This window comes from Apodemus sylvaticus, chromosome 17, assembly GCF_947179515.1.
Source record: "Apodemus sylvaticus chromosome 17, mApoSyl1.1, whole genome shotgun sequence".
In the NCBI taxonomy this organism is placed as follows: domain Eukaryota; kingdom Metazoa; phylum Chordata; class Mammalia; order Rodentia; family Muridae; genus Apodemus; species Apodemus sylvaticus.
Window position 1 is genome coordinate 78622429 of NC_067488.1, and position 72089 is coordinate 78694517.

Below are 72089 nucleotides of genomic sequence, written 5' to 3' on the forward strand. Positions count from 1 at the left end.
CACTTATAGCCGTCCTATTAATAATCTTTATAATCTGAGAAGCCTTTGCCTCAAAACGAGAAGTATTAACAGTCACATATTCTTCTACAAATCTAGAATGACTTCACGGATGTCCACCACCCTACCACACATTTGTGGAACCCTCCTTCGTAAAAGTAAAATAAGAAAGGAAGGAATCGAACCCCCTAAAATTGGTTTCAAGCCAACTCCATAACCTCTATGTCTTTCTCAATGAGATATTAGTAAAATTATTACATAACTTTGTCAAGGTTAAATTATAGGCTTAAATCTATATATCTTATATGGCTTATCCTTTTCAATTAGGCTTACAAGACGCTACATCCCCTATTATAGAGGAACTAATAAACTTTCATGACCACACATTAATAATTGTTTTTCTTATCAGCTCATTAGTACTTTACATCATCTCACTTATATTAACCACAAAACTAACGCATACAAGCACAATGGACGCTCAAGAAGTAGAAACTATTTGAACAATTCTACCAGCTGTTATTCTTATCTTAATTGCACTTCCATCCCTACGAATTCTATATATAATAGATGAAATCAATAACCCAGTCCTTACAGTAAAAACTATAGGTCACCAATGATATTGAAGCTATGAGTATACCGACTATGAAGACCTGTGCTTTGACTCCTACATAATCCCGACAAACGACCTTAAACCAGGCGAATTGCGACTATTAGAAGTTGATAACCGAGTGGTCTTACCAATAGAACTTCCAATTCGCATACTTATCTCATCTGAAGATGTACTTCACTCATGAGCCGTACCATCACTAGGATTAAAAACCGATGCAATCCCAGGACGCCTAAACCAAGCTAGAGCCACATCAAATCGTCCAGGTTTATTCTACGGACAGTGCTCTGAAATCTGTGGATCCAATCACAGCTTTATACCTATTGTCCTTGAAATAGTACCACTAAAACACTTCGAAAACTGATCAGCCTCGATAATTTAATTTCACTATGAAGCTTAGAGCGTTAACCTTTTAAGTTAAAGTTAGAGACCTAAAATCTCCATAGTGACATGCCACAGCTAGATACATCCACATGATTTATCACTATTATTTCCTCTATTATCACTCTATTTATCATTTTCCAACTAAAAATTTCCCTTCAATCATTCCCTCACCCCCCATCTCCAAAAACATTCAAAACACAAAAAACAAAAAACCCTTGAGAACTAAAATGAACGAAAATCTATTCTCCTCTTTTATTACCCCCTCAGTAATAGGACTACCAATCGTAGTTACCATCATCATATTTCCATCAATCCTATTCCCATCATCAGAACGACTAATTAGTAATCGCCTCCATTCATTTCAACATTGACTAATTAAACTGATTATTAAACAAATAATACTAATTCATACCCCAAAAGGACGAACTTGATCTCTAATAATTGTATCTTTAATTATATTTATTGGATCAACAAATCTTCTAGGTCTGCTCCCACATACATTCACCCCTACTACACAACTATCTATAAATCTGAGTATAGCAATTCCACTATGAGCAGGAGCTGTTCTCCTAGGATTTCGTCACAAACTAAAAAGCTCATTATCCCACTTCCTACCTCAAGGAACCCCAATCCCACTTATCCCTATATTAATTATCATCGAAACAATTAGCCTTTTTATTCAACCCATAGCTCTAGCAGTCCGACTAACAGCTAACATTACCGCAGGACATCTACTAATACATCTAATTGGAGGAGCTACAATAGTGCTCATAAATATCAGCCCACCAACAGCTACTATTGCATTCATCATTCTTCTTCTTCTCACAATCCTAGAATTTGCTGTAGCCCTCATCCAAGCATATGTATTTACACTTCTAGTTAGCCTATATTTACATGATAACACATAATGACACACCAAACACACGCTTATCACATAGTTAACCCTAGCCCATGACCATTAACAGGAGCTTTCTCAGCCCTTTTACTGACATCAGGCCTAGTAATATGATTTCATTACAACTCAGTTATTCTCTTATCACTAGGCCTTTTAGCCAATACTCTCACAATATACCAATGATGACGAGATATTATCCGTGAAGGAACATATCAAGGACATCATACCCCTATCGTTCAAAAAGGCCTACGATACGGAATAATCCTATTTATTGTATCTGAAGTATTTTTCTTTGCCGGTTTCTTCTGAGCATTTTATCACTCAAGCTTAGTACCTACACATGACCTTGGAGGATGCTGACCACCAACAGGAATCACTCCACTTAACCCACTAGAAGTGCCACTACTAAATACATCAGTTCTTCTAGCATCAGGAGTTTCAATTACATGAGCCCATCACAGCCTAATAGAAGGGAAACGAAATCACATAAATCAAGCCCTTCTAATTACTATTATATTAGGACTTTACTTCACTATTCTTCAAGCTTCAGAATATTTTGAAACTCCATTCTCCATCTCAGATGGTATTTACGGATCTACATTCTTCATAGCAACAGGATTCCATGGACTCCACGTAATTATTGGATCTACATTCCTTATTGTCTGCCTTCTTCGACAACTAAAATTTCACTTTACATCTAAACACCATTTCGGATTTGAAGCAGCAGCATGATACTGACACTTCGTAGACGTAGTATGATTATTCCTTTACGTATCTATTTATTGATGAGGATCCTACTCTTTTAGTATAAATAATACAACTGACTTCCAATTAGTAAATTCTGAAAAATCCTCAGAAAAGAGTAATCAATTTATTAATTACTATCTCTATTAACTCTATCTTATCTTTTATTCTTATTATAATTGCATTCTGACTTCCTCAAATAAACATATACAGAAAAAGCAAACCCATACGAATGTGGATTTGATCCTACTAGCTCTGCTCGACTTCCATTCTCAATAAAATTTTTCCTTGTAGCTATTACATTCCTACTTTTCGACCTTGAAATTGCCTTACTTCTCCCTCTCCCATGAGCAATTCAAACAACAAAAACATCAACAATAATAATTTCAGCTATAATTTTACTTACAATTTTATCACTAGCATTAGCTTATGAATGAACTCAAAAAGGATTAGAATGAACTGAATAATTGGTAATTAGTTTAAATAAAATTAATGATTTCGACTCATTAGATTATGAAATATATTCATAATTACCAAAATGACATCTGTCTTCCTTAACCTCACATTAGCCTTTACTTTATCACTATTAGGCACCCTTACATTTCGCTCTCATCTTATATCCACACTTCTATGCTTAGAAGGCATAATACTATCCCTATTTATTATAACCTCTATGGCTACCTTAAATTCTAACTCAATAGTATCCATGCCAATCCCAATTACAATTCTAGTATTTGCTGCATGTGAAGCAGCAGTATTATTGGCTCTTCTAGTAAAAGTATCAAACACATACGGAACCGACTATGTACAAAACCTAAACTTACTACAATGCTAAAAATTATTATCCCATCATTAATAATTCTTCCATTAACTTGATTATCCCACCCCAAAAAAGTATGAACATATACAACCTCCTACAGTTTTTTAATTAGTCTAGTCAGCCTATCAATTTTATGACAAACGGACGAAAACTACCTAAATTTCTCACCTATATTTTCCTCTGACCCTCTATCTACCCCATTAATCATCTTAACAACCTGATTACTTCCACTGATACTTATAGCTAGCCAAAATCACCTAAAAAAAGAAAAAATAGTATACCAAAAACTATACATCTCTTTACTTTCTAGCCTTCAAATCCTATTAGTAATAACTTTTTCAGCAACCGAACTAATTATATTTTATATTTTATTTGAAGCCACCCTCATCCCTACACTAATCATTATTACACGATGAGGAAACCAAACAGAACGCTTAAATGCAGGACTTTACTTCTTATTTTATACATTAATTGGCTCAATTCCCCTTCTAATTGCTTTAATCCATATTCAAAATTTTACAGGCACTCTCAACTTTACACTTTTATCATTAACTGCCAACTCCCTCAACCCCTCATGATCAAATAATATTATATGACTAGCATGCATAATAGCATTCCTAATTAAAATACCATTATATGGGGTTCACCTATGACTCCCAAAGGCCCATGTTGAAGCTCCAATTGCAGGGTCTATAATCCTAGCAGCTGTTCTACTAAAATTAGGAAGCTACGGAATAATACGTGTCTCTATTATCCTTGATCCTCTGACCAAATATATAGCCTATCCTTTTATTCTCCTATCTTTATGAGGTATAATCATAACAAGTTCAATCTGCCTACGTCAAAGAGACCTAAAATCACTAATTGCATATTCTTCAGTCAGCCATATAGCCCTAGTTATCGCATCTATTATAATCCAAACCCCATGAAGCTTTATAGGAGCCACTATGCTAATAATCACACACGGATTAACTTCATCATTACTATTCTGTCTAGCTAACTCAAACTACGAACGTATCCATAGCCGAACCATAATCATAGCCCGAGGTCTACAAATAATCTTTCCACTTATAGCAACCTCATGACTAATTGCAAGTTTAGCTAACCTTGTTCTCCCCCCATCAATCAACCTAATTGGAGAATTATTTATCACAATATCACTTTTCTCCTGATCTAACTTCTCTATTATCCTCATAGGAATTAATATCATTATTACAGGCATATACTCAATATATATAATCATTACTACCCAACGAGGAAAACTAACTAACCATATAAATAACCTTCAACCATCTCACACACGAGAACTTGCACTTATAAGTCTTCACATTATTCCCCTAGTCCTTCTAACCATCAATCCAAAACTTATTACAGGGCTGACAATATGTAAATATAGTTTAACAAAACATTAGACTGTGAATCTAAAAAGAAGAACTTACCCTCTTTATTTACCAAGAAAGTATGCAAGAACTGCTAATTCATGTCCCCATGACTAAACCCATGGCTTTCTTACTTTCATAGGACAAAAGTAATCCATTGGTCTTAGGAACCAAAAATCTTGGTGCAAATCCAAATGAAAGTAATAAACATCATTACATCTTCTATCTTATCTATTTTCATTACAACATACGTGCCTTTAATCCCAGCATTTAGGAGTAGAGCCATGCAGATCTCTGAGTTCAAGGTCTACAGAGCATGTTCCAGGAGAGCCAAATTTAGGCAGTGAAGGGGTTGGAAAGTGTAAAGCTGGTGATAATTAAAGAGAACAAGGGGCCCATGTTCCAGAAGCAGCAAGCAGCAGAATTCCGGCAGTTTTGGCCACTTGTCTCTGGCTTTAGAGTCAAGAATAGAAGGGACTACTGGGACAATTGATGCTGGTTAGCTGGAGCTACCATATTATCAAGGATTAAGAAGAAGCCAGATCAATCCCCGGTATTCATGATGGCTCACAATGGTCTGTAACACTAATTCTAGAGAATCTGATGCTGTCTTCTGGTTTTCACGGGCATCCGGCATGTACATGGTGCATAGACGTACATGCAAGCAAAACACTCTTATTCAAAATAAGAAAAAAGAAAGAGTCTCCCAGTCATCTCCATCTCTGGTCTGGCTTTCCCTGCGCCCAGACTCCTAGAACTCACTGTCTTCTGGGTTTTATTTCTTTCTCTTTCTGCCAGAATCCACCCTGGTTTGGTCACCATGACAATAGGTGAAATACAATCTCCATTGCTCATGGCCTCTTGTCACGGAGCCCAGCACGTGCATTGCTGAGTCTTGTTTTTGTATTAGTTTAATGTTCCTGAGTCTGAAGTCAGCCACATCTGGACAAGGAACACACAGTCTGGTTGGGAACATTCCCTGTCAAAGCTCTCGGGTGTGTCTTCCCTGTGTATCTATGTACGTTTGCACACACATTTTTCCTTGTCTGCTTTGGAACACTGTGCAAACAAACTCTGCTTGTGTCACAGAAACCAAGGAGAAAAGAAGAAAGCCAAGCAGATCAGCTTATAGGCAAATTCTGCTTCGCAGAGATAGAGTTCAGTTTCTTGTCTCAGAGTAGGTATAATTTACACTTTCCAAAAGTTTGGCCAGCACAGCTAATAACAAAAGTTTGCTTTGTACTTTAGGATTATTTTTTTATTTTTATTTTTTTATTTTTTTATTTTTTTTAGCATGTTTAAGACAGAAGAGTTGTGTGAGAAAACTCAGACTTAGGAGTGAGCAGAGCTACAGTGTTGATTTTAAGCAAGGTTTTCTTAATGAAGCAAAAGGGATTTAATCATCATGTCTAAAGTAGAGGAGTACATTTTCCTCCACTGGGATCCTTTTAAAATTCTCTTTGTATCCCATTCATTTGGAAAGCTAGCTCAAAGTACGGTGTGACATTCATCTTAACATGAACTCAAAGTATCACAAGGTTCTTAACATTGAGTCCCACCAACACAGGCATATGTCAACTGAGTTCGTTTCCAAATTCTCTATGTAGTCACTAGAATGGAGGCTGTGTTTAAATGATTGCACAACTGTGACTTGCATCCTCTGAAGGAGCAGCTAGTGCTCTTAACCACTGAACCATCATCTCTCCAGGCCTGAGAATTTTTTTTCTAGAGGCAGGACCTCACTCCATAGTCTGGTCTGGCCTCAAACTTGTGGGGAGACTCCTGCCTTGGTCTCCTTAGTGCTGGAACAGTAAGTGTGTGCTACCACCCCCAGTTGAGCTTCTTTCTTTTTCAACGTCCCTGCATGCTTTAGCAGCCTCAGTCCTTAGCCAACATGGTTCAGAACTTCAAAGAGCCAAGCCAGATCCACAGGAGCCCCACGAAGAAGGTGATGATACAGGGGAACATAGGTTATCACAGGCAAAGATCTAGACAATTTTTACTAGATGTCAAGAGATAAAACTCTGGTATGGATTCCTAGGCTGGCTTGTAAACTGGGATAATGTGATAATCCCAGGTCTTCACAACAACGTCTCAGCGGCCAGAATATGAGGCTCACACCTTTGGGCCACAAGATGCTTTATTTTATTTCCTAGTGACATGAAAGGGAAACACAGTCTCTCCTTTCTCCATGTGCTTTACAGCATTGCTGTCCACAGTAAGAACTCCAAGAGCGGGACATCTTGGAAAGCACCCTACCTCCAGCCAGAAACTAGCTTGCTCTAACAGCTTCAGACTAGCACACAGAGAGGGAGCTTCATTCAACTTGGAAATCAGGAATCCTGGCCAAGTCTTTCTCCTGTGACAAGTTATTGACTTGAACCTCAGATCATTGTTTATTAAATTTCCCTAAAATATTTTTTTAAAAAAGAAGAAGCCAGATCATTGGGGTAAAATCTTCTGGAAAGTGCTTTCTGGGAGCATAAAGAAGCTGTGTTCTGTATATTGGCAAGGATGTACCTTATGATGCGGTGGACTTAGCGATATATAAGAATCACCCAGATGGTACTAGTTTTGAAGGTATAAAGGGGGTCATGGAGAGCAGCTGATGATTGATATCATGAGAGGCCAGGGAAGCATGTAGGTGAAGGTGCAGCCTCATTTGAATTTGATGGCCCAGGACTCAAGGAGTTGTGCAAAGAAGTTAAGGCTTGGCACCATGAAGGGAGCCTATAAGAGGCTACTGGTAAAGCATAGTTGCAGCAGAAGACTCCAGTGAATTGGAGATGCCAGTACCGTGGGATGACCACCAAGAACAGCAGCAGTGGAGTAGATTCAATCAGAGCCTAGAGTAGTGCTAAAAAAGAGACTTGAGCCCTGTGGAGGAGCCCAGAGATCACGTATAGATCCCAGACACTGTAACAAGAAGTTGAAGTTGCCTTGGATACCCCAAGATAGTAGTGATGTCTGAGAAGTGGGATACCTGCTGAGGAAATCTGCTAACAGAGTGGAACCAGCCAAAGAGAAATAATTGTGTTGCAATCTACAAAGCAAAAAAGAGTTGGACATCAGACATGGAGATGTAGAATTTTGGAGTTTGCCCACTGGCTTTTGGTCTTGCTTTTTTCCAGGATTTCCTTACAATGTCATTTTGGTATGGCAATATATGCCCTGTGATGTTGGTACTATGCTATCTGCTTTTTGATTTTATAGGGGATTACAGCTAAGAGATTGCATGAATCTCAGAAGAGACTTTGAACTTTGGACTTGTAACATTATTGAAACTGTTACAGAGTATGGGACTTTGGAATTTGGACTAATTGTTTTTTTTTTAAATTATCCTATAGGTAGGTATGCCCCCCATAGACTCATGTGTTTGAACAAGCCTATAGTGACCAGAATGCAGAATGTGGTGGTTTGAATATGCTTGTCCCAGGGAGTAGCACTATTAGGAAGTCTGCCTTGTTGGAGGATGTGTGTCACTGTTGGGGGACTTTGACACCTGTCTCCTAGCTGCCTGAAGACTGTCTTCTCCTGTCGGCCTTCAGATCAAGACGTAAAACTGCTCCTCCAGGGCCCTGCCTGCCTGGATACTGCCCTGCTTCCTGCCATGATGATTATGGACTGAACCTTAGAACCTGTAAGCCATCTCCAATTAAATGTTATCCTTTATAAAATTTTTTTTAAAAATGCAGTACTAAAGGTAAAATATATAATATTTATAGTTTATCAAGGATTTTTTAAATAAATGTTTAGTTGGATTTCACATACACATATAATTCAAGCAATAGAATATAAACTGAGAGAAAGCATCTACAAATTGAAAATAATTTTTGAAATTAGACCATTTTAATGAACTAGTAATCATGTAAAATCATCATAAAAAGAAATCCTATGATATGTAAAAAGGAAATATACACCATAAAGTAATGTTTATTCAGCAAAGCAAGAGGAGCCTTAACACTTATGTAATATGGTCCAATCCATCAAATAAATAAACAATTCTATGAGCTCTGTACAGAGGGATAGGAATCATTTGATTAAACTCAGGAATTTATAAAAAGTAATACTGAACATATAAAAGGCTGTTTTTGTTTTTTATTGATTTTGTTTGTTTGTTCGTTTGTTTTTACAAATTTTCAACAAATAATCAAACTCAAAGGAAAATATTGGATGTTTCCCTTCTGAGTGCGTGGAAAAAATGGATAACTACTTTCACCATTTTCTAGTTTTTCTCAAAAGAACATGGTCAATGATGTGAGAAAAGAGAATGTAACTAAGATGAAAAGATTTTGAAAAAAAATAAACACTATGTGCAAACAAATTTGAAAAAGAATCTGTAGATAAATCAGCAGAATTAATGAACTTATTTAGCAAGGTCATTTATATCAAAGCAATATTCCAAAATACTTGACATATTAGTAAAAACTAATTTAAAAAGAAAAAATTAAGATAAGCAATGTAATTTAGAATAGTGCTGGAAGCACTATTTTATTTTAAATATTTATTTTAAACTGTAAATATGAGAAGTTTTTTTTAGAAAGGTCAAACATTATGAAAATGCAAACATATAAAAATGAAGGGACAGGATACCCTCATGACTCAGAAAACTGAATGTTGAAGTGGTAGCTTTGGCAGTCTTAAATTCTTTTAGATTGTAGAGAATGAAATTCACTAAATATATAAACTCAAATAACCTATATTCCAAAATCCAAAAAAGATATTGTAGGAATGACAAATTATAGTTAATATTATTAATGAGTTTAGGTGAAAATATAGACAAATCAAGAAATGCATAAATAAAATGAACTAATTCAGAATCAAGTCAACCTATGAAATGGAGGCATAGTTTCTATAATCTTAATGATAAATTACAACATAAGAAAGCAAAATGTGAGTGGCCCCTGGCTCTGGAAAGACTCAGTGCAGCAGTATAGGGGAATACCAGAACAGGGAAGTGGGAAGGGGTGGATGGGGGAATAGCGGGAGGGAAGAAGGCTTATGGGACTTTTGGGGAGTGGGGAGCCAGAAAAGGGGAAATCATTTGAAATGTAAATAAGAAATATTTCGAAAGCAAAATGTAAAAGATTTATGTGGTCTTCTCAGTAGTTAAATATATTTGGGACAAGTTAAACTTTTGATGAAAACTAATAATTTCAAGGAGTAGTATTGAAAGTGCAGTGGAAACTTCCAGAACTCTTGAGGTTGACCCTAGCAAGGACTTCTAGGAAAGGACACTATGGTGCCTAAACCAGCCATATCTGTAACCAGGCTAGACTCCCAGTGGTAAGACTTGGACACCAACCCAGCCACAAAAATCTGTGACCTACAATTTCTCCCGCCTGCAAGATGAGCTGGGAAAATGGTGGCTCAAAGTTTGTGGAAATATCTCACCAATGACTGGTCTAACCTGAGCTCTATGCCATGAGAGGAAGCCTATTAGAAGATCCTGCTATTTAAATGTCATAGTCTACCCTGTCTGGACAGCTCCCCTGAGCTTGGTATAAAATGGAGGATTCCTTTCCCACCAGGACTTTCTCTTCTCTATCATATCTGGTGAGCCCAAACCTGACATACTCCCTGAGGAATGTCAAGTAATTCTTGGTACATTACAGGTTCAACTTCCAGGAATGCCTCTGTATCTAAATGAGGTATCCCCAGAACCTTAAGACTCAGCCAATTAAACTTTCCCACTCTCTATGGTTTATATAAGCATTGTTAACCCTGAGTAAAGAGAACAGGCATTTCACTGAATATCATCTAAGAAGTATGTATCACTGGATATATTTAAGAGAGCTGTGCCATTGAATATTATCTAAAAGAGCTATAATACTAATATTTTCAGAGAAGACCTTCTTCCTTTGGTATTCACTGCTGGACTAGGATCCTGCTGACACACCCGTTATGGATTCGGACTCATTCTTTCCCTACCTGTGTACAGTGATGCCTAAACACCCCAAGGGAGAACACAGAAAACTGAACCCAGCTCCACTGCTCCATACTTCTGTGTATGGCATAGAGCAATGCCTAGACAACCTCCCCCCCACACCCCCTTAGGAAAGAAATTGAAAACAGAACCACAAGCTCATTCTAGACACTACCTAGATCACCAGTATCCAGAAGCTGAATGGCTCAGACACCTATGGTACAACCAAACATATTGGGAAAAAAGATAGTTAATGAAATGATTTCTAATGATACTTTTCTATACTTATAGAATCGGTGCATAGCCCATTCATAAACCTCTTTGCTTATGATCCATCCCACAGACGAACATTAGGCAGAGCTCTGGAAACTCTGAAGAAAAGAGCTTGGAGAAAGATTGTAGGAGTCACAGGGGTTGCAAACACCAGGAGAACATGGACCATAGAATTAACTAATTGGGGCTCCTAGGTACTCACAGAGACTAAAGCTGCAACCACAGAGTTTGAACCAGACTCTTTTCATACAAGATGTGCTTCTTTAGCTTGGGATTTTTTGTTGGATTCCTAACAATGGGAGTGAGTGTATCTCTGACTTTTACCTACTCTCAGGACCCTTTGGCTCCTTCTGGGTTCCTGGACCAACTCTGATACAAAGCTTTGGGTCTAGTCTTATTACATATGCTTATGCTGAGTTTAGATTATATTGCTGGGAGGCCTGTACTTTTTAAAAGGGAAACAGATTAACAGTGGATCTGTAGGAAAGAGGAGGTGATAGGGTTGGGATAAGGGGTGGCTAGGATATATGAGGAGCAGCAGTCTCAATTAACCTGGACCTCCAAGATCTCTCAAACACTAGACCACCAAACAGGCAGTATACACCAGCTAATATGAGGCCGCCAACACATATACAGCAGAGGGCTTCTGGGTCTGGGCTCAATCAGAGATAATGCACCTAACCCTCAAGAGACTGGAGGCCCCAGGGAGTTTAGAGGTCAGGTGGGGTGGAGGTTGGGAGGTGGGGACATCCTCATGGAGACAGGGTATGGGGAGGAGGTATGGGATATGAAACAGTTGGAGGGTGGACGAAAGGGGGTGGAATAAAATCTGGAGTATATAAATAAAAATTATGTGGTAAAATTTTTCATGCTAAAAACTACAAATATATTTAGAAGGAATGTGCAACATAGTAAAGGCTATATGACATGAAGAAGTATCACCATAACAAAGAAAGACATTTTCAGATATTTTGGTTTAATATATGGACAAACAAAAAGATGTTCCCTTTCACCATACATATTCAATATAAAACTACATGTTTTATCCAGTACAATTAAGTAAGAGGAAGAAATACATTTTCTGAGTTGGAAAGAAAACTAATAAATTTTTCCTGGTTGCAAATGATCTAATTGAAAAACCTGCAAATACCATGAAAATTATTATTAAATCTAATCATTTGATACAGTTGAATTACAGACTACAAAATAAATATAAAAAGTTTATTTTATATACATTAATAACAAAATACTTAAAAATAAAATTAGGAAAATAATCCATAATAATGTTTAAAGCAATTTGGTTTTTAGAACAAATTTAACTAAAATTATAAAATATCTTCACACTGAAAAATTGTAAGATATAATCGATCAATGAAGTCACCAGTAAATGTAAAGATAGCCTATTGTCACAAACTATCAATACTCAATATTATTGAAATATACAATCTATCCAAAGCATAGATTAAATGTAATTTTTACAGAAATTTCCATGATATTGTTCACAAAAATATAAAAATATCCCCAAATTCACATTTAGGCACAAAATTCTGGAATGATCATAGAAAAAACTTGAGCAAGGAAAAGACAAACAAAAACAAAACAATACAAAACAAAAACCATACTACCTGACTTCAAAATACATTGCACAACTTTAGCTATTGAAACAACATGGTATCAACATGAAAATAGGCACTTAGAATAATACAAAAATAAGTCCTTGTAGATTTTTTTAAATTATTAGATTGATCTTAAAAGCTTATGTAAATACAAAGAACCAAAAGTATTCCAGACAAACTTTGAATGAAATTGTGGTTGAAGAACTACTAATATGTCTCTGAGGCAGAGCTAATTGAGATAATATTGTATTGAGTTGTGTTTATGCCTGGATAGGAAAAAATGCAAAGCAAAACCAAATAAGACCTTCTGATGCTGGATAATAATTAAACAATTATATTCATGTTACTTATCACAAGGAGTCACAGCATTAAAATAGGGCAGGGATGATATTTTGATGTTGTAATCGCTAAATAGAATATGCACTTAGAAAAAAGCAGGGGTGGGAGATAACCCTGCCACACAGGCATAAAAGTCAAATTGCCAACAAATTTTATTTACAGGTAAGTGAAACATAGAGGAAAAGGCTTTAGTAGCCTTAAGATGATAAAATTGTGCATAAATGACACAAAGATATCATTCAAAAACAAATATTTTAATAAATTAGGCACTGTATTAAGAACTTTTCATAAGAATAAAATACACAGTTCTGGGCCAACATGACCACAGGTCACATTTCCTGTGTGGGAAGTTTACACGTGTTCCAGGCCAGGAATCTGGCAGGGGGCAGGGAGCCGGGAGCCACTTACCATCTCAACTGAAGAGTGCATGGTTACTTCAGCAGAGCACCATTCTGAAACATTGGAAGAATTGGTTCGACCTGTGGTCAGATGGTCACCTGATCTACTATGCTGACCAGACTCGGTAGATCATCGAGGGTAAGGTCCACATGCCTGTGGACTGCATCAGTATCCGCACCGGGCATGAGTGTGGGGACATCCACCCACCAGATGGGAAGCCCAGAGACTGTCTGCTGCAGATCGTCTGCCGAGATGGGAAGACTATCAGTCTCTGTACAGAGAGCACAGACGATTACCTGGCATGGAAGTTTACACTGCAGGATTCCAGAACGAACGCAGCTTACGTTGGCTCAGCAATCCTATCTAAAGAGGCTGCAGTGGCCTAGTTGCTGCCTCCCTACACCACCTATGCTACACCAACCCCTGAGGTCTAAGGCTAAGGTCCTTACTACAGTGGCGCATACCCCGCAGGAACTCAAGTTGTTTATGCCGCCAATGGGCAAGCGTACACGGTGCTTACCAAAACCCGTATGCAGTAGTTTATGGACAACATCCTGCCAATCAATACATCATCTGTGAATGGGACCGAGACAATGACAGTGACCTGGCTCTGGGCATGCTTGGGGGCTGGGGAGGGGGGCAGCCACAGGCATGGCCCTGGGCTCTCTTGTTCTGGGTCTTCTAGCGCCTTCAACATTTTCTGTGCATCGCTTCTGTTAGACCTGTGTGCGATAATTTGATTTGCAGGGCATTTCTGTTTGTGACAAGTGTCTCTAATAATAATTTAAGTAGTTCTTTTGAAGGTGGTAATCTAATAATTGTGACTGACCTGCATGGTACCACAAAGAAAGCCCACGGTATGCTGTGAGCGAGAGTGTGAGTCCTTGCGGGTACCAGCTTGCACCAAGTCTTTTGTAGGGACTCTTGGATGGCTTTAGGTAAACACACCCAAATAAACGGGCATTTTCCATTCAGTTAGGTGCAATATTGAATTGAGGGACGGCTTTCTTTGCTATGCCAATAATAACATTGCTGATGTGGGATGTGTGTAAGTGCGGTGAGAAAAGTCGCAGCTTCTTTAACTGTGGATTCTCAATCTAGACCTCGGCTACATGTTACCCTAGGAGTTGGTAACCCTTGTGACTCTTGCAGGGCTATGGTGTGAGGACCCCATAACCTACCCCTCGAAGCTCCTAGGTACCAGCAGGATTGGCTGCGCGGGATGAAGAGGGCCACCCCCAACCCCTTTAAAATATGCTACGGGAATCTGCCCAGTTTTATTTTCTTGTTATTCTTCTGTAAAGAAAGTATATGGTGAGGGGAATTGGGGAGAGCCTTATTTAGAATGTTTCTGTCTCAGGCCTTCTGGGGCCCAAGCTGCAACTCCTGGAGAGGCTCTTCTTCAACAGTGGTAACCCTGTCTACAGACTCTCAGGTTCTGAGTGAGAAATGGGATTGGGTAGAGCATTTCAGGGATTTGTTCTATTCCCTCATATTAGTGGGGGGTCCAGCCTTGTTCTCAGTCCTGATCCGCTCACGACAGAAGAGCTTAAAACATTTCTAGTCCCCAGACGTGTGACACTGGAAAGCTCACAGTCTGGCTTTCTGACAAAAATTTGTATTTACAATATTAGAGAATACATGTTCCACATTTTAAAAACTCTGTTCTTAAATGTTTTAAAGTTTCCAATTCCAGCTTTGTGACTGGCATGTTTTAGTTTCAAACAGTACCCCCTTTTCCCCCTTCACAAAGATGGGATGGCACAGTGAAGGCCCCGCCCTCTACTTTGCATAATCCTGTTTCTCCAGAGTGCTCCCAGGAAGCATGCATTCTGTCTGTGCCCAGCCCAGCGCATGCATGCTGCTTTGCCACCCTGCTGGGCAGCTCTCTCTTGGTCAGTTCAAGTCGTCAACAGATCTCCACGCGAGACAGTTTCCAAGTAGCAGAAGTGGCACCTACAATGCTTCCTTGCTACTCCTTGGGGACATGTTAGCACAGCCCATTTCCAGCTAATGTATGCTTGCCTTAGTCAGGGTTTCTATTCCTGCACAAACATCATGACCAAGAAGCAAGTTGGGGAGGAAATGGTTTATTCAGCTTACTCTTCTGCATTGCTGTTCATCACAAAAGGAAGTCAGGACTGGGACTCAAGCAGGTTAGGAAGCAGGAGCTGATGCAGAGGCCATGGATAGATGTTCCTTACTGGCTTGCTCAGCCTGCTCTCTTATAGAACCCAGGAATACAAGCCCAGGGTTGGTACCACCCACAAGAGGCCCTCCCCCTTGATCACTAATTGAGAAAATGCCTCACAGTTGGATCTCATGGAGGCACCTCCCCAACTGAAATTCCTTTCTCTGTGATAACTCCAGCCTGTGTCAAGTTGACACACAAAACCAGTCACTACAATGCTTGTTTGCCATTTCTGATGGATGGAATATGTGACAACATGGTGTGGATGCTGCATGGTGTCACTTTAATAAGCGTGACTCTGATTTTACATCCTGTGCTGTAATGCCATTTGCTCATAATGTCACCATTCATAAAGCTCTGTGCTTTACTCACAAAACACTAAAACTAGTGTTTAGTGTTATACAGGATTTTAATTCTGAAGTTAGTTACTGGCATTCCTAAAACCATTGAGTACTGAGTCATGTCCCTGAAGTACTTTTGAAACAGAATTATCTCCGACTGTCCCATGGGTGTGCCCTACCTAGCCCCTGCCCCCAGTGGGGTCATAGTTGAGTCCTATCATTTCCTATCACCAATTACTTGGTTACATACCCAGAATGGAATACATTCTCTGGCACCTTATTTCCTCACCCTTTTGGTGGCTTTTGCTGCATCGTTTTGTACCTCAGTCAGTTGTGAGATTCATGAGTTGGAGGGAACTACTTATCCAGCATTGAGGCACATGCCTCCTCCATGAAGACTTTTAAATAATGATGAAGAGCTGGAAGAAGCTGGCTGCTGACAGTGTGTGGCTGATGTTGTTGCCTTTAGTTCTTTGAGTTAAAAACTTTTCATCTGGAAGAGGAAAGCCTGAGGCTTCCTCAGATCACCCTTGCCAAGAAGGCTCAGCTTAGGTCGTTAGTGCCTGCGGTAGCCTTCTGGAGTGTAGCAAGTTCTTGTGTTTGAGACAGAATGGTTCAGATTTATTTTCTACATCTGTTGTTGATCCCGTGTAACCTCTCATTTTGCCTTCTAGTCTATGCAGATGAAAGGCAGAGGATGTAGGCAGTCTTCTTTGTGATTATTTCTGTTATTCTGTTGTGTCTACCAAGCCTGTTTTCTCCCCATATGTGCATATGGTATGTTTATAAGTGAACTTGTTGAAATAGTAAATGACCATTAAGTACAAAAAAATAATAAAATAAACATGAATACTTGAGTTGCTTAACATTAAAAGGTATTGCTTTTTTGCATCAAAAATGTTAGTTTTAAAATAGTTTATTTTTAGATATATGTGTGTGTTAATCTTATGTGCACCATGTTTAAGTAGTGCCAGAAGAGAGTGAAGCACTCTTAGAACATCCCAGGCAGATGTAAGCCACCTGACATGCATGTTGGAAAGCAAACCCAGGTTCTCTATAAGAGTACCAAATGCTCTTAAGTACATTTTAAAAACTTGGCTTTTCTTTATTAATGATGAAATATATACATATGAAGTAAATGATCTTGAGACTTTAAAATAATTATTATGGGTATTGTGGGGAAAATATATTAGGCAACCTGGGCTATGTATTAATTGTTGCTGGACATGGTATGGAGAGACATCATGGTCATTATAGGACACTCTATTGACTTGTATATTTTTTAATTATATTAATATTTATAGGGCATTATTTAAAAAGCAAAAAAAGAGTACTTTAGTGGAATGTTATATTAGTGTATAATATTTCAAAAGTATATTTATATCAACAACATGTAAACAACTCTTAGAAGTCAATAAAGGACAAAAAAATCAGAGAGAAAAATGAATGGATAAAACATAAAAAGGATAACATAAATGTCAAATTTGTAAAAATTCACACTCACAGTATAATGCAAATTAAAATGGTGATTTTTCTTATACACAAAACAAAATAGATAAATAAATAATTTTAAAAAACATGACATTACAAAACAAGGAAGCTTTTGAGGAAATGAAGATTGATGATGATTGGATCATAAATTACTTTAACGTTTTGTAACCTGGCTAACAATCTTTATTAAAGCTAGATATGCTTTAACATTTACATAAGAAATTTCATTCCTGGATTTAACACAAAAATAAAAATTGTGCATTCATTCAGTTCTTTTAACATCATGTAACCAGAAGTAACATTTGCACATCTTCTGTTCATATGTGGAGAGAATAAATTATACATGCAAATGTATAAGCAAGTCACAAATTATATGAATTACGTGCTGCTGATACCCAAATTTCAAAAGCTGTATGCTGTAGTGCACAGTTTCAATAGTGTTTGAGGGCATTGTGGCTGGAAAGTGTTTCAGGGTGTACTGAGAAGGTCAGACACAGTTGTTGGGAAGCATCTTTGGATTTGAAATTGTCCTTGAATCTGGAATTGGCTTCAGTGCATACTATGCAAATAGATTAGGGACATAAAAATAAGTTAGATAATAAGATTTACTACATAGGGATGAAAGCCCAGTGGAAGTAACATGTAGAATTTAAGCTTTGTAAATAATTCATGCTGCTATTTTTCATATTTTCCCCTAAATTCTTATTTCCATGAACTGTGCTTAATTGCAACAGAGGGACTGTCTCCCTGAGGTCAAAATTCTAGCACCCTTTGCCCTGATGTCACTAATCTACAAGGGCTAAAAAGCAAATTATAAGCAAAGCTGACTTATGAGAAGAGCCAAATTTGTAGTGAGGGTTAGACACCACTAAGGTTTAGAGCTGCAAAGAACAACAGAAAAGATCTTTCAGTGCTTAAATGTAAAGACAAAAAAGGTATTTTATAAAAGAATGAAAGTATGAGAAAAAACTTTTTAAAATTGTTGATGTCAATAATTTGTTTAAGGTCATGTAAATATATTATTTTCTAAGTAAACCTTCATATGTGCTTAGTGGTAGTCTGCCTTAAAAGCTGCTTCTGAATAGTAAAAGCCAGTTGGGAAAATTTCTCAGAAAACACTATTAAACTTAGCCTACATTTTTACTTGTTCTGACTGTGTTTTCCTTAAAATTAGTAATGAATTACCTCTTTAAAGAGGTAGACGTTACATTTTGCCCTAAGTGAAATCTGGTTTTATGGTTTGCTCCACTTCCCAGAGCTATTTCCAGATTTGCTGCATTGTACAAAGACTATGAATGAAGACAAATGAGTCTTACACCTCCCTTTTCATGAAATATTAGATCTCATATTGATCTCAGCCAAATCAAACAGGAATGTTAATTAGTATTTTCAAGAGAAAGATCTATTTTATCAGTATAATCTGCTAATTAAAATGATACTTAGATTGTCCATCTACTCAATTTGTCAAGTAGTTCTTCTTGCATCTACTATGAAAGTGTTGAGCCACAAGGAAGCTAGTGACTAAAACATTCTTTGCCATTAGGGATATTGATTGATTTGAAATTTTCATATTGATAATTTTGTTTTGTTCTATTTCTATTCTCTTACAATATGTCATTGAATTTCTACAATATCCTTCCTAGTCAGTTATTCAGTTGTAAGGGATATAAAGTTGCTAAGATGCAATGCATTGGTGTTTTCTCTAGTCCAAGAAACAGCCCCTGTTGACTTCATCATAGATCCTAACAGGAAAAATTAAATCCACAATATCAAGTATGACAAACATCAGTAATAAGGACTACAATGTTCCTTGGAGGTAACTATGTATTGAGGTTTGATCCCTTGAATTAAGGTCGATGATTTTGGTCATTTTGTAAATTACAAATATGTTCTCATTTTAAGAAATAATTTAAAGATAATTATAATTTTAGACAGAGAGAGACTAAATAAAGAAATTTATGTCTTTCCTTTCCTATTCGCTAGCATTCTTTCTTTCTTGGATAAAGGGATGTGGGTTAGAAAGAAAAAGGGGGAATATAGTAATTACTTTAGAAATTAGACAAATAGTGATATATTATTAAATGTGCTCCTAAAGAAAGGCATTTTATAGCTGCAATTTTACATTGGTAGATATCTTTTTTGGGGGGGGGCGGTTAGAGACAAGGCTTCTCTGTGTAGCTCTGGCTGTCCTGGAACTCACTCTGTAGACCATGCAGTCATCTGTCTCTGCTAGTTTTTTAACTTTTGGAAGTTATGTTTTTGCATACTCAAATATCTTCTTAAATCTCTGATAGTGTTGAAGATTTGTTATAGTCTCACAATTAAACTTAAATTATTTAGCATTTAAAAAGATATCCTAGATCTAAAAAGTGGCTTTAGGATGGTATACAAGTTAAAATCAAAGATAACTGAGATACAAAACTGTAAACTCATTAAGGTATGATAGGTGATAAAATAGTTTATCTAAATAAATATAATTTGCCAAATATAATAGACTAGATATTTAAAATATGTATTATACCTTATAATTTTCATAGTTGCTGTCTATTGTAATACTAATTACAGTCCACCACCACCTAGAGTCTACATGTTGATCTGTGACTCTGCCCTCAAGTTATGTCTAACTGGCACTTAAAGATACCAACGATCGTGTGAGCCATAAAATGTGGCCCTGAGTACTGGGAAATAAAGTTAAGAGTGGCCCAGATAAAATATAGTTCAGAGTTATTGAAAGGAATGTAAATTCTAATAACATAAGAGAGTAGATAGTTGGCAAGATCTTGTGCTAAAGGCTTATTACAAATGTAAAATTTATAGGTGTCTTTTTTCACATTTAATTTTTTTTTGCTTATTCACTTTACATCCTATTAACTGATCTCTTCCTGTTCACCCCCTTCCACGATGCTTCCCTCCCTCCCCTTCTCCTCTAAGTGGGTATCCCCCCTCCATATACTCTCACCCTAGCATTTCAAGTCTCTGTGAGGCTAAGTGCTTCCTTTCCCTACTGAGGACAGACAAGACAGTCCAGCTAGAACATATCCCACATATAGGCAACAGCTTTTGGGATAGTCCCCATTCCAGTTTTTGGGGATCCACATGAAGTTCAAGATGTTCATCTGCTCCATGTGTGCAGGGAGGTCTAGGGCTAGCCCATGAATGTTCTTTGGTTGGTGGTTCAGCCCAAAGGGTCCATACTTGACTCTGTTGGTCTTCCTGTGGAGTTCCTATTCCCTCTGGTTCAGCAATCCTTTCTCCTCTTCTTCCATAAGCGTTCCCAAAAATCAATCCACTGTTTGGCTGTGGATGTCTGTATCTACCTGAGTAAGCTGCTGAGTGGAGCCTCTCAGAGGACAACTTTCCTTTGTCTACAAGCCTACCAGAATATCATTAATAGTGTAAAGGATTAGTAGTTGCCCATATGGGTCTCAAGTTGGGCTGGTTATTGACTGGCCATTCGCTGCTCCATCCCCTGTGTCTTCAGATAATTTTCGGGTTCAAAAGGTTTGTGTATGGACTGGTGTTTCTACTGCTCCACTGGGTTTCCTGCCTGACTACAGGAGGTGGCCTCTGCAGGTTCCATACCCCCAATGCTGTGAGTCACAGCTAAGGTCACATGTGTCTTATCTTTTATCCAGGAGCTAAATGGTCTAAGGCAGGATAGAAACCCCTCAATAGAATTAAATATTTCTATAGCAACTGTTTAACCACAATTATTTTAATTGATTAGATGAAGAAAATGCATAATCACTAAGTGAAATGTGGAGAAGAACCCAATTTTAAAATAAAATTGCAAATAATATGAAAGGCAAAGAAAATATCAATATTTTTTATCTTTGTGTTTTTTTCATGAATGTATCTCAAAAATGTGAGAAACATTTCATATTTTATATTGTGTCTGTGTCATGTACTAAGATATTGTGAATAAATTACTGTTGCTTTCTGTACAATAACAATATGTAAGACATGAGAGAACTGGAGCACAGCACAGGTTATTGGAGTGCTGAAGAGGTGGAAAAGGAATTGAGGAGATGATGAACAAAGGGTGAGAAATTTCAGTGAAACAAGACATGTACATGGGGTGACTAGAGATGGTAAAATACTTTATATTATTGCAATCCCATAGGAAGAACAATAGTGTCAACCAACAAGACGCCCCAGAGCTTCCAGGGACTAAACCACCAAGCAAAGAATACACATGGAGGGACCCATGGCCCCAGCTGCATATGTAGCAGAGGATGGCCTTGTTGGACATCAGAGAGGAAAGGAGAGGCCCACGGTCATGTGAAGGTTTGATGTCCTGGCACAGGGGAATGCTAGGGAGGTGAGGAAGGAGTGGGGGAAGAGCACCCTCATAGAAGCAGGGGAGAAAGTGAGGGGGTTTATGGGGGTGAGGGAATGGGGAGGGGGATAACATTTGAAAAAAAATAAGCAATGAAAAATTTTAAAAAGGAAAAATGCTAACAGATGTAAAGTGTTTTCAACAAAAATTATAAGGATTTAATGTTATAAGAAAGTTTAGTCCCTGTATTTAGTCATGGACAACATACTTTTTAGTCATCTTATAGACAATATGTAGAACTTCATCTGTAAAAATAGATAAAATAATAAGATAAAAATCCACTTAAAACTGTCCAAAATTCTACAGTAACTGAAGGAATAGAATTATATATATATTTTATTTTACTATAAAAATTATTCCTAAACTGCATTAAATATTATCTGTAAAGTGTTACACATTTTTTTGCCAAGAGTCACTTTATGTATAATGATTGATAAATTAACAGTAATATTTATTTAAATATATATTTAAATATATAATATTTAAGTAATATTTATATATATATAATCTTGCATTTCAACTGTGTATTACAGTGAAATTTTCTCATATGAATCATATGTTTATTTTACACAAAGAAGAATGAACTGCACAATGTACACATACATGCAATCAATTGCATATGTGCACCTAGTCTCATGTTTGATGATTTTTTACAATACAAACACGAGAATTTTAAAAAAATATCTTCAAAGCCATTTTCTCTTTGTTGCATAAAGGTCAATATAAAATACATTCTGCCATTGGTAAAATTACATGAAGGTAAAGCATAATTGTAAGAAAGCTTGTGAGATTTTCCTTATGTAGAAGTATAATGAGATCGGAAACAGTGAGTTTTTCTCTGGAAACCATTATTTTTATAGTTGTGTTATCTGACTATATATATATATATATTTGTTTTATATATACTTGAATATGTATTTTATATATCTATGAATATATATAGCATATATATGTGTTTGTATATATGTATATATGTATATATATATATACACTTTTTGACATAAACAAAATAAAAAACATTTTATACCAGCAGTCTTAGTCATGTTAACTCCTAATTAGCCTGTGGCAAAACATCACTGTGGATTAATTCCACAAATATATTGTCCTGAGTCCTGGAAATTTTTTCACATTGACTTAATTATAATGAGCAGAAAGGAGGTCCTACAATAAAAAGACAGATGATGGTATCACCACCAACTGATACTGCCTTTCACAGGTAGTAATTTCTATATTTTACTATGCAAAATTATTAAGAACCTGCAGGAAAATAAAATCAATTACAAACTTAATGAAGGTTCAGTGAGGTTTCCATATTCTTTTGTCTTAGCAAATACAACATATGATAACAGTATCTTATAATATACATTTTTACTATATTTACATTTTTATTTGTTTATTTTTGTTTTGCTTTGGGGGATTGAGAAAGCAATTGGGAGAGACACAGCCTCACTCTGCAGCCTGTTCTGGCATTTTTCTCACAGGAATGTTTATATGTGTGAGTCACCATGCGTATGCTATTTTGACTTTTTAAAACTCTTCACTTGTGAAAGTTGTGAATAAAAGAATAGCTGACAGACTATACAAACACAGCTGTGTTTTCTTTTAATTACTGAGGAAATCAAATGAAATATATTCATGATTTTGTTTCAGTACCCCCTATCCAGGTTCTTTATTTCATGAGGTATTAAGTTGCAAAAACATGATGACCAGAACCTCAAAATTCTAGTATTGACATTTCCAGCAAGTGGAATTTCAACAATGAGAAGCCTCAATATCACTGCCCGTCACGCCAATGGCTTTATTCTGGTAGGCTTCTCTGAATGGCCATGTCTGGAAATGGCTCTTCTTGTGGTCATCTCCATCTTCTATATAGTGACTCTCTTCGGGAATTCAGCTATTATCATTTTATCTCTCCTTGATCCTAAACTCCACACCCCTATGTATTTCTTCCTGGCCAAACTTTCCTTTTTAGATCTCTGCTATACCACTTCTACTGTCCCCCAGATGCTGAAAAATATTCAGAGCCATGAGAGAAGCATCAGCTATGTGGGCTGCATAGCACAACTGTTCATTTTCCTTAGCCTAGGATCTACAGAATGTGTGCTTCTCTCCATCATGGCCTTTGATCGCTATGTGGCCATCTGCCATCCTCTGTGTTACATAGTTATCATGCACTCTCAGCTGTGCCAGCAGCTGGCAGCAGTAGCCTGGATAACTGGTTTCAGTAACTCCTTGGTGCAAACAGTGTTGACATCTTTGTTACCTCGTTGTGGCCAATACCAGGTAGAGAATTTCTTCTGTGAGGTGCCTGCCATGCTTCAGTTATCATGTGTTGACACCTGGGTTAATGAAGTAGAGATGTATGCTGCTGTGGTTGTCATAAAAGTTATCCCTCTTGGGTTAATTCTTTTCTCTTACATCAACATTGTCAGAACAGTCATAAATATACAATCTTCTGAAGGTCGAAAGAAGGCTTTTAACACATGTGGGTCTCATCTTCTGGTGGTCATCATGTTCTATGGCTCTGACATCAGTGGGTATGCATGCATGGCACCCAAGAGCAGCACAGCCAAACTGAAGGGCAAGCTTTTGGCACTGTTCTACGGACTTATAACGCCAATGCTGAACCCTCTTATCTATACCTTGAGGAACAAGGATGTCAAGGAAGCAATGAAGAAGGTACTTGGAAGAGAACAAGAGCAAGGGTGGAACTTGGATTAGACAAAAGCAGATCCTATAGCAATCCAGTTCTTGGTTCCACAGCAGGATTACCCACATCCCTTGTTCCTTTAGCCAGAAAAATAGAGCCTGATTGTGACCACTTGTTATTAACTATATATAATCAAGGTTATAGTTAATGGTCATTGGAATGGTCTGATAATTCAACAAGTACAAAAAATAATAATAATATAGATTTGAGTAAATGCTAAGTTTGGTTAACTATCTTGGCTAATGGTTTTTTTTTTAAATATTCTTTCTTATTCCCTAATACATTAAAAGTAACGGAAGGGGTATTTTAGGAACGTAATTACAAAGCATAAAGAAATCTGCTTGAAATTTAGTCATTTTGAGCCATAAGCAACCAAGATAAAAATGTCATTTCCTCCTTTCAAATATTTTGCATATTATAAAGATACATTTTTACATTTAGTTGTATTGTTGATAAATGAGTGATTGTGGTAATGATCTGCATTGCTGTGGACAACAGTAATGCAAAGAGAGCCCCATAAAATGCTTCTGACGGTTTATGTTACTTGCAGTCTCCTTTAGAATATATTTTTAATTTTAGATTGCAATGTTTATTAGATTTGCCTCCATTGTGACTTTTTGCATGTAAAGAATACAAAGTAATATACTGAATAACATAACTGGGTATATATTAAAATTATTTTTGTCCTATTTCTTGATAATTATTATTGGAATTATCACTCTAGGAAATAACCATTACAATATTTGTTATTCAATAACATCATGGTTATTATTAAGCTTAAGTGATTATCCTGTTTCCAATTTCTTTGAGGGAATAGTCATTTATTTTATTTACAGGGAACTTTTTAAAATTTGTTATTAATTTTTCTCATATAATATATTTTGTTCATATTCTTTGCCCTGCTCCAAATTCTTCTATATCTTCTCTACTTTTCTACCCACCTAACTTCAGGATCTTCCTTTCTGTAAAATAAAAAGCAAAGCAAAGCAAAGCAACACCTCCCACCCAGAAAAATGAAAACAGATAAGCTAAAAGAGAAAATTCAGTAAAAACTAAAGCAAAATGACAAGTGTGCACACACGCGCACACACGCACACAGACACACACACACACACACACACACACACACACACACACACATATACACACACACATAGGAGGCTGTTTTGTGTTAGGTTTTTCCTGGAGCATAGTGGAGTAGTAGCTTCATGAGGGAAATCTAACTTCCCTTTCCAAGCAAGTATCAATTGCAAACAGCTTATTGATAAGGGGTGGGACTTTGTGTCTACCTCTCATTCTCACTGCTAGGATTTTGTCTAGTTTAAATCTGTCCAGGTCTTCTGCATGCTATCAGTCTTTTTGTGTATCAGCCCTTCCTATTTATAGCTACTTGATCTGCTTCAGCTGTCTAATTTCCCTAGCTAAGACTTCAAGCACTATACTGAATAGGTATGGAGGTAGTGGACATTTTCTTAATCCTTGTTTTAGTGGAAATGTTTTGAGCTTCTCTCCATTTAAATTGGTGTTAGCTATGGACTTGGGCATATTGCCTTTATTATGTTAAAGTTGTTCAGCTTCCATGAGTGTGTATACTTTCTGTCATTTCTATTGTTTTGATATCCAGCTTTAATCCACTGTGGCCAGATAGGATGCAGGGTATTATTTCATTTGTTCTTCTATCTCCTAAGAATTGCTTTGTGTACTAATATGTAAAATTTGGAGAAAATTCCATGGGCTTCTGAGGAGAAAAGATATCTAGAGTCTGAATGGAAAGATCTGTAGATATCTGGTGAACTGATTTGATTTAGGACCTTATTAATTTCAGTATTTCTGTCTTTCATTTGTGTCTCAATGACCTGTTTACTGGTGAGAGTGGGGCAGCAAAATCATAAAATACCAATGTGCGAGGATCAATATGAGGTTTTAGCTGTAGTGTTCTTTTTATGGGCTTGGACACCATTGTGTTTGGTGCATAGATATTAAGAAATGAAGTATCCAATCTGGATTTTCATTTGCTATGTATGTAGTATCCTTTCTTTCTTTTTTTGTTTTTGTTTTTGTGTTTTGTTTTTGTTTTTCAATGCAGGGTTTCTCTGTATAGCCCTGGCTGTCCTGAAACCCACTCTGTAGACCAGGCTGGCCTCAAACTCAGAAATCTGCCTGCCTCTGCCTCCCAAGTCCTGGGATTAAAGGCATGAGCCACCACTGCCCGCTGTAGTGTTCTTTCTTATATCTTCTAATTCATTTTGATTACAAGTCTATCTTGTCAGATATTAAAATGGCTATGCCTGCTTGTTTCTTGGGCCCATTTTCTTAGGATATACTTTTACTTTATTTTACCATGAGATAATACCTATTATTTATGGTAATTTTGGTTTCTGGATGCAGAAGAAGGATAGATCCTGTTTTCTAATCCAATCTGTTAGTCTGTGTCTTCTTTTAAGACAATGTTGAGAGTTACTGATTTATTGATTCTTGTTATTTTGTTGTTATGATGCTATTTTTTGCCCTCTTTTAATTTGTGCTCTAGGAATATGTATTGCTTGTATTTTCTTGGGTGTGGTTAACCTCTTCAGATTGGCGTTTTCCTTCTAAAACCGTCTGCATAGATAGACTTGTAGATAGATATTGCTTTGATTTTATCTTATTATGGATTGTTTTTCTTTATCTACTATAATTGATAGTTTTTTTCTGGACATAGTAGTCTGAGCTAGCATCTGTTATGCCCTCAAGTTTATAGAACATCTGTTCAGACCCTTCTGACTTTTAGAGCCTCCATTGAAAAGTTAGGTGTTATTAAAATAGGTATGCCTTTATGTTACTTAGTCTTCTTCCCTTGAACAGTTTGTGTCTTCCTTAATCCTTCTTGAGTCTTGGGAACTACCTGGACAGGTCCTTCTTTAGGACCCTCCTTCTCTTGTTCACATCATCCTTACCTTCTGCCTCCCCCACTTTGGATACCTTTTAGAAAGCCTCCATCTTCTTCACCTGGCACCCTTCCTGGAGGGTCCCAAATTTATTTGCTTTGTGATCAAAACTGGCCTCAATATCATTTAGATAATCAATCCAAAATGTGGCTGACTGCCAGGAGCCATTCTCACAGAGATCTCAAAAACCCCCTCCACTCAGCCATTTCCAGCTGGCTTTCTCTAGGCTGCTTTTAGAAGGAAATGTACTAGTTTAAAGATTAGCCAAGTAAGCTAGATGGTCAGTACATACAGAGCACACCCGAGTGGGCTCGAACAAACGAAGTTCCCCTGTGGTTAAGTTACCACAGCAACTCCTTTCCACTTCACCTCCCCATGATCGAAATATGATGCCAAGTTTCTACTGCACCTGCCAAATCTTAGCTAAGACCCCGAGAGACAATTCTGAGAAACTGTTCCTAAAGAATGATGCTAGCCTCCTGAGATTGTTCCCTGAATACAATGACTTTCCCCCTTCACCCCTCCCCATACCTGCTTGCTTGCCTTTATAACACCTTGTGTGAAATTAAAGTTTGACAGCTTGATCGGAATTTCGTCTTGTTGTTCAGTTTTTTCCGTGTCTGTCTTGTCTCTCATCTTTCCCTAGGTGGTTCCAGGACCCTGCTGACTGTCCTGCAGGTCGGAACACTCTGGCGCCCAGTAGTGAGGCACTGTGGAGCTGTCTAACAGGAAGGAAGCTGTGGAAAAAGGAGGACGGGCCCTTCGAGTGCAGCTCCAGGAGCTGATTAGGTCAAGGCCCAGGGCTTGACCAGGGAAAAATTGCCACAGCAACAATGTCTCCGAAGGTGAGACCCCATGGGGCAAGAATTTATTCAGCCTGTTTTAAGGCTCGAGACACAAGGGGCTGGGTTAAGAAAAGGAGATCTTAGGTACTTCTTTGAGAAGTACTTGGGGTTGTAAGTATTATGTCGGACAATTTTGTCCCCGGTTCCCAGAGGAAGGAACCATAGATAAGAAAGCATGGGCTAAAGGGCGGCGGCGGCGGCGGCGCCAGCGGCGGCAGCAGTGCAGCAGTAGCTGGTCCAGCTGAAGGGCCATCAGCAGTGGAGCCAGGGCGACACAGGGACCAGATAGGCCCTGCGCCCACGACCACTGACCTTCGCTGACCAGCCGGGCGGCCAGCAGCTGCAGTTGTGCTGCACCTTTCCTGCATGGAGGCCACTTCAGAACTCGGCCTCCCACCAGTCAGGAGAGGTGCATCCATCTTGGTTCCGGTCTCCGGGGATCGGACAGACTGAGGTACACAAACATAATCCGAGGCCAACACTGCGGTGGTCTGAGCCCAACGGGCGTTGGCCTGCACCCAGGCCCTGGGCTTGTCGGGGGGGGGGGCATCGGGGTGCCAACCCAGCCAGGGTTTTTTTTTTTTTTTTTGCCCAGGCCTGCGCGCGCGCCACCGCCATTTTGCCTGCAGGACAACAGAGAGCTCTGGCAGGCAGACCTGTAACAGGCATAGCCTGAGGCTAACAAAGCGAGGGTCTAGGCCCCAAAAGGCACAGGACTGACCCCAAGGACTGGGTGGCTTGGTGGGCCATCTGTGAGTCAGCCCGCCCAGGGGATGGTTAGCACAGCAGACTCTCCCGGCGCTTTCAGGGAGTGCTGGCGCACACGCCCTCCATCCTAGTCACCTGGCAGACCCAATTAACAGTCATAGCCCTAGGGGAACTTTGCTCGGACCTTGGCCTCCCAGGCTTTTGCCTGGACTCAGGGACTGGGCGGCCAGGCTAACCTTGTGTGCAACAACCCGGTTGGCGGATCGGCTGCCCAGCGGAGTGAGCGGAACACAGGGGAGATCACAGCAGCATACATCATCTGCACTCCCTGGGGGTGCACACAGGCTCCATCTGGTCCACAGACACAATCTGGGGCAAGGCCTCAGGCTGAAGCCCTCAGCTCTACTCCCTCCGCTTCTGGATCCAGATCAGCCTGGGTGGCAGCACCACATCTCCAAGTCCTGCAAGTGGCTAGCTGGGCTTCCGGGAGGCCAGCTGGAGAAGTCAGTGTGCTCCAGTGAATCCAGCGGGCCCCAGCGGGAGCCTTCGGGTGCCTGCTTTGGGATCTGAACAGCCTGGGCAGCAGCACCCTGTATACAAGCAGTGCAGGAGGTAAGCTGTGCACCAGAGGCCAACTGGGAAGGGGCAGCTTACACTGGTGAGTCCAGCACTGACAAGACAAACTAACATCAGTGAGAACTAGATGGCAAAAGGCAAACGCAGGAACGTCACTAACAGAAATCAAGGCAATATGGCAACATCTGAACCCAATTCTCCTCTACCAACATGTCCTGGATACCCCATCACACCAGTAAAACAAGATTTGGATTTAAAATCACTGGTCATGATGCTGGTACAGGAACACATGAAGGACATACTTAAAGAAATTCAGGAGAAAATGGATCAAAAGTTAGAAGCCCTTGCAAGGGAAACACAAAAATCGTTGAAAGAAATCCAGGAGAATACAAAAGCCAACAAGGAGGAAATGCAAAATACACTTAAAGAAATAAAGGAGAACTTTGGTCAACAGGCTGAGGTCATGAAAAACGAAACACAAAAATCTCTTAAAGAAATACAGGAGAACTTTGGTCAACAGGCTGAGGTCATGAAAAAGGAAACACAAAAATCTCTTAAAGAATTCCAGGAAAACACAAACATGCAAGTGAAGGAGCTAAGCAAAACCATCCAGGATCTAAAATCAGAAGTAGAAACAACTAAGAAAACTCAAAGGGAGACAACTTTGGAGATAGAAAGCCTTGGGAAGAAATCGGGGGACAGAGATGCAAATTTCAACAACAGAATACAAGAGATAGAAGAAAGAATCTCAGATGCTGAAGATTCCATAGAAACCATGGACTCAACAGTTAAAGAAAATGCAAAATGCAAAAAGCTTGTAACCCAAAATATCCAGGAAATCCAGGACACAATGAGAAGACCAAACCTAAGGATTATAGGCATAGATGAGAGTAAAGATTTACAACTTAAAGGGCCAGCAAATATCTTCAATAAAATTATGGAAGAAAACTTCCCTAACCTAAAGAGAGAGATGCCCATGAATATACAAGAAGCCTACAGAACTCCAAACAGACTGGACCAGAACAGAAATACTTCCCGTCACATAATAATCAAAACACCAAATGTTCTAAACAAAGAAAGAATACTAAAGGCAGTAAGAGAAAAAGGCCAAGTAACATATAAAGGAAGACCTATCAGAATCACAGCAGACTTTTCACCTGAGACTATGAAGGCTAGAAGGTCCTGAGCAGATCTCATGCAGACTCTAAGAGAACACAAATGCCAACCAAAACTACTATATCCAGCAAAACTCTCAATCACCATAGATGGAGAAACTAAGATATTTCACGACAAAACCAAGTTTACCCAATATCTATCCACAAACCCGGCCCTAAAAAGGATAATAGGAGGACAACACCAATACAAGGAGGGAAACTTCACCCTGGAAAAAGCAAGATAGTAACCTTTCATCAAACCCAAAAGAAGATAAGCATTCAAATTTAAAAAATAACGGCAAAAATGATAGGAAGTAACAATCACTATTCCTTAATATCTCTTAACATCAATGGACTTAATGCCCCAATAAAAAGACACAGACTAACTGACTGGATACGTAAACAGGACCCTACATTTTGCTGCTTACAGGAAACACACCTCAGGGTCAAAGACAAACACTACCTTAGAGTAAAAGGCTGGAAGACAATTTTACAAGCAAATGGTCTCAGGAAACAAGCTGGAGTAGCCATTTTAATATCAGATAAAATTGACTTTCAACCCAAAGTCATCAAAAGGGACCCTGAGGGACACTTCTTGCTGGTCAAAGGAAAAATACAAAAAGAAGAACTGTCAATCCTGAACATCTATGCCCCAAATGCAAGGGCACCCTCTTTCGTAAAAGAAACTTTATTAAAACTAAAAGCATACATTGCACCTAACACAGTAATTGTGGGTGACTTCAACACTGCACTTTCCTCAATGGACCGATCAGGAAAACAGAAACTAAACAGGGACACAATGAAACTAATTGAAGCTTTGGACCAATTAGATTTAACAGATATATATAGAACACTCTATCCTAAAACAAAAGAATATACCTTTTTCTCAGCACCTCATGGTACCTTCTCCAAAATTGACCATATAATTGGTCACAAGACAGACTTCAACAAATATAAGAAGATCGAACTAATCCCATGCCCCCTATCTGATCACTATGGAGTAAAAGTGGTCTTCAATAGCAACAGAAACAACAGATAACCCACATACACGTGGAAACTGAACAATACTCTACTCAATGATACCTTGGTCAAGGAAGAAATAAAGAAAGAAATTAAAGACTTTTTAGAACATAATGAAAATGAAAACACAATATACCCAAATCTATGGGACACAATGAAAGCAGTGCTAAGAGGAAAACTCATAGCCCGGAGTGCCTCCAAAAAGAAAATGGAGAGAGCATACATTACCAGCTTAATGACACACCTGAAAGCCCTAGAACAAAAAGAAGCTATTTCGCCCAGGAGGAGTAGAAGGCAGGAAATCATCAAACTCAGGGCCGAAATCAATCAAGTAGAAACAAAGAGAACCATACAAAAAATCAACAAAACCAGGAGCTGGTTCTTTGAGAAAATCAACAAGATAGATAAACCCTTAGCCAGACTGGCCAAAGGACACAGAGAAAGTATCCAAATTAACAAACTTAGAAATGAAAAGGGAGATATAACAACGGAAACTGAGGAAATCCAAAAAATCATCAGATCCTGCTACAAGAGCCTGTACTCAACACAACGGGAAAATCTGGAGGAAATGGACAATTTCCTTGATAGATACCAAATACCAAAATTAAATCAGGACCAACTAGACCATCTAAACAGTCCCATAAAGCCTAAAGAAATAGAAGGAGTCATAGAAAGTCTTCCAACCAAAAAAAGCACAGGACCAGATGGTTTCAGTGCAGAATTCTACCAGACCTTCAAAGAAGAGTTAACACCAATACTCTTCAAACTATTCCACAAAATAGAAACAGAAGGAACACATGGCAAATTGGTACAACCACTCTGGAAAGCAGTCTGGCGGTTCCTCCGAAAACTGGGCACCTCACTTCCAGAAGATCCTGCTATACCACTCCTGGGCATATACCCAGAGGATTCCCCACCATGTAATAAGGATACATGCTCTACTATGTTCATAGCAGCCCTATTTATAATTGCCACATGCTGGAAAGAACCCAGGTATCCCTCAACAGAAGAGTGGATACAAAAAATGTGGTATATCTACACAATGGAGTACTATTCAGCCATTAGAAACAATGAATTCATGAAATTCTTAGGCAAATGGATGGAGCTAGAGAACATCATACTAAGTGAGGTAACCCAGACTCAAAAGGTGAATCATGGTATGCACTCACTAATAAGTGGTTATTAACCTAGAAAACTGGAATACCCAAAACATAATCCACACATCAAATGAGATACAAGAAGAAAGCAGGAGTGGTCCCTGGTTCTGGAAAGACTCAGTGAAACAGTATTTGGCAAAACCAGAACGGGGAACTGGGAAGGGGTGGGAGGGAGGACAGGGGAAGAGAAGGGGGCTTACGGGACTTTCGGGGAGTGGGGGGGGGCTAGAAAAGGGGAAATCATTTGAAATGTAAATAAATTATATCAAATAAAAAAAAAAGACAAAAAAAAAAAAAAAGAAAGAAATAGAAGGAGTCATAGAAAGTCTTCCAACCAAAAAAAGCACAGGACCAGATGGCTTCAGTGCAGAATTCTACCAGACCTTCAAAGAAGAGTTAACACCAATACTCTTCAAACTATTCCACAAAATAGAAACAGAAGGAACACTACCCAATTCCTTTTACGAAGCCACAATTATGCTGATACCAAAGCCACACAAAGATCCAACAAAGAAAGAGAACTTCAGACCAATTTCCCTTATGAACATAGATGCAAAAATACTCAATAAAATTCTTGCCAACCGAATCCAAGAACACATCAAAACGATCATCCACCATATTCAAGTAGGCTTTATCCCGGGAATGCAGGGTTGGTTCAATATACGGAAATCCATCAATACAATCCACTACATAAACAAACTCAAAGAACAAAACCACATGGTCATTTCATTGGATGCTGAAAAAGCATTTGACAAAATTCAGCATCCCTTCATGCTTAAAGACTTGGAGAGAACAGGAATTCAAGGCCCATACCTAAACATAGTAAAAGCAATATACAGCAAACCGGCAGCCAGCATCAAACTAAATGGAGAGAAACTTGAAGCAATCCCACTGAAATCAGGGACCAGACAAGGCTGCCCCCTTTCTCCTTATCTTTTCAATATTGTACTTGAGGTACTAGCTCGGGCAATTCGACAACATAAGGAGGTCAAAGGGATACAAATTGGAAAGGAAGAAGTCAAACTATCATTATTTGCAGACGACATGATCGTCTACCTAAGTGACCCAAAGAACTCCACTAGAGAGCTCCTACAGCTGATAAACAACTTCAGCAAAGTGGCAGGTTATAAAATCAACTCAAGCAAATCAGTGGCCTTCCTATACTCAAAGGATAAGCAGGCTGAGAAAGAAATTAGGGAAATGACCCCCTTCACAATAGCCACAAACAGTATAAAGTATCTTGGGGTGACTCTTACCAAACATGTGAAAGATCTGTATGACAACTTCAAGACTCTGAAGAAGGAAATGGAAGAAGACCTCAAAAAATGGGAAAACCTCCCATGCTCATGGATCGGTAGAATCAATATAGTTAAAATGGCCATTTTGCCTAAAGCACTATACAGATTCAATGCAATACCCATCAAAATCCCAACTCAATTCTTCACAGAGTTAGAAAGAGCAATTATCAAATTCATCTGGAACAACAAAAAAACCCAGGATAGCTAAAACTATTCTCAGCAACAAAAGAAAATCTGGGGGAATCAGTATCCCTGACCTCAAGCAATACTACAGAGAAATAGTGTTAAAAACTGCATGGTATTGGTACAGTGACAGGCAGGAGGATAAATGGAACAGGATTGAAGATCCAGAAATGAACCCACTACCTATGGCCACTTGATCCTCGACAAAGAGGCTGAAAACATCCAATGGAAAAAAGATAGCCTTTTCAATAAATGGTGCTGGTTCAACTGGAGGTCAGCATGTAGAAGAATGCGAATTGATCCATCCTTGTCTCCTTGTACTAAGCTCAAATCCAAATGGATCAAGGACCCCCACATAAAGCCAAACACTCTGAAGCTAATAGAAAAGAAACTGGGGAAGACCCTTGAGGACATCGGTACAGGGAGAAAGTTTCTGAACAGAACACCAATAGCGTATGCTCTAAGAGCAAGAATTGACAAATGGGACCTCATAAGGTTACAGAGTTTCTGTAAGGCAAAGGACACCATCAAGAGGACAGATCGGCAACCAACAAATTGGGAAAAGATCTTCACCAATCCTACATCAGATAGAGGGCTAATATCCAATATATATAAAGAACTCAAGAAGTTAGACTCCAGAAAACCGAACAACCCTATTAAAAAATGGGGTACAGAGTTAAACAAAGAATTCTCACCTGAAGAACTTCGGATGGCAGAGAAGCATCTTAAAAAATGCTCAACTTCATTAGTCATTACGGAAATGCAAATCAAAACAACCCTAAGATTTCATCTTACACCAGTCAGAATGGCTAAGATTAAAAATTCAGGAGACAGCAGGTGTTGGAGAGGGTGTGGAGAAAGAGGAACACTCCTCCACTGCTGGTGGGGCTGCAAATTGGTACAACCACTCTGGAAATCAGTCTGGCGGTTCCTTAGAAAACTGGGCACCTCACTTCCAGAAGATCCTGCTATACCACTCCTGGGCATATATTCAGAGGATTCCCCACCATGTAATAAGGATACATGCTCTACTATGTTCATAGCAGCCCTATTTATAATTGCCAGATGCTGGAAAGAACCCAGGTATCCCTCAACAGAAGAGTGGATGCAAAAAATGTGGTATATCTACACAATGGAGTACTATTCAGCCATTAGAAACAATGAATTCATGAAATTCTTAGGCAAATGGATGGAGCTAGAGAACATCATACTCAGTGAGGTAACCCAGACTCAAAAGGTGAATCATGGTATGCACTAACTAATAAGTGGATATTAACCTAGAAAACTGGAATACCCAAAACATAATCCACACATCAAATGAGGTACAAGAAGAAAGGAGGAGTGGCCCCTGGTTCTGGAAAGACTCAGTGAAACAGTATTCAGCAAAACCAGAACGGGGAAGTGGGAAGGGGTGGGAGGGAGGACAGGGGAAGAGAAGGGGGCTTACGGGACTATCGGGGAGTGGGGGGGGGGCTAGAAAAGGGGAAATCATTTGAAATGTAAATAAATTATATCGAATAAAAAATTACTTAATATGAGTAAAAAAAAAAAAGAAAACATGGGCTAGAGTACATAATTGTTTTAGCGATTACTATGCAACTTTTGGTCGGGGGGCGGGGGGGAGTTCTTGTTACTGCCTTTAACTACTGGTCTCTGATTAATGACATTATTCAGAATTCTTCCTGCTTCCAGGATCTAGTTCTCTGAAAAAGCGCTTGTCCGGACACTATCTCTGTGCTCTCTTATCCCTCTCGCCTCTGATAGATACAGAGGAGGGACATTTAAAATGGTCTCTGTCTATGTCTGCTCTTTTCCATAATTTCTCAAAAAGGCCAGAGTCTATCTTTCTCTACAAATTTTGAAATCTAGTCATAATTCAGGTGTTGTCACTCTATCACCGGGGAGGAAGCCAACTTGGAGGAGAAAGCTGCCAGCAGGAGAGCCACTAAAGAAACTTCTTCTCTCTGCCAATCGCAGAGAGATACAAGGAGCCCTCTTAAAGGAGCTAGTAGAGTTAGCGAGACAGGTGGTCATCCTAACTCCAGGACTCTTACATGCCCCTTGACTTTAAAATTTTAGAAAAGTTGAAGTCCACAGTCACAGCCTATAGGTGGACTGCTCCCTTCACTTTGGCACTTAGAGTCTTCCACCGAGGGCTGGTTCACACCTGAGGAATTTATCCAGCTTGCCCCAACCAGGCTCTCTGGGGGAGAAATTGTTCTTTGGAAGTCAGAGGCAGCTGAAGCTGCGGTCGGAGAAATTGAAAGCAAAAACCACTCATGGGTAAAGTGTAAGTCCTGGACTGCAAAGAAATTCCTGGGCTGTCCTCCCCTCCCACTTCTCTCCACATGGTCATGGCCAGTCTCTACTAATCTACACTCTCTCTGTGTCTTTCTCTGCCTCCACATTTACTCTCACCCTCAGTTCTGAATAAACTTTATTCTATACCATGTCTGTGTGTGCCCGCCTAGGCACCCCCCTTCCCTACACCATTGTATATCACATTCTCTAAATCTCTTTTTTCTTTTATGAACCCAATAGAGGTTAAAAAAGCAGGTTGCTGGGGAGTATCTATCAGTGGCTGCCACTGTGCCTCCCTCCCTTCTCTGGCAGAATTCCCAGAAGAAAAAGAAGATAAAGAGTTAAATCTTAAACAAGAGAGAGAAAAAAAAGCAGGTTTCAAAAAAGCAGTTTTTCCACGTGCAGGACGTGGTATCAAAAAAAAAAAAATTGGTTAAAAGATATTTCAAAACTCTCCTGGGGAAGAGGGGAAAGCAGGAGATGTCCTGCTTCCCCTCTGGATCCTACTGGTGATATCATTAGTTCTGGTTAGGATATTTGAATCTCTTTGGGACATCAAGTTTCCTCTCTGTCTATTGTTTGTCTTTGGTGCACAAAACCTGTCCATATGTGTGTCAATTTATGTTGTCTTTTTGATTGGCTGAATGACTGTTGTTTTATGCTTTATGTTAAAAAGAAAAAAGAATGATAAAAACATTATCTGTTGGCAGTCCTGCCAGTTGCAGTTTATATGGTGGAAGCTAATTTAAGGTGCTTCACATTCTTAACTAAGAGTCAAACACAGCTGGAAAAAAGCCACTTCTTAAAGGGCCAGCAGTCCTAGGACAAGAGGACTAATAAATACTTCTAGAAAAATTTTCTACAATGGTTAAGATTGGGTTCAAAGTGTTTATTCCCTTGAAATTACAGCTGAAAAGAAAAACAAAAATTTTGTTTGTTTTAAATTTATGATTCGTGTAATCGCTTCATTTTTATTTCTAATTGATCTTAAAGGTATAAATGTTTTACATGTCTTGACTATAGAGTATTGGCTCATAAGTTATTGGATATAATTTAAAAAGATATAATGATGGTTACAAAAGGTAAGTTTAAAACTGATAATTCAGGGTTAGAGCTATCTTAAGCAACATGTGGCATAATGTGGCATCCAAGAAAAACAGGTCTCTAAGATATTTTACATTGACATAATGTTTTATGTGGTTCTTATCCTAGAAGTCAGACTTATAAGAAATAAGATTTCAAATACTGTCTCTTCAATAAGTTACACTGTCATACATTCAAACACACAAGCTGATAGACAAACTTTGCAATATGAAAGTAATATGTTTGCCATTAATTTTAAGGAGAAAAGATTGTTTAAAACTGGGTTTTGCTTTCAGAAATTGTAGTTATGCTTTAATATTACAGGTTCCTTTTGTTATTTGACCTTCGTATGATGGGGTCTGGTTACAGGCTACTCCTTGTAGGACCGGTGGATGCAGGTCTGGCTTTGTCTTACAGGCCTCACCTAGAGAGTTTCTGGCCATAAGAACATTTTTAACAGATTCATATAGATGGGGTTTAAAATACCGTTTAAACTTAGATCTGTGAAAGATTAATAAGGCTATATAGAAATTACAAAGGCATTAAAATTTGGCCTGCGTTCTATATACAAGATTATAATAGATTTAGAGGGTTGTTTTTTGCTTTGTGGATCCTGCTAATTATAAAAACATTTGCTTCTAATTTTTAAAAGATCATAAGCTAACTTTAAAAATCCAATAAAATAATTTCATTGAAAAGTTTTTCCTCAAGAAATGGCTTGCTCTTCACAATGGTCCTTTCAAAATTTTTAAGTAAATGATTTTGCAAAGGTGTTAAGATAAATTATTGGGCTAAGACACTGCTTTAAGCTTGCCACAGGAGGATTTTAGCATCTGATGTTCTCAAGGTAAATACAAAATAATATTAAGAGACATAACTTGGAGAAAGCTACCGTGAGTATTTGCAGTCAGTCATTCGAGATGTTTTATTAACAATTTATTATTAGTCATATTACTGAGATTCCTTATAACCCTCAAGGACAAAATATTATGGAACAGGCCCATAGAACTTTACAATAATATTTTTATATATAAAAGAGGGGAGAATCATATCTCTATATAACATAAAAATTTAAAAATTTTAATACCAGGGAACTCTAAGTGTAGAGAAGAGGGCATGTTTGTCTTTTTTTCTACAGGATGCTGAAGGAACATGCTAGCTGCCAGAGTATGCTAATGCTGAGACAAAGAATGATGCTGATTATAATCATTAAAAATGGCCACAATCCTCAACACCTGTGGATACCTCCTACTAATGCTGATATAACAGACATCTATAGACTCAAAATACTAACAGACATCTACAGACTCAACATTCTTCTTTGCATGACGATTTTATTTAACTTAAAATTAGGCAAATTATAAACAGATTAAAGGGGAGATACTGGCTACTACTGATTGCCCCCCTTCAGGATGTCAAAAGGCCATATATTTAAATTTTACAGATTTCAAGTGTAGATCAAATAGAATGTGGCCTACCATTTGTTTTCTTTAAGATATCCACAGGATTTATTTTGGTTGATTTGGATCTTTGGGAGAGCCTCTGGACTTCTCATGAAATTACATTCAAGTAAAACACAATTTTACACCCTCAGCTAGTTTTCAAAAATATGATGAGTCCTGCCAGGCCTCTAACCCCTCTACAAAGGGATGGTGCACACCTTTATGAATTACGTTCACCACCCATGCAAAATCTCCCAATCTACATTGGCAAATAGGTTATGAATGGGGTTTTCACCTCTATGTACTTGGTTTTGATCCAGGCATTATTTTCTCTATTAAGCTCCTTAAAGAGCCTGTATATCATGCCCAGCCAGTGCCAATGGGACCTAATCCTGTGTTGGTACCTCGTCCTGTTCCTCTTGAAGGAACTGACCAGGGCACCACCCGAGTTCCTTCTCTTAAAGGCACTTCCCTACCTTCTGTATTTGCCTTCCAGCCACCAGCTAAGCCATCAGCCACTATTCTGCCTATACAGCCAGCTCCCACTAAGAATCTTGTACTTTCTTTGGTTAATCAGACCTTTCTTACCTTAAATGAAACTTCCCGTGAACTTGTTGACGATTGCTGGTTATGCTATCATTCCCAACCACCCTTTTTTGAAGGAATTGCCATTCTCGGTGATCCCCTCCATGCCGATGATGCACAGAACTGCTGCTGGCAGAAGAGTGCTTGGCCAGGTCTTTCATTAACCCAAATATCTGGCCTGGGATTTTGTGTAATCTCTAGTGGAACAAGTGTCCCCTCAGTTTACGCTCACTTGTATAATGAAATCTATTTTCCCCCTCCTGGCACTTACTTTATCCCCATCCCCACCCCGAACCTGGTGGACGTGCCTTGATGGCCATACACCTTGCCTCTCTGCTTTGGTTTTTCAAAATCACGAGAAGGGAGAGAGTCCTGAGTTTTGCTTCCTTATTAAGATGGTTCCTGGTTTAGTTTATTACCATTCTGAGGAATTTTTTCACCGGTGGGATCGATCCACATCCACTGGAGACTCCACCTCTTTGAGCTGCTCCCACGGAGAACCTATCTCTGCTATTACTATCTCTGTCCTACTTGGCCGCAGAGCTGTGGGAGCAGGGACAGGTATTTCTTCCCTTGTTCTTTCTAACTCTAGGTACCCAGAGCTAAGTTTCACCTAGGCGGGGACTTGATCTCCTGTTCCTTCAACAGGGTGGACTCTGTGTAGCTTTAAAAGAAGAATGCTGTTTCTATGCTAATAAAACAGGAGTTATAAGAGATAGCATGAAAAAAGTCAGAGAAGGACTAGAAAAACGTAAGAGAGAAAAAGAACAAAAAGAAAGTTGATATAAAAACTGGTTTTCCACCTCTCCATGGCTCACTACACTTTTGCCTAGTATCCTAGGACCCTTTATAGGTCTATTGTTTTTATGTTCTTTTGGACCATGGGCTTTTCAACGCTTCACTGCCCTGATTAAAAAGCGGGTAGATGACTTGGCAGCCAAGCCCATTCAGATATATTACCAGCGTTTGGCTATGGAGGATTGAGAGATGGCTACCCAGCCTCCCAGGGCAATTACAGAACAGCCCAAACAGCACACTCGAGTGCCCAGCCAGAGAGAACGTTCCTGTCACAACCATTCCAGCTGGGACTCCAGAAGGAGCCCACAAGCTGGAGGCACCAATAAACAATAAAGATGCTGAGCAGTTGCTGATGACGGGCACCTTCCCAGGACCTCATCCACCTAAGACAGGGGTCTCTAGAGGCTGGTGGAGATACCCAGGGATGGGCAAGGATGATGGTTATCGAGACTGGGGTGATCCTAAGACAGGCCCTGCTCCATTATCTTGGTACCTCATCTGCTTCTCATCAATGGTTGTTTGACTTCTGCTCTCTTTAATACAGAGAAGGGAGAGATGCCAGGAGCCATTCTCACAGAGATCTCAAAAACCCCCTCCTCTCAGCCATTTCCAGCTGGCTTTCTCTAGGCTGCATTTAGAAGAAAATGTACTAGTTTAAAGATTAGCCAAGTAAGCTAGATGGTCAGTACATACAGAGCTCACCCGAGTGGGCTCGAACAAACAAAGCTCACCTGTGGTTAAGTTACCACAGCAACTCCTTTCCACTTCACCTCCCCATGATTGAAATATGATGCCAAGTTTCTACTGCAACTGCCAAATCTTAGCTAAGACCCTGAGAGACAATTCTGAGAAACTGTTCCTGAAGAATGATGCTAGACCCCTGAGATTGTTCCCCGAATACAATGACTTTCCCCTTTCACCCCTCCCCATACCTGCTTGCTTGCCTTTGTAATACCTTGTGTGAAAATTAAAGTTTGACAGCTTGTTCGGAATCTCGTCTTGTTGTTCAGTTTTTTCGTGTCTGTCTTGTCTCTCACCATTTCCCTAGGTGGTTCCAGGACCCTGCTGACTGTCCTGCAGGTCAGGACAGCTGACTAGTGGTACCCTAGATACCAGTATGATTTGGGACCTTCGCAAATACTGCAGTCAACTGTGGGAAATGGAAGGAGGTTCCCCATTCCCTATTTCTCCTTATTTCACTCCAATCTCTGTTAGGTTTTTTTTTTTTTTTTTTTTTTTTTTTTTTTTTTTTTTTTTTTTTTTTTTTTTTTGGTCTCTGACACTAACACTGTGTCTAAAAGTTTTGTCTTTAAGCTAAAATTGATGGATTTGTAAGTTTATTACAAAGTGGTAGCTAGAAGCCTGATCTAGAATGAGGGGAAGAAAGGACAGGAGTAGGCCAGCCATAGCATGCACACCCCCAGCATACCCTTCACTGCCTTATATGCTTTTCTGCTCCACACCATAGATAACTCTACTAAAGGATATACACATCATTTAGTTTTGCTGGCTTCTGTCACCCACAAGGTATGATTCTAAATTCTAAAGCCTGATTTAATAGCTACCTCTTTACTCTATGTTTTTTCTAACTATTTGTCTCTAATCTCTCTGGAATTTGACCTTCTATTGATTCCATGTGGGTGTGTAGAATTGCCCAAAGAGTAGGGAGACTTTGTAGCTTCAGGAGGATTGGAGATAATGAAACAGCCACCTCAAAAGACAATTTTAATGATAGAAAGTGATTATATAGGCAGACTCTTCTTGCACTAAAACAAATGGGAAATTCCATTCCATATCCCTTGAGAGCAAAAGTAAGAATTGAGGGTATAGAAACTTAACATGAAAAAGGCACCACAATACTTATTGAAACTGTGACCACTGGAGTCAATCCCTCCCTACTTACAATTACAATCTCTATATATTTCACCTCAAAAAAAAAAAAGCTTGAAAACTGTACGATAAGAAAAAGTAGATATACAACAAGAAAAATTACCTCACTTTCAATTATAATGACTGAACTCATAGTGAGAAGAAGCAGAAATTATGGAAAATCTTAATTGCTCTACAGGTGTTAATATTGTGAAATATCATTGTTAGGTGAAGCTCAATATGCTGATTTATGAAAGCAAATGCAATTTGATGACTCTATTATACTTTATTAGGTTTAAGAGCCTGAGATAAGGTCGAGGAATAAGGGGGAAAAGGTCTCTGTTATTCCCGAAGATTGTGAAAAACCCATAGAGACTTTACTGATTTCTTACATAGATTAATAACCACTATAAACAAGGAAATGTCAGATCCAAATGGGGACAGGTATTAATTGAAATTTTAGCTTTTAAAAATGCAAATGCAGAATGTAAAAAAAATCTTAGATCTTTAAAAGTTTGATCAGCACCTATGGATAAATGTATTAGGACTACTGCTGATATTGATCATAATGACTATGTAATTGGACAAGCAATGGCTAATAATCTTACATGTAAAAAAGTCCATTGTTTTAACTGTGGAATATGAGGTCATTTGAAAAGGGATTGTAATCAATGGTTCTTAGAGACTTCCCTAGAAGACCTCAGCATTCCTGGACTTATAGGTGTGCTAAGGGTAGGAATTAGACTAATGAATGCAGATCAGCAAGAGATATGTAAAGCAATTCCTTACTGACGGGAAATTCTCTATAAGATAATCTTTTAAATATTGGAAAGTCCCTAAGAGGGTTCACCCATATCCCAGCAACAAACAACAGGAGCCAGGTATTTCCTGTCAGCAATCCACAGACCTAGAGAAAACTAAACTATGTCTTGGAGATCTAATGCATGCTGCTCTAGACTTAGCCATAAGTAAAAACCTCACACTATCTCACACTATCTACACACTCAATGCTGTAAAATACTCACTGGAGTTCATGGACCTCTACTCCCAAAGACAGTTGGAATAGTTATAGGAAGAAGTAGCCTAACATCTCAAGGATTCATTGTGCATCCAGGAATCATAGATGAAGACTTCAAAGGAGAAACTGAGATTATCATTTATATAAAGAAAAATTCATAGCTTAAAGTGGAAGACAAGACTGCTCAGCTTCTATTGCTTGTTTAGGTCAAAGGCAAAGAAACCACAAAACAAAGAACAGGAGGATTTGAAAGTACTAAAAGATAGGGTTTGGTGTTGTTGTTGTTTTTTGTTTTTTGTTTTTGTTAAATTATCAATGATAAGAGAAAAAGTAAAATTAAACGCTGTTGAAATTGGAGGTTTTGATAGGAGCTGATATAACTTTAATTTCACAAAAATCTTGAAATCCACATTGGTCCTTTCAGAAAGTATCTACACAGTTTGTTGGGATTGGAACACTGTTCTAAGTAAAATGAAGCATAAGACAAGTTAAATGTGTGGGTCCAGAAAGTCAAATAGAAAGATTACAACCTTATGTGTCAGATACAACCATAAACCTAAGGGGAGGAGCACTACTGCAATAATGGGAGCTCAGGTTAATATTCCTTAAATAGATATCTATTTTAATTGATTTATGGATTGTTTCTGTATTTAAATAGATAAGAAATGTGGCTTGAGATGTATGGAGATAGGCATAGAATGTGAGTGCCTGTCTATTTTAAAGGATAAAAAAAAAATGCTACCTCTTGATATGTGTGGATTCATAAGGATCAAACTGTACCTAAAGGAGATGCTTGATAAACAGAAAAGGGGAAGAAGAACTCCCAGAAATAGATTGAATAATGCTTTATTAACTTTTTAATTAACTATTTTATTAATTTTTAAATGCCAGTGAGGCAGGAACAACTGCTGTATAAGAAGCTGCTGAAAGACAGTGGATTATAGAAGAAAATACTTAATTAGATCAATTTGTGTACTTTAAAGCTGTTTTACCCTCAAAATGGGAGTCAGGGAATATGTAACATTAGGGAAGAGGTTTTGTATTTCCACAGGTGATGAAAGACTATGGGTTCCATCAAAATTGATAAAGATCCAACCTGAATTAGAGAAATTTCCAGTGATACCACAAACTCAAAAAAGAAAGAGACACAGAAAGACAGCAATGCAGGTGACACATAAAGCTGATCACACTCACCCCACAATTCCATCAACTGATCATAGAATAGCTCAACAAACTGTCTAAAAACTAACAGATTTTTCATTAAACTGGCAGACCTTGATGCTGGAAAACCTTGAAGACTGGAAAACTTTAATGCTGAAGTAGACATTTGCTGAATGAATGATTATCTGGATTTCACTTGTGAAGGATCATTTCATCTACTGATCTTCATGAAGATATTCAGAGTGTTAAGTTTGTGGGATTGATAGGGGGAAGAAGTGGAGGAATTTTAATTCAGCAACATAACTCATATGGCAAGGGAAAAAACATCCAAAGATTTTTTTAGGTATACATGACATAGGTGGAATAGAGAAATGCCTTGGATTACCATGTGATCTTGCTATAATATAGAGTGAACACCTTTTATCCCCAAGAATGAAAGTAAGATCATTTTATAGAAGGAAGCGGTCATGTCTGAAAGTGACACTAAGTCTAATTGAGGGGAAGACAAAGTGACGAATCAGAGAAAATTTTGACAGAATAAGTCAGAAATAAGATTTACCAAACTCTCATGAGAACAGACAAGAAGGAGAGGCTGTTTAAGAGCAGCAAGAGACAGGGGTAAAGAAAAGAAGAGATGGAGGAGGGGGCATGTGAGGGGAGCATTGGGAGAAGGCAGTGTCTGTATCAGGATGTAAAGTATATAAATAAATTAATGGGGAAAAAGGAAAGGTAGTGGTGTTGTGGTAAAGTGTGTGCATAAAGAGTTTCAGCAGGACAGTTTCACAAAGACAGGTTCCAGAGAGAAGAAGATAGACACAGGTGAAGACAGAGTGAACCAGAGAATGAAAAGGAGACAGAAGGTTAGAACACATGGCTAAAATTAATATGGGGTCAAGAGAGCAATTCAGTAGAAGCCAAGAGAAGGTGTATTTAATCAGTCAGCTTGGAAGATTAGATCATATGGAGGTAGAAGCTTTCAGGCCTAGACCTAGGGATAGTTAGGACAGAGAAGGAAATGCTCTGGGCTCAACCCAAGCAATGTTTCCATACAGCTTGGGTACACTGCTCATCTTATCTCATAATCTGAGGAAATAAAAGTATCATTTACGTCTTTTATATCATCTTACTCTTCAAGCTAACAGTCATCAAAGGAAGCCATAGTGGGAATTCAGAGCTGGAACCTATAGACAGGGACTAAAACAAACTCCAGAAGCACATTGCTTGTTGGCTTCTTTCTGGGCCCATATTCAGATATATTTAGTATAAAACATAGACTCATCTGCCTAGAATGGTACCAGCTATGTACTCTTGGTCCTCCTCCAAAAATTAAAATCAAAAAAATTCTCCACAAATATGCCATGGGCTAGTATGATGGAGACAACTTCTCTACTGATATAATTTCTTCCCAGGTGTTTCAAGTTTGCTTCAAATTTATAAAAACTGACTAGCACAAATATTAGCCAGAATGTCCCTGGTTCTGGAAAGACTCAGTGAAACAGTATTTGGCAAAACCAGAACGGGGAACTGGGAAGGGGTGGGAGGGAGGACAGGGGAAGAGAAGGGGGCTTACGGGACTTTCGGGGAGTGGGGGGGGGCTAGAAAAGGGGAAATCATTTGAAATGTAAATAAATTATATCGAATAAAAAAAACATTTATTGATAATAAAAAAAAAAAAAGAAAAAAAAACTGACTAGCACAAATATTAGCCAGAATAAATAAAATTTAGGACAGAAGCTATGTCTTGACTAATAAAAACTGTGTTAAAATTATTTAAATATCTTCTCTGATCACAATGGCATAGCACTAGGAATCAATAGAAGGAAAAGCTTTCTAATATTTAGTAACACATGGAATTTAAGCTGCATATTCCTCCATTGCCAATGAAAATTACAATGAATGAGAGTAGTTAATGTGCATTAATACATGTGCAAAATGGTCTAAAACAAATTTAATCATAAAAACAATTCTTGTTATCCAAAATAGCAACAATAAAGATGAAAGCAAAATATAACAAAACCTTAGGGGTTTATCAAAAACATTTCTAAGAGGGAAGTTGATAATACCAAATTTCATCAAGGGATGAGTTTTGTTCACATTGTTCTCAGTGCACATACTGGACAGTTCCAGTTCTAGGGAGACCAATAACTCTTCTGGCATCTGTAGACATGTGCACATACACACACATATGCATCAATAAAATATATTACATATATTAAATGGATACATCAAAAATTAAAGAACCAATGAAAAAGATACAATGAATGTCAACTATTCATGGTTGACCCTCCATTTTGAACCACTGATCTATCCTGCTTTCTTAATATTGAATACTTCACACTCTCAATTTCTAGATCTTTGTATTTATATTAAATCAGAAGTGAAAATGCTTGATTTTTATTTGAAATATGTTTATCTATTAGGATCATACTACTGTATCTTTCCTTTGATTTTAGTTAATAGTGTTGGCTGTGTAGCAATATCTGGAGTCTTGGAATAGGATAGAAGCACTAAATATTGGGTAAACTCTATTGTAGATGTAAATGAAATTACCAGTACATTAGCAATTTCACTATAAACATGACAGTGCTATGAAAGCTATTCAATCAATTTTAATAATCAAGCTTGACTTATATATTAGATTTATATTAATGGATTTATAGATTTAATTGATTATATTAATAATGTATATTAATAGATTATTTCATTTAACATTTGAATGTCAATAAGACAAAAATAAAGATAATTGGTGTGACTTTTAAGTTCATATGGTTTTAAGAGCTACATTTTCTCCTTAATTTACTCAACTTATAATTCTATAAGGTTTTCATGTCTCCTTTGCTTAGCCTAACTATACAAATAGAAAAGAACATGGAGTTCACATTATGTAGACACTTAAACACTTTTATAAACTAACTAGGGAAGACTGAATCTGAGAACCTCAGAATTCATGAACCCTTTCTATTTCCTCTTGAGTACATGTTTTATAAAAGTGAAAAATACCTACAGGAAATAATGGTGTAGTAGATTGACTTTATTACATCAATTTGTTTTCTCAGATACTGAAAAATATTGGGCGTACAACAGATATTTATTTAAAAAAAAATCAGAATGCTGTGAAACTGTGAAGATTTTCACTATCAGTAAGATTAATCATAGTGGAAACACAGAAGCATGAAGAAGATTCCATTAAAAATCATAAGCACAAATAACTCAGACTCTCTCCATCCTACATTTTCCATAGGAAAATTATATTCACTACAGACATTAGAATATTCAAAGGGTCTCTCTCTCTCTCTCTCTCTCTCTCTCTCTCTCTCTCTCTCTCTCTCTCTCTCTCTCTCCTCTCTCTCCAAACAGATTAGGCTCAAATTTCATGTCTGGTTTAGCCTAGGATGAATTGGATTCCTAAGATCATATGATAAGAATCACCTAATATTCTGAATAAAATCTAAGAAATCAAAGCTCAGGAAGCACCATCCAATGAAAATACTTAGGTAGAAAAAATTGAAATGTTATTGAAAATCTCACTTAGCAAAAGCACTGGATGTAAAAATTAACAAAACTCCACTAATAGAGCCACTGGAGTAGACCAGTGAGGGAAAACCCAAGTGTCTATTTTAGATTAGAACATTAACAAAGGACATTGGTCCAAGGATATAGGAGGCCATATTTCACTGGGTTCACAAAAACATCCTAGGAAATAATACCTCAACGACTTCTAGCTAGCTGTGAATATACTTTATCTTTATATGAAAGAGATAAACTAGTAGACATACTTAATCTAATAAGAACGAAAATTCTTAATAAAAGAGTGATCATTAAGAAAGTAAAAGAAAAGAATTGCAGGAGTCTTGACAACAGCAAATGTTGTTTTCAATTTATTAGTTAATCTGATTGTCAGGTCTAGATGGGGCATCTCTGAGTATGATAATTAGGGGAGTAGTTTCCTGGCTTGGAGCAATCCAGAGAGGCTGGTGAGTTTAGTTTTAGAGCATGGGTCTCATGGTGACCCTGGGTAATGCATCTAGATCAGCACCTTTATTTTTGTGAGGACAGACAGATCTACATCTCTACCTGGAAAGAATTTTCTTTCCAGTGCTGTTATCTTTCCTTACCAACCTCTTCAAAGCTCCCTTTACATCTTTGTTTCTTAAAGTATAAATGAGGGGGTTTAGAGTAGGAATAACCACGGTATACAAAAGGGTGATAAACTTTCCCTGACTGTGTGCATAGGAGCTGTTAGGCTGGATATAGATAGCAATGATTGTGCCATAAAATAGTACTACTACCACCAGGTGGGATCCACAGGTTCCAAGAGCTTTACCCCAGGTTAGAGCTGCCCTTAACCTCATCAATGCTTGGGCAATGTATCCATATGACACCAAGATGAGTGTCAGGAGAAGGAGGAGTAACACCAAGGAAGCCATGAATAACTCCACTTCATTGGTATGAAAGTCTACACAGGCCATCTTGATCATGGCAGGAACTTCACAGATGAAGTGATAAATCCTGTGGTTCCCACAGCAAGGCAGGCGGAGGGTGATGGTGCCCTGAATCAGTGTGTTGCCCACTCCACTCAACCATGCCACTCCTGCAAGAGACTGGCAGAGCCATGAGTGCATAACTGTAGCATAGTGAAGTGGTCGGCAAACAGCAGCATAGCGATCAAATGCCATAACTGCGAGGAGGACACATTCAGTGGACCCCAGAGCCAGAGACACATAAAGCTGAATAGCGCAGCCTGTGGCAGTAATTGTCTTGGCTGGGCCATGGAGGTTCCACAGCAGCTGAGGAACAATGCTGGTTGAAAAGCAGATATCAACGAAAGAGAGGTTGGTAAGGAAATAGTACATGGGTGTTTGGAGCGCAGAATCCAAACAGGAAATGAGGATGATCGCAGTGTTGCCTACCAGTGTCAGGAGGTAGGAGATCAGCACCACCACAAAGAGGATCTTCTCAAGTTGTGGCTGATCAGAGAAGCCCACCAGGATGAAATCACCACCCAAGCTCTTGTTAATTCTCATCACTCTACTCACAAAAAGGAGGGTAACAAGTGCAGAAATACATGTTAGATAAAGAGCAATGTAATGTGATCAGAAATCCTCTTGAGGGACATGGACTCTAAAGGAAGTAGAAGATGGGATATGTTCTATACAGGGGAAAGGCAGGAGGGAGAGAGACAGGGAGAGAGAGAGACACACACACACACACACAGAGAGAGAGAGAGAGAGAGAGAGAGAGAGAGAGAGAGAGAGAGAGAGAGAGAGACAGACAGACAGACAGACAGACAGACAGACAGACTGAGGTTCTTCAAGGAGGAAAGTCAAAGAATACAGAGTACACTGAGAACTGTTAAAGGTACAGAGCTACACATAGAACTACAAACGACAAAGGAATGAGGTGAGAGAAATTGTCTTACCCAGGGAAGTGGACACCAATTGGTTAAGCAATTCCAAATGTCCAGTCCTAAAAACACATAGGAGTAACATTATACAGACTGAGCAGGATACACATACTCACACACACACTCACACATACACATAGACATTTGTAAATGTAGGTATACATGTAATAATTAATGAAGAAAAGCCATGGATTGGAAAGAGAATAAGAGAAGTATATTGGAGGATATGGAGGAAGGAAAGAGAATGGGTAAATGATCTAATTATATTACAATCTCAAAAAGTAAAGAAAAAAATGTTCCAGAAAGGCTCAGAGCTGTAAAACAGAACATGTAGAAAACACTCAACAATCAATGATTGCCCAATTCTTCTAAGTTGCCTCAATTGTTCTTTCAGGAAATTTGCCTTTTTCTTCCCCACCTTGTAAGACTATCAGCAACAGGTAGAAAGAGAGATTGCAAAGATATAAACAAGGTCTTTGGAGGTATCCAATTGTGTCCATAGGAAAAGTAACAAAGATGCATTTGGGGAGGAAAAAAATAAAAGGACATGATACTGTACTTCTCTACCTTAAATGAGAATTTGTAAGCTATTCTATTTCTCTACCTTACATTTATATTTTAAAAAGCACCATGCTAAGAACAAAGTGCACAACCGCAATGACTTAACTGTTAGATATCATGCATGGACTGGTTTTTTTTGCCAGAATTTTTCTTATAATATGGTAACAGGCAGTCTGGAGTGTTTTAACAATCAATGTAGAGTATTCTTGTTAGTTTTGAATAATTTTAGAGTGTTGTAAAATTGTGTCAGCATTGTGCATTTTCTTTTTAGGATACAGTACCTATGTCTCAATTTTTCATTTTTAATAGCCCTCTCTTTGAACTTGTGCTTTATTAACTATTTCCCTTATTATTTTAGTTTCATAGTATACAAGCAACAGGGGATATAAGTCTAATGGATTTCTTACTTTACATAGATCCTTTAAATATTTGTGTTTACATCGTACATGATTCTGTGCTATATGATACCATTTTCATAGAAATGTACATTGTATCTGGATTAAAACCCTTAATTTCCTATTTAATTTGATTATTTATCTAAGATTTTTCATGACTATCCTAGATAGGAAGCCTTACAGGTGATCACTTATCTTTTGTCTATAACTCTTCATTACTTAACCTCTTATAGTCATAAAAATAGGACGTTCAGCAATGTAAAATTATTTATAAAAAGTAATCAACTTCATACACTATCAATCAATTCAGGGTTTTGTAAAATATTTGTCTTCTTTTCTGTTTTCAGGATGATATCCCACTTGTGTTACTTCTTACCAAATCAAGTTTTAACTTCTTTATTCATCCTGTGTCTCTCCATAAAACTATTTCAGTTATACCTGCCAACTTCTATCCACGTGTCAGTACTATTTCCACATGAACATCTGCCTAGCAGCACTGTCAGCCACTAAGCATCCCTCCTGAAACCTCAGTTGCTTTGTTTGTAACCATGCAAATTTGTGCATGAGCCCACTTTCACAGAGTAGACCACATGTCTTAAAAGGGGAAGGAAACATTTAATGAGCATAAATGTTATTTTTAATCATTTTCTTGTTATCTAAAATGAATGATTATTTTAAAACAACAGAATAGACATAAATGTACTTTTAATAAGCTGATATCTTTACTATTTTATTAAATTCTTACCCTTTCTCACTTTCCTTTCTTAACTAGCAAATGTTGCTAAAGGCATCTATTAAATATACTGTGTGATAACATAATGTTTCATAAATTATCTAATTCAAAGCTTACATTTATATGTTAATATATTCACATTTATTGAAAAATAAACTTAAAATGTAAAATTTTTAATTAAATTTATAAAAATCGAAGAATGTGGCTAACACTATTAAAGTAGCAGCACTAATTTCTCTCCAACAGAATCTACATATTAAAATTCATCCCTGGACAAGAGTTTGCATGTCATACATTCACAGAATTCAGATTCGAGAACCTGAACTCATTCATTAATACATATTTGTTGAAAAACAAATGTGTGCTGGGTGGTGGTGGCACATGCCTTTAACCCCAGTACTTGAGAGGCAGAGGCAGGTGAATTTCTGAGTTCGAGGCTAGCCTTGTTTACAGAGTGAGTTCCAGGACAGCCAGGGCTAAACAGAAAAACCCTGTCTTGAAGAAAAAAAAAGAAAAGAAAAGAAAAGAAAGAAAGAAAAACAAATGTGTTTCGTCCCTAACTTTGTGCTCTCCACATTCTTCAGTCAGTGTACTTGAATTTCCTCAAAAATGGTATAAAACCATATTTTAATATTATAGTGATGTAAAATAAAATTTCACAGATATGTTAGAGTATTTGTTTGAATAGCAACTGCTATATATCATATTTTCAAGATTTTCCTCTGATATCGTCATCATGTCCAAATATATTTATTTAACACAACCTTGTTGAGAAGCTCGAGGGCATGAACATCTTATTTTACTCACATTTTAAATGTAAGTATTTAATAAGAATGCAATGTTTTTTATTCTTTGTCTTTCCAAAAAGACAATCATTCAAAATCCAGGAAATATAGTTACTGTACATATACATGAGCACAACGAACCATAGACTATCTCTTCAGTAGCCCATACACATCCAACACTATTGCTGTATCAGAAAGAACTTCACATTTTTTGTTCTTCAGAAAAATGTAAAATTGGAAAGAATTGAAGAAATATAAGCCACAAAGAAATCCTTCCAAATACAGGAGTTATATATGTATATATAGAGATAGAGATAGAGATAGAGATAGAGATATATTGCTGAATGTATATTTTTCAGATTAAAGGTAACTATAAAATATGAAGTATTTCAAATCCAATTTTATAGTCAAATGTAATTTGCTATATTAATCAGAAACACTTTAAACACTTTAAATGCTTAGCATAAGAGAAATGTTAATCATTAGCTGAATCATTTAAAGAAAGCTGACTTGGCAGTTAATGAAAATAAGATTGTTTTCTTAGCTAGTGATTTTGTAGTACAGACAGATGAGCAAAAGAAAAATGTATGGATATTATTTCCTCACCTCTGAAACTTTTGTCCCCTCATCCTTTCATTTACTTTCCCAGGCTGAGAAGATGATGATTTCCAGAAATTACATTCTTAAAAAGAATCTTAGAATTTAAGGCCAAATATCATATGTTAGTGCCTTGTACAGAGTCCTGGCACACTGAAGTGTGTCACTACAGCAGGAAATGATATCAGTCTAAACTGGGGCCTAGGGATCCCTATATTCCTAATAGGGCAATTATCATCAGGCATGAGAGTGACCAAGAGCAAAATCTTCTGGGAAACTGCATTATAATCACTGTTTCTGTACAGGTAGGTCTTTAATATGAGGCTATCAAGTCACATTCTGAACTAGGATTGTGAGGCAAATGAAAATAAATTTCTCACTCTGAGCAAGACTAAAGACCTGATTCTCATGGATATAGTTGCCTTTATTGATATAATTTGTTGTCTGTATATAATCGGAGCATAATTTAAAGGTTCCATAACCTGAATATCACAGGGATATATTTTCATATGGGGAGTCTGTTGGAGAGAAATAAGAGTAGGTATACTGACAGTGTTATCCACATTCTTAAATCATTAAATCATAGCTGTTAGATATGCTCCTGATGCCCAGGGTTCCTTGAGTAAAAAACTATGTTGGTGAGTTTTATGTCAACTTAACACAAGCTATAGTTATTTGGAAAGAGGGATCCTCTATTGAGAAAATGGGCCTACCAGATTAACTGTGGGCAAACTTGTTTTTTTTTTTTCTTGATTAAGTGGTGTGGGAGGACACATCTCCTCATGAGTAATATCACCTCCCCTGCCGCGATTTTTGCTCCTAGTCAGACAGGACAAGCGGCCCCAGGTACCAAGATATTCTGAGTCTAAGACCTTTGGGGATGCAGCCCACCAAGCTGTGAGCTGCTACCTGCACCCAGGACCTGGGCAGATGGGCAGTTCTTTTGGGGCCAGACAGACGTGGGTCCTGTGCCCTACTGGGAAGTCGGAGAGTGGAGGTGTTCCCCACCACCATCTTTGCTCCCGATCGGACAGAACAAGCTCCCCAGGTACCGAGATATTCAGAGTCTAAGTTCTCTGGGGAAGAAGACCGCCAAGGTGCAGGCAGGCTGCTGCCTACACCCAGGACCTGGGTAGATCTAAGGTTCTTCTGTGTGCCAGCCAGGCATGGGTCCTGTGCCATGAGGGGTGCCTGCTGGATCCCTGCTGCCATGTTCCCTCCCTGACGGAGCAGATGGGCAGCACCAGGTTTGATTCACAGAGAAAACCCAAGTATAACATTGCTTGGGGCAGGACACACCAGGGCTGCAGAGTAGAGCAGCACTTCAGCAATCTGTGCCAGGGGAAACCCAGTCATCCAGTGGCACAGAAATAGCCCTATGGGCTCTTAGGAGGGTCAAGCACCAGCCAATGGCAACAGGACCAACTAACGCCAGAGATAACCAGATGACAAAAGGCAAACGTAGGAACATTACTAACAGAAATCAAGGCAATATGGCAGCATCTGAACCCAATTCTCTAACAATAGCAAGTCCTGGATACCCCCAACCCACCAGAAAAAAAAAAAGATTTGGATTGAAAATCACTAGTCATGATGCTGTTAGAAGAACACAAGAAGGACATAAATGAATCTCTTAAAGAAATACAGGAGAAAATGGATCAAAAGTTAGAAGTCTTACAAGGGAAACACAAAAATCACTTAAAGAAATTCAGAAGAAAATGGGTCAAAAGATAGAATGCCAATAAGGAGGAAATGCAAAAATCACTTAAAGAAATGCAGGAGAACTTGCATCAACAGGCAGAAGTCATTAAAAAAAAAGGAAACACAAAGGTCTCAAAGAATTACAGGAAAACACAAACAAGTGAAGGACCTGAGCAAAACCATCCAGGATCTAAAAACAGAAGTAGAAACAAGTAAGAAATCACAAAGAGAGACAATTTTGGAGATAGAAAACCTTGGGAAGAAATAAGGGGCCATAGATGCAAATATCAACAACAGAATACAAGAGATAGAAGAAAAAAAATCTCAGATGCCGAAGATACCATAGAAACCATGAACTCAACATTGAAAGAAAATGCAAAATGCAAAAAGCTTGTAACCCAAAACATCCCAGGAAATCCAGGACACAATGAGAAGACGAAACCTAAGGATTATAGGTATAGACGAGAGTGAAGATTTACAACTTAAAGGGCCAGCAAATATCTTCAACAAAATTATGGAAGAAAACTTCCCTAACCTAAAAAGAGAGAGATGCCCTTGAATATACAAGAAGCCTACAGAACTCCAAACAGATTGGGCCAGAACTTAAATACCTCCTATCACATAATAATCAAAACCCCAAATGTACTAAACAAAGAAAGAATATTAAAGGCAGTAAGAGAAAAAGGCCAAGTAACATATAAAGGAAGACCTATCAGGATTACACCAGACTTCTCACCAGAGGCCATGAAAGCTAGAAGATCCTGGGCAGAGCTCATGCAGACTCTAAGAGAACACAAATGCCAGCCAAATTATTATACCCAGCAATACTCTTAAGCACCATAGATGGAGAAATCAAGATATTCCATGACAAAAGCAAATTTACACAATATCTTTGCACAAACCAGCCCTACAAAGGATAGTAGGGGGAAAAACACCAATACAAGGAAGGAAACTACACCCTGGAAAAAGCAAGATAGTAGCCTTCTTTCATCAAACCCAAAAGAAGATAACCAATCAAATATAAAAAATAACATCAAAAATGACAGGAAGTAATAATCACTATTCCTTAATATTTCTTAACATCAATGTACTCCATTCCCCACTAAAAAGACATAGACTAAGAGACTGGATACATAAACAGGACCCTATATTTTGCTACATACAGGAAACACACCTCAGTGTCAAAGAAAACACTACCTTAGAGTAAAAGGCTGGAAGACAATTTTACAAGCCGGAAACAAGTAGGAGTAGTCACTCTAATATCAGATGAAATAGACTTTCACCCTAAAGTCATCAAAAGAGACACAGAAGGACACTCCATGCTGGTCAAAGGAAAAATCCACTAAGAAGAACTCTCAATCCTGAACATCTATGCTCCAAATGCAAGGGCACCCTCATTTGTAAAAGAAACTTTACTAAAGCTCAAAGCACACATTGCACCTAACACAATAATTGTGGGTGACTTCAACACTCCACTCTCCTCAATGGACTAATCAGGAAAACAGGAACTAAACAGGGACACAGTGAAACTAATTGAAGCTTTGGACCAATTGAATATAGCCATATTTATAGAACATTTTTCCATAAAGCAAAAGAATATACCTTTTTCTCAGCACCTCATGGTACCTTCTCCAAAATCGATTATATAATTGGTCACAAGACAGACCTCAACAATTATAAGAAGATCGAAACAATCTCATGCCTCCTATCAGATCACTATGGAGTGATCGTGGTCTTCAATAGCAACAAAAACAACAGAAAGCCCACACACACATGGAAACTGAACAAGAATCAATAATACCTTGGTCAAGGAATAAATAAAGAAAGAAATCAAACAATTTTTAGAATTTAAGGAAAACGAAGACACACCATACACAAATCTATGGGACACAATGAAAGCAATGCTAAGAGGAAAACTCATAGCCCTGAGTGCCTCCAAAAAGAAAATGGAGAGAGCATACACTAGCAGCTTAATGGCACAACTGAAAGCCTTGGAACAAAAAGAAGCTACTTCACCCAGGAGGAGAAGAAGACAGGAAATCATCAAACTCAAAGCTGAAATCAATCAAGTAGAAACAAAGAGAACCATACAAAGAATCAACAAAACAGGAGCTGGTTCTTTGAGAAAATCAACAAGATAGATAAACCCTTAGCCAGACTAACCAAAGGGCACAGAGACAGTATCCAAATTAACAAAATTAGAAATGAAAAGGGAGATATAAGAACAGAAACTGAGGAAATTCAAAAAATCATCAGATCTTATTTCAAAAGTCTATACTCAAAACAACTGGAGAATCTTGAGGAAATGGACCATTTCCTAGATGGATACCAAACACCAAAATTAAATCAGGATCAAATAGATCATCTAAACAGTCCCATAACCTCTAAAGAAATAAAAGGGATCATAGAAAGCCTTCCAACCAAAAAAAGCACAGGACCAGATGATTCTAGTGCAGAGTTCTATCAGACCTTCAAAGAAGACTCAACACCAATACTCTTCAAACTATTCCACCAAATAGAAACAGAAGGAATACTACCCAGCTCATTCTACAAAGCCACAATTAAGCTGATACCAAAACCACACAAAGATCCGACAAAGAAAGAGAATTACAGGCCGATATCCCTTATGAATATCAATGCAAAAAGACTCAATAAAACTCTTGCCAACCGAATCCAAGAACACATCAAAACGATCATCCACCATGATCAAGTAGGCTCCATCCCAGGGATGCAGGGATGGTTCAATATATGGAAGTCCATCAGTGCTATCCACTACATAAACAAACTCAAAGAAAAAAACTACATGGTCATTTCATTAGATGCTCAGAAAGCATTTGACAAAATTCAGTATCCTTTCATGCTAAAAGTCTTGTAAAGAACAGAAATTCAAGGCCCATAGCTAAACATAGTTAAAGCAATATACAGCAAACCAGTAGCCAACATCAAACTAAATGGAGAGAAACTTGAAGCAATCCCACTAAAATCAGGGATCAGACTCCGCTGCCCTCTTTCTCCACATCTTTTCAATATAGTTCTTGAAGTTCTAGTTAGAGCAGTTAGACAACATAAGTAGGTCAAAGGGATACAAATTGGAAAGAAGTCAAACTATCACTATGTGCAGATGATATGATAGTATACTTAAGTGACAAAAAACAAACAAACAAGCAAACAAAAACCCAGAGAATTCCTACAGCTGATAAACAACTTCAGCAAAGTGGCTGGTTATAAAATCAACTCAAACAAGTCAGTAGCCTTCCTATACTCAAAGAATAAACAGGCTGAGAAAGAAGTTAGGGAAATGACACCCTTCACAATAGCCACAGACAATATAAAGTATCTTGGTGTGACTCTAACCAAACAAGTGAAAGATCTAAACGACAAGAACTTCAGGTCTCTGCAGAAGGAAATTGAAAAAGACCTCAGAAAATGGAAAAATCTGCCATGCTCGTGGATCGGCAGGATTAATATAGTTAAAATGGCCATCTTGCCAAAAGCGATCTACAGATTCAACGCAATCCCCATCAAAATCCCAACTCAGTTCTTCATAGAGTTAGAAAGAGCAATTCTTAAATTTAGCTGGAATAACAAAAAAACCCAGGATAACTAAAACTATTCTCAGCAGTAAAAGAACTTCTGGGGAAATCAGTAAACCAGACCTCAAGCAATACTACAGAGCAATAGGTTTAAGAACTGCATGGTATTGGTACAGTGACAGGCAAGTGGACCAATGGAATAGGATTGAAGACCCAGAAATGAACCCACACACCTATGACCTCTTGATCTTCGACAAAGGAGCTGAAAACATCCAGTGGAAAAAAGATAGCCTTTTCAACAAATGGTGTTGGTTCAATTGGAGGTCAGCATACAGAAAAATGCAAATTGATCCATTGTTATCTCCTCATACTAAGCTCAACTCCCAAGTGGATCAAGGACCTCCACATAAAACCAGACACACTGAAACTAATAGAAAAGAAACTGGGGAAGACCCTTGAGGACCTGGGCACAGGGGAAAAGTTCCTGAACAGAACACCAATAGCTTATGCTCTAAGATCAAGAATTGACAAATGGGACCTCATAAAATTAGAAAGTTTCTGTAAGGCAAAGGACACTGTCAAAAGGACAAAACAGCAACCAACAAATTAGGAAAAGATCTTCACCAACCCTACATCAGACAGAGGGCTAATATCCAATATATACCAAAAACTCAAGACGTTAGACCCCAGAGAATGAAATAACCTTATTAAAAATGGGGTACAGAGCTTAACAAAGAATTTTCACCTAATGAAATTTGGATGGCTGAGAAGCACCTTAAGAAATGTTCAACATCATTAGTCATTAGCAAAATGCAAATCAAAACAACACTGAGATTTCACCTCACACCAGTCAGAATGGCTAAGGTTAAAAACTCAGGAGACAGCAGGTATTGGGGAAGATGAGGAGATAGAGGAGCACTCCTCCACTGCTGGTGGGATTGTAAGATGATACAACCACTCTAGATATCAGTCTGGTGGATCCTCAGAAAACTGGACATGACACTTCTGGAGGAACCAGCTATACCACTCCTGCGCATATTCCCAGAGGATTACCTGGCAGGCAATAAGGATACATGCTCCACTATGTTCATAGAAGCCTTATGTATAATAGCCAGAATCTGGAAAGAACCCAGATGTCCCTCAATGGAGGAATGGTTACAGAAAATGTGGTATATTTACACAATGAAATACTATTCAGCAATTAAAAACAGTGAACTCATGAAATTTTTAGGGAAATGGTTGGAACTGTAAGGTTCTGACTAAGTGAGGTAACCCAATCACAAAAGAATACACATGGAATGCAATCACTGATAAGTGGATATTAATTAGTCCAGAAGCTCTGAATACTTAAGACACAATTAGCATATCAAATGTTTCCCATGAAAAGGAAGGAGAGGGACCTGGTCCTGGAAAGGCTTGATCCAGCATTGTAGGGGAATACCAGGACAGAGAAATGGGAGGGGGTGTGAATGGGGAATGGGTGGAGAAAGGAGGGTTTATGGGACATATGGGGAGGGGAAAACTGGAAAGTGTAAAGAATTTGTAATGTAAATAATGTAGTAAAAAAACAAAAAACAAAAAAAACCAAAAAACCAATAGTCCAGAAAAAAAATGAGTGGTATCACTTCTTGTATGGTGGTCCTGGGTGCACACTGAGCAAACCATGATTGAGTAATCCAGGCCCCCTGTATCTATTCTTACTTCCAGATTCTTGTTTTGACTTCCTTCCCTGATTTGCTTGAATGATTTGGTTGAATGACTAAAAATTGTAAGATAAAATAAACCTCCACTTCCCTAAGTTGCTAATGGTCCAAGTGTTTGATTTTAGCACTAGGAACCTAACTAAGGCAAAGAATATAAGGCATGCAACCATCTGAACAGCCATCATGTCAGAACCGGAAGTTGCAAACACTGATGTCTTGAGGAAGCCACAAAAAACTACATCTTCTTACTGTTGAAATAAAATATCAGCTCCAGAAGGGACTCTCTCAGCCTTGGCTTCCTCAATCAATTTGAGCCAGACCTTCCTATCACAAGGCTTGATGAACATCAGATAAGACTCATCCGTAGATATTCTCAACTCAAACTCTTTTGGGGAGTATCACCCTGACAGCCTAACAGAAGTCCCATGATTGATTTAATATCAGTTATTCTTATGCAAGTTCCATCTCAGAATTTCCTCTCAGGAGTGCATTTATGTGTTTGTGTAAAATTGTGAAAGTTATATGTTAACTTCAATTTAAGTCTAGGGACTTTCAAATTACTTCCTGATCCTTTCAATGGTTGGCTAGTCTCCCAAATGTGTCTTGTTTGAATCCAAATGATTTTGTAGCCTCTGTATTCTCCTACTGATTTCTAGTTTTAATATACTATTTAAAGGATTAATTCAGGAACTTTAAAACGGTCAGAGGCTAAGTTATATTCCTCAGACCACAAAGGGGAGAGGGAAACGGACTTAAGGATGGGGACACATTCTGAAGGATTGACCACTGCCCAGCTACCTTATCACTTAACAGATAATTAGTTTAAATGTAACACTGTTCTGTCAATCACATTGTGCTTAATGGCAGCAGACCTGAGGAGGGTATAAAGGCTCTCCCAGCACTAGGTGCAGGGCTGTTCTGTCTCTGTGTTCAGGGTGACCCAGCATGCTGGATTTGATTAATGCAATGATTCTTGTGTTTTGCAATGATTTCCTCTATGTGTGGTCCACTCAGGGTGTCTGGTAAGTTAAGACTGGTAGAGTCTTACACTATATGATATGATATGATATGATATGATATGATATGATATGATAGATATGATATATGATATGAGATAAGATATGATATGAGATATGATATGATATAAAAATAAATTAATTTCATTCTTTTGTTGTAGTATTTCCCTTATGTCATTATATGTGCAAAGTCCTTGAAATAAAACCTACCTGAAACGGATTGATGTAGAAACACAAGATCTGTATTTACCTAAAATGGTGCTCATGAAGTAAAATCTTTGAATAGCTAAGTTTTTTGTGGGTCCTTAACCAGTGGTCTCTGGGTGCTTAGAGGAGCTAGGATCAGGCTCTTGGTGGTGGTGGGTATGGTTGGTAAAAAATTCCAGGAGACTGTATCAGAGGACAGCTTATGAAGTGAAATGACAGGGCTAGTTCATAAAGCTGGAGACAGGGGCTAGGGGAGATAAAAAGGGACGGGAAAGACAATGCACCTAATTTACACATGTAGACCAGATTGAAGACCTGCAACTGTAAATGCTGCGTGGCAGTTCAAATGCAAAGGCACTCTGGAGGAGGCAGGAATTTTCCAAGCCTATCAGTTAGAAGGACTGCCATCATATGATTTTTGAGAAGCCAGTCCTCTATTGGGGAAATAGAAGCCTAACTGGTGCTATTATGACCTGGCTTTAGTCTCTATGTGGTTGAGAAGACTCAAGGTTTGAGTAGAGAGTGGCTCCACTCTTGCCCTATTAGGTTAGTGTCTAGGATATGGTCAGCACTCCATATTCCCTCATCTGGCTTCCATCCCACACATTTTGATGGATTCTGTCAACCACTTAATACAGAATAAAAAATAACCCTCAAACTCTTCTAAAATATAGTAGAACATAGTAGAACATGGAACAATGCCTCTATTTCTGTTGCCCAAATCAGGTCACTTGTTCCTCCATCCAGGAATAAAACTTAAACCAACCTCACTGTAACAAAGATGAGGTAATAACAACAACAATCACCTACCACACAATAGTAGGGACTCAGTATTAGTAGAATAATTTTTCTTAGAAATCAGTAAGTATATAATATCAATGACACAAAATTATTGTAGATAATGAAAAATTCATTTCATAAAATCAAAAATATGTTCATGATTTTTAAAAAAACAAATGATAATTAGTAACAAAAAATTAGCATCCACAGCAAACCCACAGTATGATGAAACATACTATGATGTGAATGAAAATTTTACTCAGCTATCACTAACAAGATAAGAATATAATATTCATCATATAAACACAAAACTCAGAGTGCCCAAACATGAACAAGAGCTGTGGTTTATATGACTTTTTCTGCAGGAGACCTTATGTTGGATCTTTGTCATCAGTGTGGCAATTTTGATTCAGTAGAAAGATAATTAACTTATTGCAATATTGCTTTGTAGATGGAATGATTCAGATGTTCTGTGATGGAACTTTTTCTCAGGAGAAAGGGCTGTTGCAGAATTCTGCTCCTCTGCACAGAGCTATTGTCCTGTCCATAAGGACTCTCAGGAGGACAATGAGAAGCCTCCTGAAACTCACCAGTGAGACGAGATTGTGAGTCTCCTGGGGAGAGTAATAGGAAGGACTCAGAAGACAAGATTTTTGTATAATATGTTTATAGCTCATTGTTTTCCAGGAAAGAAGAAAATGCATATAATGGAGATAGTAAAGTAAGTGTGTAGAGAGTGTGGGGAATGTGTGTGTGTGTGTGTGTGTGTGTGTGTGTGTGTGTGTATGTGTGATATTGGACATTGCCTGGAAGGACATGGTGTTCTCTCCTAAGAGAAGCAATCTTCTTGACCTCAGGCATGGTATCTGACTATAACAAAAGCTTTTCAAAACAATGTAGAGAAGAGGATGGGAATGCTGTGTGTTCCATGTATGTTGTAAAGAGAGGATGAAGAGAAACCTTGAAGTAGCTAATCAGAAAAAGAAACTATCTTATCTCTTCATTTACTGTGATTTGAGGTAGGTGCCATAATTAATTTTTCAAGATTAAGCATGAGGAGAGTGAATTAAAGGATATAAAAGGATATCTGATACTCAATACATTTTCCATTCTTGTTATTCTAAGTAATTATTGTTTCTTCCTTTGAAGACTGTTAAAGTTCAGGCAGACTCCAGTATCCCTCTCCAAAAACAGCTGTGTTTTGTGTTAATCACTTATATCATCGTAAATTAGAATTCACTTAATTCTGTAATACTCAAGTTATACTGTACATTGTAATCTAGTCAAGTGATCCCACTGTTTCTATTGTGTTGTGTTAATAAATTGTGAGTGAATAGGAGGAGCCTGGGAGGTCAGGGGATGCAAAACCAAGACAGTAAGAGTTCAGTGTCCTCTCATATCATACACCATGTCTTGCATATATACAATTGCCAATAAAATGTCTGTAATATGAACCTTCATATTCTTATTACCAGAATCTTACCAGAGCTTAGCACACAGTTGATTTTTATAACCCTGAAAATCTATGTATAAAATATAGCTGACTATTGATAGGAAACCAGTTCAAACAGCTCAACTAGAAAGATGGGGATGATTACATCATGTGGAGCTTACAAGGAAATAGTGCACCCACAATTTAGGTCAAGAAAATATAAGAAATGAGAGGCAGATGAGATATCTACATCAGAGTGTTGTGACAATTGTTTCTCAAGAATCTTGATACTTTTTCTGAGAAAATCATTCTTATGACACAAATTTAAATGGAAATATAACATTCTGGGTCTTGAGCTGAGTTTCTGGAAATTTAACAGAGAAGCAAGGCCTTACTCTTTAACTACAGAGCTACCTATACAGAATGCAGAAACTAGTAATGAAAGGCGACGTGCTTGAAAAATATTTCAGGTTAAAAAATAGCCATTTCTATGTTGGCTTTGGAAGAGCTATCCATTTGGGGTTTTATTTTGTTTTGTTTTAATTTAATACAGAGAAATTTTTACAGTACATTAAAATAAGTGTAAAATGCTTCACAATAGAATCCTCAGCATTTCAGCAAATTTTTAGAGCAGAGTCCACAGAGACATCAAGTAAGTACAGCAAACTTCCTGCTTCATAGTGGTCAGAGCTTTAAGTCAGTCCTGTGTTCTTTATACTTAGAGTTTTAGAAGTTTTGCATGAATGGGTACATAGGTAATCTAATAGTTATAATAAGCTAGTATATACAACTACATACCACCCAGGATACAAAAACTATGTATTGTTTTGAGTTTTTGTTTTGTTTTGTTTTCTTTTCTTTTATTTTGGGGGGAGTGGTTTTCATTATCCCCTATAGAAAAATAATCTGGTGATCAATTAGTTAATAGGAACAAAACTTATGTATTATGGTGAGAAATTCCCCAAAGCAGAGTATACACAAAGGTAAATCTCAAGTGGTTATGGGTAGACACACACATGTTCATGTCCTATATAGCTGATAAGCATTCAGTACCTGATCAACTTAAGTGATTTGGAAAATTAACTTAATAATCACTCTAGCAACCTCATGCGGAACACGTTTTTTTCTTAACCCCTTTTATAAGTGACCAAATGGAGAAGCAGAGTATGAATAAATGCTGTTACCAGCACTGTGTTAATAATAACATTTTAAACCACACACAATCTTGCCTTGCTCTACTCTATTGTGCTTCCCTGTGTCTGTGTTTCTGCATGAATACACAGGCACACACCTGTTTGAGGCATGTATATATGTATATGTCTAATGTGTGTTAATGAATATGGGTAGCATGTTTATTTATAATTTGGAAATACTGAAGCCCACATTTGATTTGTAGATCAACCATGAGCTGATCTACTCACAAACAATACAGCATAACCTGTGGCATTTCATTCTATCAAGTGAATAGAGGTTGGTGATATGTCCTGTCTTGTCAGGAAAAATATGATGTATTCAGATTTTTGGCAAGAAGACCCAAACTTCAGCAAACATACATACACCCCACAAAACAATAAAGGTCATCTCATTTGAAAGAAAATGTTATCATACTGAAAGAAAAATAAGTTCACTACATCTCCAGTATTTGAGGGTCATGAGACTGAACTTCAGATAATAAAATGGGCAGGGACAGGTAGAATACCTAAGGAGCCAGAATAAGCTAAACACTGGAAATTCTCATTACATGAGAACTCATGGACTGGTAAAGATGGTAAACATAATGATAAGAACATGGAAGTCCATACTCAATCTCTGTATAAGGCTACACTATGAAAGAGATGAGTAGTCACCACTAGAATACTAAAGGCTACTTTAGCAGTTATAGTGTGAAAAACCGAGTGCAACTATAGGCAGAAAAGATGGGTAGAATCCAGAAAACAGACAAGGCTATGCTGGGAATAAACAGTTTTTCATGTAAGCAACCAACCAAGCACACGGCAGCTACCCTGTGCAAAAATGAGCAAAGAGGAATGAAGTGTATAGAAATAAGTATAGAGAAATATAGATAGTTTGATGGAATTGTAATGTAAGGTCTGTTGAAATGGAAGGTTAGAAAGAACTTTCTATCAAGCCAGGCACCATGTCTTACTCTTAGAATTCTAGCATTCAGGAGAATGGAACAGAAGAACTAGGAATTTCAGGTTAGCCTGGACTACATATGAAGGCACCATCTCTTTTACTCTTTTTCTTTCTTTATTTAACTCCGTGGTCTGATCCATGGAATATCATGAACTCTGTTAAGAAAACAGAAACAAGGCATAAGCAGTGATACCCTTACTAAGAAAACATGTTCTATAGAGATTGGAACTATTAAGTTACAGAAATCAGCTGCCATGTTGAGGATTATGGCATGAAGGGCTATTGTGTTGTTTAATTTATCCTTCTCTCTCATGTCTCAGCTTATGAATCTTCAGAAGCTTCTCTGACCATTTCATTACTGCCCAGACATCAGTATGTGCCATGTCTTTACTATTCACTAAAAACAGTAATCATTTATTGAATTGTTATTTGCTTTTACTTTCCCTTCAAAAACTATGAGTCTGGGGGAAACAATACTTTTAATGTGTGGATATGAATACTAGAAATAGCAATCACAGAATAATCTGGGCCCAATACACACAGAGAATGGTTGAAGTGACTGTATATGAGACAACAGGAAATCATAGAGATGACTGTGAGTTCATGAATTTTTCTGTGTAACATTGATAACTAGTTAATGAGAAAAAATGTGTAAAGAATTGAGATACAATTAATACTTTTCCTTTTCTTTTATTTGAATGATAGCTTACACAACATGTGAGCTGAACTTATACCCATGGTAAGCCTTCTGCCTGAGTTTCATCAGTGCCAGGACTATAAGTTTCCATCATCTTCTGTAAATATTTTTACACTTTGCTCAATGCTCAGTACACTTTGGAATATCAACTAATGTGAAGAGAGAAAGTATTAGATGTGAATATCTGTGAGGATAAATCATTTCTATGTTTTGATTCTATGACTGCAGTTAAAGATTCTGTCTCTGATGTAACTGAGGATCTAAAAGTATTAAAAGGATAAATTTCCCTCATCTGCAAGAAACCTTCTAATGACTTACTGTTCTGTCTTCCAGAAGAGTGTCAACTGCTCTCTGTGGCAAGAGAACAGTTTGTCTGTCAAACACTTTGCATTTGCCAAGTTCTCTGAGGTCCCTGGAGAATGCTTCCTCCTGTTCACCCTCATCCTCCTCATGTTCTTAGTATCACTGACAGGAAATGCACTCATAACACTTGCCATCTGCACCAGTCCAGTCCTACACACCCCCATGTACTTCTTTCTGGCCAACTTGTCTCTCCTGGAAATTGGCTACACTTGCTCTGTCATACCCAAGATGCTGCAGAGTCTTGTAAGTGAGGTCCGAGGGATCTCTCGGGAGGGATGTGCTACACAGATGTTTTTCTTCACACTTTTTGGTATAACTGAGTGCTTCCTATTGGCAGCCATGGCCTTGGACCGATGCATGGCCATATGCTCCCCACTCCACTATGCTACCCAAATGAGTCGTGGTGTATGTGCCCATTTGGCAATTGTTTCATGGGGAACAGGTTGCATTGTCGGGTTAGGACAAACCAATTTTATTTTTTTCCTTGAACTTCTGTGGACCCTGTGAGATAGATCACTTCTTCTGTGACCTTCCACCTGTCCTGGCACTTGTCTGTGGAGATACATCCCAAAATGAGGCTGCCATTTTTGTGGTGGCAATCCTCTGTATATCTAGTCCATTTTTACTTATCATTTATTCCTATGTCAGAATTCTGGTTGTAGTGCTGGTGATGCCTTCCCCTGAGGGGCACCATAAAGCTCTCTCCACATGTTCCTCCCACCTACTTGTAGTCACACTCTTTTATGGCTCAGGATCTATTAACTATTTGAGGCCCAAATCTAGCCACTCACCAGAAATTGATAAACTCTTGGCCCTCTTCTATACAGCAGTGACATCCATGCTGAACCCCATCATCTATCGCTTAAGGAACAAGGAAGTAAAGGGAGCACTGAGAAGAACTCTGGGCCTGAAGAAAGTTCTGACAATAAGTAACTGAGGATCCTAAAGTGCTCCTGAACAAGTGCACAGTCTGTCAAAGTAAACAAAGAAAACCACTGTGATCTTCCTGGCTGTCTTAAAACAATCCTTTAGAAACAGAACTTTGTTTTAGAGTATTCTCTGTACTTGACACTATTGTTAATTGGAAATAATGCAATTAAAAAAGTATGGTTGCTGCTAAATAACTTTAGTAGGTTAGTCCAGTACTCAAACATTTTCATCTGGGCAGAGTTGAAAATCACATGCTAATTTATCAGGAGTCTTAAAATTTTTCTGTATCTATTCTTAGCTATTGTTGAGCCCCTGATATGCCTGTTAACTCTGCACTGTACACAGGTTCTCAAAACATGGCTACTTAACACCTTAATAGTTTTATAAGGCAGGGTATTTCTTCTCATAAAAGTCATTAAATTCTTCAGATGTAATTATATACACATGTAATGTAGAATTACATAGATCTTTTGTGGATTATATTTGCAGAATATGTAAACATTTCAATAATGCAAAATGTCAACTTTTGTAACTACATGCTACAAACCATTAAAGAAAAAGTATGAGAATTAATTATCAGTATTTTCTAAGATGTATGATTTCAAAGGAAATATTAGTGATATTACAGGAGAAGAAACAAAGGCAAACAAATATTTATTGGTATATATTTTCAAGATTTTTATAAAACTTATGTTTATGTATATGCAGATGAATCAACATACATTTGGAGATCTTCTGACAAATTACTTCTAAGTGATCTCAGCTCATTATGTGACAATTCCATATTCCTCAACACATGTAAACCCATTGCATTGAACTGGAAGAGCTAAGTAGTTCTCAGGGCAGTGAATTGTTACTTCTGCTCTGTGTACCATTAGATCAGTCCACACCCAAGGCTTTGAGCACCCAGGGCCTAAAATTGTGGCTATAGTTGTAGTTCCCACCCCCAATATATGATTTCTAGCAGGGTAGGAGAAAAGAACTCCAGCCAGGTGATTCTCAACATCATAGTTAATGATAAACACACACACACACACACACACACACACACACACACACACACACACACACACATGTGCACGTGCATTAGAGTAATGGAAGTGGGTTTACAAGTGATGGAAGGCTAATATAAAAGGCCAGCTAGCATCAGATAATGGGATTCTGGTTGTCATTCCATGAAAAAAAAAAAACAGAGTTCCTTGGAGAAGTAGTAGGGTCATTTCAAAAATAAGACAACAAACCATCAAAATCATGAAGTACATGCAACATGCTGAAAACACACAGGAGCCAACTTGGAAGAGTTTTCAATGGCCAAAGTTGAAGCACTTTGAGCATAATTAATGGTAGAAGTTATTGTAATGCACAAAATAAAATTATAATCTTGAATATGTGTATAATGAAGGGAAGATAAAATTTCAATTAAGTGTGCAGTAAGTTTTAAAGAAATAATAAAAAATTCCATTACAATAAAACTGCAGTACTGTTGTAGGCAGGATTCACCTAAACGGAAGGACAATAATTATCTACTCCTGAGAAGCATTGTTCTGAGACTAATTACACATAGTCAAGACCTTTAAGGCCAAAGTGTTGGAGAAAATTCACTGAGATGCTGAATACAGTGCCTAATGTTTTGAAGAGACACAGAATATTTCTATAGTCTCTAAGTACTTCTCTTATGACTTCTATTACTTTTAAAGGAATTACAAAAGAAAAATACTTTAAAATATTTGTAAATACAAAAGGAAAATAGTTTAAAATAATTTAATTGCTCCAGTAGTTTAAGATACAGAACATCCCCCTAATTTTGAACTGAAATAAGCAAAGCAGGACACACTCTTTAGTACTTGCCAAATAGTTACAACCTCAATATAAAAAAGAGAATCACTTGATGAATCCAAATTCAGTGACAGTCTAGCAAAATTGGTAATTATTTCTCTTTAAAGGTGTGGTCACAGAAGATAAACTATAACAGACTAGAATAAATTAGGATATATAATAATTAAATGTCAACTGGATTTCTGAATTGGATACTAGAATAGAAGATGTACAGTACTAGAAACCCTGCTGTCATAATTAGGCCACCATAACATGGGACTTGTAATGTACTTTTTTAAATTTCCTGATTTTGATAATTAGTCATTAGATGATAGAATACAAAATTCAGGAATTGGGGTAAGATGTAGAACATTAGTACTATTTCCTATTAATTAAATCTGACTTTCCTGTACAGTTTGATTTCTGCTTTTTTATTTTTATATTTATTTACTTATACATTTTATTAATTTACTTATGTGCCAAACGCTGTGCCCCTTCCTAACTCCCCTTACAGAGTACCCCTTCCTACATTCCCTCCTCCCGATTTCTTCCTTCAAAGAGACCAAATAGCATAGTGAAATGGCAAGGCATGCTTAGTCCCTGAATAGTTTGTTCATTTGGCCAATTGGAAAACCTACAACAGTGATAGTGCTGGTATCAGGAAATAGCTTCAAAAATTATCTTCAAAAATAAAATACTGTTAAAACTAGAATCCCTTCTTACCCAACATACCATTGCATGTTATAAACAAGAAATTTAATGCAAGATTCTTCCCAAGAGAACTCATATGCATATAAAAAACATAAAACACTGTAAGAGCAAAACTATCCTTGAAACATACATAAGGAAAAATGATCAGATAAGAACAAAACCAAATAGGAACCTGACTATATTCAACTAAAGAGAGCCAACAGAACTGACCCTGAGCTCCTGTAGTGTATTCTGTATGAGTTTATTGGGTAATACCTGCAAAAGGACATGTGTACAAAGCAACAACAAACTAAACACAAGCTACAATATTTATAAAACCTTAAGAAGTATGTGGAAAGTATTATTTTTAAGCAATATGTGAATATACTAATGTTTATTACTTTGTACATATAGTGCATTTTAGATAGATTTTAAGTGATATTAGATATATTTTGTGGTGATATCACTTTTCATGTATTTGATTGCATTAAAGAACAATAAATGTTTATTTGACTGTGATAATCATTTTAAATATTAATGTAAATCAAATTATATGGACCAAGTGCTGTCATTTTGTTTTTATAGTTTTTGTTTAATGTGAATGAGTGTTTTAGTTGCATGTATATCTGTGTACCACATATATGCCTAGTGCCCAGGAGGCTGAAGGGGGAGTCAGATCCCCTGAGACTGAAATTGCAACCAGTTATGAGCTGTCACATGGGAGTTGTGAATTGGTCCCAGCTTCTCTGGAAGAACAGACAGTGCTCTTAATCACTGAACCATTTCTTCATCTCCAGCAAATGCTATTTTTATAAATATAGTGCTTAAGCTGACCGGTCTTCTACATAGACAACCTTTTTCTCTAATATGATAATATTAAACACACACAACTGCTTCTTACCTTCACGTAGATTTATGTTGATATTAATTTAGTTTTTATTTAATTCGCTCTACAGACTGCCCCCCTCAAGTTCACCCCTCCCAAATCCTTCCCCTGACAGCACCTGCACTGCCACGGTACCAAGTATCAGGCGTAGGCCTGGGGGATTAACAAAAAACACAGACACAGGTCATTCTGCAAGGAGAATGCCAAAGCTTTACTGAGAGACCAGCAATATATATACTAGAGGCCAGGGAAGGGAACAGGGAAAAAACAATTATAGTTATAGGTCAGGCACCTGGGAAGTCCATACCACACCAGGCAGGAAGGCAGGAATCAAGCTAAGCCATGGGATGTTTTGCTCTCAAGAAACCTGTGCAAAAAGCTCAGCTGAGGGTGTTGAGCCAAGCTCTCTGGTTCCCAACAACTCCCCTTTTTTATTTTTTTAAGAATGAATAGCAGCTGTCTTAGGACACCTTCCGTCCAACTCCCATTACCCATCTCTGGGAATCTCTGCCAGTCCCAGAGCCCCTGTCTTAGGTTGGTGTGGACTGCAAAGGAGTTGCCCATCATAGACTAACTATTCTCACTACAGGCTGAGCCAAATTTGAGCAGATGTATTATCCTGTGCCTAAGAACTTTTTCAATTACTGCTCTGGACTGGTTTTGTTGTTTGAGCATACAGTTTAGCAGGAACAATCCCAATGTGGCAGCTCCACAAGCCAAAAACCCCAGTGCCATAGACCCAGACCTTTTTTAATCAGGGGTGGCAATAATGCCAAAGTCTCTCTGATGGTAATACATGGTGACAGGGAATCTCCCTTCATTACTTAGAGGCATAGACACAATTCCAGAAACTCTTCAACCACAGCAGCATCTTCATACTCTCAGTAGTTTGTCAGTACACACAATCTGCTAGAACAATTCAATTTCTTCTTGTCTTCTTTCTATTCATTACAGACTTTTCAAACTACAGAAGAATTGGACTAAAACACATGGTTTAGTATTCAAGGAATCATTGCAAAGCACAAGACAGGAGTCAAGAAATTAAGTTCTATCTAGCATAAACTATTCTCTAATGTAAGATTTAAGGTATTATTGTCCTGCCTTAAGTTGTTCTTGTACTAGGTGATGAGCTGCCTCCATTTTCTCCTT

The 72089-nt window shown here is 38.0% G+C and overlaps 3 protein-coding genes and 1 pseudogene across 3 annotated transcripts; 3 read left to right on the plus strand and 1 right to left on the minus strand.

Annotated features, from left to right (window-relative positions):
• The first annotated feature begins 10065 nt into the window (after positions 1 to 10065).
• Positions 10066 to 14064, plus strand: LOC127667430 (pleckstrin homology domain-containing family B member 2-like; annotated as a pseudogene).
• A 9435-nt stretch (positions 14065 to 23499) lies between these two features.
• Positions 23500 to 24462, plus strand: LOC127667431 (olfactory receptor 2B6-like). The gene has a single exon (XM_052160398.1). The coding sequence runs from the start codon at positions 23500 to 23502 to the stop codon at positions 24460 to 24462; it is 963 nt and encodes a 320-aa protein (XP_052016358.1).
• A 24184-nt stretch (positions 24463 to 48646) lies between these two features.
• Positions 48647 to 49600, minus strand: LOC127668142 (olfactory receptor 2G3-like). Its single transcript, XM_052161566.1, has one exon. The coding sequence runs from the start codon at positions 49598 to 49600 to the stop codon at positions 48647 to 48649; it is 954 nt and encodes a 317-aa protein (XP_052017526.1).
• Positions 49601 to 66565: 16965 nt separating this feature from the next.
• On the plus strand, positions 66566 to 67556 carry LOC127667432 (olfactory receptor 10A2-like). The gene is given in 2 exon segments (XM_052160399.1): positions 66566 to 67096; positions 67098 to 67556. Coding segments are annotated over 2 exon segments (990 nt in total).
• The last annotated feature ends 4533 nt before the right edge of the window (positions 67557 to 72089 follow it).

What these genes read in the sequence shown, in the direction of transcription:
- LOC127667431 (XM_052160398.1), top strand. Translation starts at nt 23,500, where the DNA reads ATGAGAAGCCTCAATATCACTGCCCGTCACGCCAATGGCTTTATTCTG.
- LOC127668142 (XM_052161566.1), bottom strand. Translation starts at nt 49,600, where the DNA reads ATGAGAATTAACAAGAGCTTGGGTGGTGATTTCATCCTGGTGGGCTTC.